Raw genomic sequence first — 72089 nt, 5'->3', positions numbered from 1 at the left:
TTAACGACAATCTTGGAAGTCGGGTACTAGCCTCTTCTTAAAAGTAAAATACTTATTATCTTAATTACTTCTTCTTTAAATGCTTTGGCATTTTAATAAGCACCTTGTGTGTCAAAATCCCTAAAGTCTTGACTTTGGGATCTACTTAAGGCCTTGGCCTTTTTCTTTCTTTTCTTTATCTTTCTTATACTTGTTAATACTTCTAAAAGAATACTTCTTTAAAAAGAAACTGAAATGTTTAAGCAACTTCTAACTTTGAAATGCTTAAACCAAAAATCTGCCAACTAAGCTAATAAAATTCTACATAAAATTCTGCTCATGATATTCTAATAACAAAGGAAACTAGAAAGTATCCCATGCATATCTAGTGACAAAGGAAACTGATCAAGCTCAACTCATAGCAAACAAAACTGGAAAATAAATCTGTTCATGCATATTCAAGAACAATAACTCAATAAATCTACACATCCTAAATTATTTCCAACTAAGCAAAGCAATAAGAAAGATTACTGCTGCTAACAACATCTACACGTGGTATACTGAAGCATGCATCACTAGATCTACACATGTTGAATTATTTCCAACTAAGCAAAGCAATAAGAAAAAGATTACTGCTGCTAATAAAAGAGAATAATCCTTATACAAATTAGATATGAAGAACAAACCTAATAACCTTCTCTAACAAAGTACTCGAACAGAAAAGATACAGAAAATAGAATCACTTGTTCATTATCCTTAAGTTACCATTCCAAACTCGGAGAACAAGGAAAATTCAAACAACTACTAACCTTTTCGATACAAAGGAATAGACAATCATGCAAAGATAGGGCTACATAGCTCCAACATTCTAACTTCCAAAAAGAATTAGAAATCAAGCGATAACCTATAGAACACTCACGGCAGAAATCTTCAAAGACAAAACTCCTTACAGCATGCTTCAACAATCAAGAAGAACAAGCATAATCTTTACAGCATGATTCGAAATCAAGAAGAATAAGTCCGAAAACTACTCCTACTACATGCTTCAGAAATCTAACTCATGGCAATAAGCATAAAACCATAATCCTTAAATCACGGCAGCAAGGAAAGAAAACCAATCGAAGGGAACTACTCCTACTGCAGGTGAGAAGCAACTCACCCTTGTTCTTTAACTTACAACCGAGAAGATGACTGCTAGGGTTTCGGATAGGTGAAGGTTTCGTCTCTTCTTTGTGCCCGCGCGCTCTCCTTGCCGAGAGAAACTCAGACTTGTGAAGAATCCACGGAGGAGGGAGCTCGCCGGCCGCCGGAAAACAATCCCTAGCCACTGCTGCGTTTCCGCCCGAGAGAAGCGCCGTCGCGTGAAGGAGGAGAAGAGAGGATTTCGGGTTCGTCAAAGACTAAGTTTTCCTTTAAAACTAGGGTTTTTTTTTATTATCAACTATAGCTTATATATTTGTCACTGCCTAAATAATTAGCACCCATCGCTAGCCCAGTTGGTCAGCCAACTTTTAACCAAATAAAAAGGTTTGGGCTTCGATTCCTCTGACGCGCACTTTTATTCCAATTTATTTTAAACGTTCCAACTCTAGCTTAAATATATTTCTCTCCATACATGGTTAACATACCCCGCATAGCTCAGTTGGTTGGCTGCATCCGGTTGAGTCAGGTCCGGCCAGAGGTCTTGGGTTCGAGTCTCACCTTCAACGTTTTTTGTCAAAACTTCTTTCTTTTTGTAAACCTACTAAACGACCTCAAAAAATTACGTAAAAATACTCTAAAAATTCCTAAAAATCTCTAGAATATTTTAAAAGCATTTCCAAATATTTTTATGGAATTTTAGAACTTTAAATAGGGAAAATTGGGTCGTTACATCATGTGTAGTGGTAGCTGGAGCGTGCCGCTTGTCCTGTCGTGCTCCCACTCACTTAGTCAAGGGTAGCGATAGCTGGAGTTGCAAGCAGCAGGGACCCATGTCACAGACGTAGCTAATTAGCTACTATGTAACTGTCCCCTCGGCCAATCGAGAGTAGTGGTAGCTGAAGTGGTGTATAGTCTGTCACTGACCTGACCCGTCGACCATACAGGGGTCACGGTGCAGAGGCGTGGGCGGAAGTGATCATGTGTGCATACGCTGTTATTATTATACCTTCTAATGTTGTTGCTTACTTATGCAGATATGCTTACATAGGTTTAGATATATACCTATGGTATGTGTTTATACACTGGCTTACTTATTGTTAATATGTATATATCTCACATGTTACCCATGTAGTCATGAGCAGTACTGTAGCAGGTCTTTGCTACTCCTGACTTTCTATTACTAGCCTAGGATATGGTTCCAATTATCGACGCATATTATGATATCACTGTAGTATATGCTATTTTCCCTACGAGACTGTATACCTTATATCTCTAGTTATTTATTATGTTCATGCACTATCTGTCCATTACCCGCTGAGTCCCAGCACTCACTACCCCATAAACTGGTTTATTTGGCCAGGTAACAGATAAAGGATTTATGCAGTCGCTTGGAGATCCTGATCGCCAGTCCTATGTCACATCGAGCTTCTCCTACCGTTAGTGCTTCCATTCGCATTATTGGTTTTGCACTTGTTCTTGTATTTGTGTATTCTTTTATATGGAGTTTTGTTTTGTGGAATCTTGTATTTGGTTGGGTGATGATGTGTCCAGCCGAGCCGGCTCGCAGTTAGTTGTTTTGTTCGTTTCATGTTCTTTATTTTATGATTTCCGCTGTGCTATGTTTCAACCATGTGGGCTGACTATTAACTGCATTGGTTGTGATTATTTCAAGCTGTGTGGGCTACTTATAAATTGCTGGTGTGTTTATATCCAGCCGTTTGGGCTAAAGTATATAGCTAATGAGTATGCTTGTGGATGTATGTATATATACTTCAGGTTGTCATTGTTAAAGGGGATGTGCTGTCCGATTTTCATCGGACTACCTTACTCTCGACGCATGACAGTTGTATCACATAAGTATTAAGCAACTACCACTACACTTTTCCATATCAATGGGGGTCATCAACCTGAATATATCTACTAAGTTATCCAAACCATGTATATACTGTCCATCGTAAAAGTCCTCATGGAATAAGATACCTCGATCCTCTATTGACTAGTCAAGATAAAAATGGTATATATATAATTCAATTCTTTCTATGTCTGTACAAGTTATCTACTCAAGTGTTCCTTCTAGGTTATCTAACTAGTCACAAGCTACTCAAAGGTCAGAAACTCCATGAAATAGGCTACATTGGTCCTCTATTGATCGAGACAACATGAATCAATTGATCCTTTTCTAACCAAGCGAATAATTGTATACAACTCTATCTTTCACCTAGATGGTAGTAGCAAGAGTTGGTACCATCGATGGTAGGGTAGGATTAATTCTCTCAGACTATAATCTCTAATCTCCAATAGGTTGTTGATAGATTCGACCCTAACTTTCCAACTCGATATCAGTCGGTGCTACTAGAGAATCAACATTCTCTTCATCAAGGTAGAGTCTACCACGTGTCAACTAGTCACTTCCATAGTCAACAATGACCACAATTGAAAATAGAGCTGATTGACTGAGTATCATCATGCTACACCAAGTTAATGAATACCTACTAGACAGGTATAGAAATAGATATACAATTCAACTAAATTGGGGAGTGTCTATCCATCACGTATAAAAGGTAGTGAACACAAAAGATAAGATAATCACTAGAAATATAACTTCATTTCCTATATCTTGGAGATGTCCTACAGTTTCATAGTCCTAGAACTCAAAAGTCGCATTGAAAATAACAAACCATAAAATCAGAAACATGTGTAATAGACCTCGTAAATTTGTGGCTCTGAAACTAGTATCAAGCAATCAAAAATCGGGATCAAGGACTAGAAATCCATGTGGGACATGATCTTGAGAGATAAAGGGTTAATTTCAATAAAAAATGGATTGTTTACAAAGAATCTAAGAAACAAAATTTCCATCTCGGAGTATTAAATAGAAGCTATGAAATAAAAGTTTATTTTTTGGATATGGGTTTGTATGGAGTAAATGGTGAATCTATTCAGGTCAAATTTAAATTGTTTCCCCCAAATAATTAACTCTTCCATATAGTATTTTAGAAAAGCAGACTATGTTGAATTTCAACCAATATCTTTATATTATGGTTGTTGCTTTGCTTTGCAAGGTTAGATTTGCATCGTCACATAACAGAGTTTTGATACATTATTTATGTCTCACTCAAAATACAGGGCTGAACTTAATATTTATATTGAGACTCTTAAGTTTCAAGTGAGATGGAAAGCTAATAAACTAGAATTTATAATTTTTTTATTGAATCAAAAGTATCAAAATAGTAATCATTGATTAGCTCAGGAGAAGTTCAATGTATTGATATGTTATATTTATATCAAATATCAAAAATTTAAATTTTCTTTTAGTTTGTCTTTAAAAGTAAAGTTTTTTCTTGTATTGATTCAAAACTAAGGCATTTAATGTTGAATTTAATGAAACTTATAGTCATCTTTCAACTTTGTATCATTTTTGAAAATTTTGATGATGTTCATGTAACTTTGTGATTTTTCAAGAAAAACGTTCTTTGAAACTTTAAAATTTTTAGTGATTTGCATATTTTTTTTTCAAGCAACATAGGGTTAAACTTATGTTTTCATTTAAATATATATGGATAATAATAAAAACATTTTTTTGATCAATTGTAATTTTGTAAAAAAACTTATGTTTTCATTTAAATATTTCATAGTATTGATAATTTTTTATTTATTTATTATCATCAATATATTTTTTTCATTATATCTAATTATTTAAATTATCAACTAAATTTTAGATTATTTTTTTAGTTAAAAAGTTGAATAATTACAATTTAAAGCATATTTTATATTGAAATTAATAATTTTAGTAAAAAAAAAGTGATGCTATTTTTACACTAAATTATATGTAACAAATATTTTTATCATAAAAGATGATTACGCTCACCCTATGTGGCCCTTACAACCGGCCCCTAAGTTATATACTGGGAGGTAAATCACGGGGTTAATTTATAGCCTACCGCCAAGTGGTTAGGGTGTTGAAGGGGTTTTTTTTTTAAAAGGATATGCACCCTCGGAGAATTGGTCCTTTGCCCCGTACCTAGTCTGCCCCCCTTTAGCCAAATGGAAACCTAGTGGGGACTATAGTTACCAAATCTTGACACTTATAAGCATTTCTATAATTTGTTAATTGAATAGTTTCAAATTTCATTGTTCATTGCATCTTTTATTATAGCTTTATTTTAGTTAATATTAATATAAACTATAATATAGTTTAGTATATTCTTAAGATTATTAATAAAAATTTCAATAATTTTTTCAAATGATAAATTTATTTTTAATTTAAATGCTTTTATAGAATGTATATTCATTTTTGATAGGCTCAATATTTCTATTAATTTTTTAAAAAATAATTTGAAGTATATTATCATAGATCACTTAAATATGATTCATGCACATACCTCAATTAGATATTTTTAAAAGTAGTTTATTTAAAATATATTTATTTCTTATAGATATGACTAATCATACTGTCTAGGGGGATCCAAGCATAGCCAACATTGCATGTTACGATTTCCAAATAATTGATTCCTTGGGAAAAATATGCCTTGTCCTTTTTCCGCAATTTCAGCAAGTTGGTTAACTGCATATTAGTAAATAGAAATGAGTACTCTTAGTATTTGTAATTTGATAATCATACACACAAAAATAAATATTTTGTATAAAAACTTTGAGATTTAAATTTAGGAACAATAAAGATAAGGTGATTATCTAAATATGTAATGTCACTTAGTTTCATAGCATATTTCACTCCGATGCCTTGAGATTTATGCTTTCAAACAATGTATGAAAATAATATTAATAACTTACATAGTAATTCAAAAAAATCAATTCTTGTCGAAGATGGTGTAGGAGCAAGCTCTCTAGATGTTGTCGGAATAATAAAAATGGATAACATAAATAGGATAGCTAAGCTAATTTTCTTTGTGTCCATTATCATGTCTCTAATATTAAGATGGATGTGAAACACAAACTTGATTAGCTTTTAAATTTAATTGAATAATATCTCCATTTAGATCTACTATTTATATGGTTAGAAACATATGTTACTTTTATGTGATAAGGATAACTTAAGATTTTATACTTTCAACGTAGGAAGTTATTTAAAGTATGTAAAGAAATGTTTATTTTTGAAAAAGATAAATTGATAATTATAATATTTTTAAGTTACCTAAATGGTCTTGAAAATTATTAAACCAACAAAAAAACATGTAAGAAAATTTAACATTATCATTTAATTTTTTTAAAAATTATCATAACCATATTAGTGATCCATTTATATCATGAACGGAAAAATACTAGATCCTCTTATCCAGCGGATCCATGGAAAGGGAAGAAACAATTTTCATGGCAATAATCTATGCTAAGCTACATGATAGGATTATACCTTTGTTGCGTGCCCTTCGCAATCCCGACAACAACCTTTTCTTTGGATCCAGATCTCAGCGCGTTCAAACGTCCGCGCCTCTACGGTATCCACACAAACATATCCTACGCTCGTTGCACGAACGAAGCCTTCGGAGAAGAACCATCTTCTTGTGATAGCAAGAAGCATGGTTCGGCCAAACATCAAGAATCGGCCATGGAAGGAGGAGGAAGAAGATGGAATCTCAAGAGTCACATTTTTTTCATCTAATGAAAAATACAATCCAGAAACCTATTTATATTCATCTAATGAATACCAAGGGTTTTTTGTCTCATTGTATTCCTCTTAATGGGTTGGATTTATTATATTGGATTAACCATTAATCCAATAACCCAATAAGTCTAACCTATTGAGTCTAACCCATTAATCCAATATGTCTAATTCGGATTGGGCTCAATCCAATGAGTGAGTTCATTTGAGTCTAACTCAATTAGTAACCAAAAGGCCTAATAATCTCATGATTGGCTCTTAGGGCTAATTACTAACATGAAACTCCTCCAGCTATGAGTTGACAGAGGAGAAATTCAATTTGCGTGAGTTTTAGTGTTGAATTTCAATTCTTCTTTGATTTTATTTGTTAATTGATGATGCTGTTAAGTTGTTGTATATGGATTACTAAATATGAATGTGAAATGGAGGAGAAAATGATTGTGTTGATTGAGGATTATTGGATTTGTTGGATGATATGATTATACCTAAACTAATCATGTGGATGGACTATGTAGGTTGAGTTTATGATGCTTAATAGTTGACTCAAGTTAGCTTAATCCAGTGTAGTTGTGATTCTTTGTGGATGGGTTGATCGATTGATAATGAAGCAACTGAGTTTTAGATTGATTATTTCTAGTATACTCTAATTGGAGGTTAAATGGTTAGGGTTGCTTAATCTATTTAGTTATGAAATTAGAGCTTCATTTATAAGTTGATTTCTCTAGTTGAATTAATTCTCCAAGATTTTATCTACGAAGAAGTACTGGATTACCAAATGGAATGGAAACATAGTTACCTAATCGAATTAGGATTGAGTTTTGGTGTTTAGCTAGTTGTTGTATATGTGATTAGCTAAACCATATATCATATTATTTCCAGGATGTTGATTCGAGATAAGTGTATCGACGTGAGATTTTATACCATGATCGACATATAAAGGCAAGTACTTCTTGCTTTATCTCTTTAGTGCATTGATCTTAGTGCATGAGCTAAATATTCAGATTGTTACTATGTTTTTCCTGACTCCACTCGTATTTTTCTTGTGCTTGATGCTTATCCACCCGATCTTTGAGCTACTCGTTTCTATATATGTACAGTCTCTCTTGTCATCTATGATATTTAGCAGATACTAGATACCGTGCTTACTGGCTTGAATGTTGTTTATTTACTCACCTTACTAAGCATGCTGGCTTCATATAGCATACCTGATTTCTGTTTATATATATATGACGAATGCTACATTTTACGGATCATGCCATTGCATGCATGGCGGTGACCATTTCTCACTTGTGGTTGAGAGGGTCGTTGGCCAAGGCCACACGCTTGGCCACTCATGGGTAGTGGTAGCTGGAGCGTGCCGCTTGTCCTGTCGTGCTCCCACTCGCTTAGTCATGGGTAGCGATAGCTGGAGTAGCAAACCGCAGGGACCCATGTCGCAGACGTAGCTAGTTAGCTACTATGTAACTGTCCCCTCGGCCAATCGAGGGTAGTGGTAGCTGGTGTGGTGTATAGTCTGTCACTGACCTGACCCCTTGACCATACAGGGGTCACGGTGTAGAGGCGTGGGCGGAAGTGACCATGTGTGCATACGCTGTTATTATTATACCTTCTAATGTTGTTGCTTACTTATGCTGATATGCTTACATAGGTTTTGATATATACCTATGGTATGTGTTTATGCACTGGCTTACTTATTGTTAATATGTATATACCTCGCATGTTACCCATGTAGTCATGAGCAGTATTGTAGCAGGTCTTTGCTACTCCTAACTTTCTATTACTAGCCTAGGATATGGTTCTAATTATGTACGCATATTATGATATCACTGTAGTATCTTCTATTTTCCCTACGAGACTGTATAACTTGTATCTCTAGTTCTTTATTATGTTCATGCACTATCTGTCTATTACCCGCTGAGTCCCATCACTCACTACCCCATAAACTGGTTTATTTCGCCAGGTAGCAGATAACGGATTTATGGAGTCGCCTGGAGATCCTGTCCGCCAGTCCTATGTCACATCGAGCTTCTCCTACCATTAGTGCTTCCATTCGCATTATTAGTTTTGCACTTGTTCTTGTGTTTGTGTATTCTTTTATATGGAGTTTTGATTTTTGGAATCTTGTATTTGGTTTAGTGATAATGTGTCCAGCTGAGCCGGCTCACAGTTAGTTGTTTTGTTCGTTTAATGTTCGTTATTTTGTGATTTCCACTGTGTTATGTTTCAGCCATGTGGGTTGACTACTAACTGCATTGTTTGTGATTATTTCAAGCCGTGTGGGCTACTTATAAACTACTGGTGTGTTTATATCCAACCGTGTGGGCTAAAGTATATAGCTGATGAGTATGCTTGTGGATGTATATATATATACTTCAGATTGTCATTGTTAAAGGGGATGTGCTGTCCGATTTTCGTCGGACTACCTTACACTCGAGGCATGATAGTTGTATCACATTAGTTTTAAGCAACTACCTCTACACTTTTCCATATCATTGGGGGTCATCTACCTGAATATATCTACTAAGTTATCCAAACCATGTATATACTGTCCATCGTAAATGTCCTCATGGAATAAGATACCTCGATCCTCTATTGACTAGTCAAGCTAACAACGGTATATATATAATTCAGTCCTTTCTATGTCTGTACAATTTATGTACTCAAGTGTTCCTTCTAGGTTATCTAACTAGTCACAAGCTACTCAAAGGTCAGAAACTCCTTGAAATAGGCTAAATTGGTCCTCTATTGATCGAGACAACATGAATCAATTGATCCTTTACTAACCAAGCCAATAATTGTATACAACTCTATCTTTCACCTAGATGGTAGTAGCAAGAGTTGGTACCACTGGTGGTAGGGTAGGATTAATTCTCTGAGACTATAATCTCTAATCTCCACTAGGTTGTTGATAGATTTGACCCTCACTTTCCAACTCAATATCAGTCGGTGCTACTAGGTAATCAACATTCTCTTCATCAAGGTAGAGTCTTCCATGTGTCAACTAGTCACATCCATAGTCAACAATGACCACAATTAAAAATAGAGCTGATTGAATGAGTATCATCATGCTACACCAAGTTAATGAATACCTACTAGACAGGTATAGAAATAGATACACAATCCAATTAAATTGGAGAGTGTCTATCCATGACGTATAAAAGGTAGTCAACACAAAAGATAAGATAATCACTAGAAATATAACTTCATTTCCTATATCTTGGAGATGCCCAACAGTTGCCTAGTCCTAGAACTCAAAAGTCGCATAAAAAAAAACAAACCATAAAATCAAAAACATGTGTAATAGACCTCGTAAATCTGTGGCTCTGAAACTAGTATCAAGCAATCAAAAATTGGGATCAAGGACTAGAAATCCATGTGGGACATGATCTTGAGAGATAAAGGGTTAATTTCTATAAAAATGGATTGTTTACAAGGAATCTAAGAAACAAAATTCCTATCTTGGAGTATTTAATAGAAGCTATGAAATAAAATTTTATTTTTAGCATATGGGTTCGTATGGAGTAAATGGTGAATTTATTCAGGTCAAATTTAAATTTTTTCACCAAATAATTAACTCTTCCATATAGTATTTTAGAAAAGCAGACCATGTTGGATTTCAACCTATATCTTTATATTATAGTTGTTGCTTTGCTTTGCAAGGTGAGATTTGCATCATCACATAACAAAGTTTTGATACATTATTTATGTCTCACTCAAAATACAGTGTTGAACTTAATATTTGTATTGAGACTCTTAAATTTCAAGTGAGATGGAAAGCTAATAAACTAGAATATATAATTTTTCTATTGAATCAAAAGTATCAAAATAGTAAACATTGATTAGCTCAGGAGAAGTTCAATGTATTGATAGGTTATATTTATATCAAATATCAAAAATTTAAATTTTCTTTTAATTTGTATTTAAAAGTAAAGTTTTTTCTTGTATTGATTCAAAACTAAGGCATTTAATGTTGAATTTAATGAAACTTATAGTCATCTTTCAACTTTGTATCATTTTTGAAAATTTTGATGATGTTCATGTAACTTTGTGATTTTTCAAGAAAACTTTTCTTTGAAACTTTAAAATTTGTAGTGATTTGTTTATTTTTTTCAAGCAACATAGGGTTAAACTTATGTTTTCATTTAAATATATATGGATAATAATAAAAACATTTTTTTGATCAATTGTAATTTTGTAAAAAACTTATGTTTTCATTTAAATATTTCATAGTATTGATAATTTTTTTATTTAATATCATCAATATATTTTTTCATTATATCTAATTATTTAAATTATCAACTAAATTTTAGGATTTTTATAGTTAAAAAGTTGAATAATTACAATTTAAAGCATATTTTATATTAAAATTAATAATTTTTGGAAAAAAAAGTGATGCTATATTTACACTAAACTATATGTTTTTAGTTAGAGCCCTAGAGCCAATCATTTGATGATTGTATGGACTCATGTATATCATATTCTTGTATATTAATAAAGGCATTTGTTTGGTTATTATACTTAATTGTATTAGTGTCAAATAGACTAAGTATAATAGCGTCCTTGAGTAGAAGGTTCATACCTATATCAATCGATTAGTTGAATCGATAGTGAGATGATATAGGGAACACTACTCTAAATCATTCCTAGTCGAGTATTAACATTCAGGGACAATGTTAATGCAATAAGACTAGCATGTAGGTCAGCTCGATGACTTGATCTCACAAGTCATGGATATGGAGATATCAAGTTGACACATGGGTATACATTAGAGAATGTATACTGAATGACCCACCATGAGAAAGTATCATGGATCGTTATATGAGTGTCATATACTTTCTCATGTGGCTATTAGTATGACTATTAGTCCTTGGACCAGAAGTCACCATGGATCCCTACATAAGGAGTTATGTACTTTAGTTTCGTCAAACGTCACCCGTAACTGGGTGGACTATAAAGGCGATTACTGGTATGTAACAAATTATGCAGAGGGATGTGAGTGATGTAGATGGGATCTATCCCTCCCATATGACGGGAGCGACATAGCTATTCTTTATAGAGTGAGACCACTAAGTGCATGGCCATGCCCAAATGAGTCAACATTAGATGTTGAGCTCATTTGATCGAGTGAGTCTACTTGGAGTTCAAGATTTAGATTGATTAGAGGATGACACAGTCTATGCCTCACATTGATCAATCTAGATGTCTAGGATAGAAGGACAATGTCACATATTTTGTGAGGAGTCACAATTGGTAGTCACAAGGTGATGTCGGATCTCGACATTCTTGTAACTTGGGTAGTAATGATGTGTTGCTAGATACCGCTCATTACTTATGCTCCTAAATGGATTTAGGGCATTGCCAACGTTACAAGAACCTATAGGGTCACACACTAAGGACAATTAGATGGAGATTTGGTTCATATGATGAACCAAGAGGATTAGATTCATTTGATGAATCATATTGGATTAAGAGTAATCCAAATTGGGCTAATTGAGTTAGACTCAAGTTGATTCATGTATTCAATGAGTCTAATTTAGATTATGACTCATTAAATCAACTTAATTTAATGAATTAGATTCATTATATTAAGTTGGCTTGAATCATATGGTTGGATTAGATCAACCATGAGAGAGATTTGATCAAGTTTGATTTGATTTGAGAGGAAGAGAAAAAGTCATGTTTGACTTGACTTTTTGCCACATCACTAGTGAGTTGGCAAGATGTGGACCAATAGGATTGCTCCACATCATCAATGTGTGCCACCTCATGGAGGTTACAAGCCTCCATAGCATTTAATGTGGCCGGCCCACATTAAATGAGGAGGTTACACTTGTTGCCATGTCATTTAGTGAGGTGGCAAGATATGGACCAATAGTGTTGATCCACATCATCCTAGAGTGCCACCTCATGGGGGTTACAACTCTTAATGGTCTCCACATTAATTGGAATTAATGTGGGGAGTTACACCTCCTAGAGTGGCCGGCCACTTGATGGCTAATGGGATTTTTGAATTTCCTTCCATTCATTGATTCACTCTTCTTCTCCCTTGGGTGCTCTCTCTTCTCCTTCTCCCATTCCTTGGCCGAACACTCCATTGGTGCTAGCACACCTTGTGTTTTGGTCATCTCCTTCTACTTGTGTCCGTGTGGATACATATAGAGGTTGTCTACTTTGACAACTAGAGATCCGGCGACATCTTGGACAAGCGGGAACGCGAAGGGCTTCGCTATAAGGGTAATGATCTTAACTTTAGTGTAGATCTAAAGTTTTTACAAACTCGTACAAGAAAAAGGTTTTTCGAAAAATTTTGTTTACGAATCTTTGCACGAGATCCATGGCTTTGGGTGACTCGGGGTTTCCGCGATGCGAAAAAGCGGTTTTCGCGGCCCGAAGAACCCAACAGTGGTATCAGAGCCACGTGCAAGGCTTGTACGAGTTTAAATTTTTGGTTTTATGAAAACTAAAGTTTCTGTAATTTTCTGTAAAATTATGATTTTTGGGTTTTTATGAGTATTTTTCTCGAGTAATCGAAGCACAAGTGTTTAGTCGCTTGTAGGCTTCGGCTACAGGAAAGATTTTTCCAAAACGGCTTCGTTTCGCCCCAAAATTTTTGGGACAGCGGGCTTGGGTGCCATTAGATTGCTTAGGAGAAACTCGCAATGGTTAGATCGTGGGTAGGGGTACTGCCCCTAACCCCGCAAGGGGATTTGCTCCGCGATTGCACCCGAAATCGCTAAAAAACGAACCCGCCGGGAAGATTTTTCCGAAACGGCAATGTCTCGGCCCAAATCGTTTTGGGACAGCGGGTTTAGGTGCTGTTGGATCGCAAAGGAACCCTCGCGATGGTTAGATCGCGGGTAGGGGCGCTGCCCCTGGCCCAGCAAGGGGATCCGTTCCGCGATTGCGCCCGAAACCGCTAAACGGGTCCGCCGGGAAATTTTACTCGTAAAAATTGTAAAAATTAATTTTAAAATTACAGAAAATTATGAAAAATATATAATTTTGAATTATATATTAATTTGTGATAGTCATGGCCCAAAATACCCAATAAGATTGGATTTGTGTTGTAATTCATAATACGGCCTGCGTGCCGTCATATGATTGTGTGTGCTGTATTTTTATTTTTTTTTCCACGGCCTGCGCGTCGTGCCTTTCTCTTATTCTAGTTGTAAATTAGATTTAGACTCGAATGTAACTCGAGTTTCAAATTGTAATGTACAAATTGGAGCGGTGGAGGGTCCACACGAGACGGAGTTCCGAGGCGGGCACGAGCAACACAAGGTGGTCAAAGGGAGGAGCTTGGAGAAGCTGTTGACCCTAGGTTGACCATTCGATCTTCTCATTGTCTTGAGAAGATCGTAGTAGGGCCATGACTAAATCACAAATAGATTAATTAATTAATTGTTATGTATCTGATGCATGTTTAATAATTAATTAATTAATTAGTGCATTAACGATTAGATTAGATCTAAGTCGTGCACATGATGCACCCTTGTGATTAGATTAGATCTAAGTCGTGCACAAGATGCATCCTTCTCGATTAGATTAGATATAGATCGAACCAACTCTAAATGCCTAACCGTGCCGTGATACCTATCACTACCTCGATCACATGTATTGTTGAATCTGCCAAAGCAGAGCAATACATATTATCTTGGTAGGGTACGGAGGGACAATCTTGGTCCCGCCTATCAATGCATGGGTAAATACGAACTCAATTAGATTGAGTATTCCTAGTTACTCGGTTGGATCGAGTCAACTATAGGCATTATTCCAACGGTTGAAAAAGATAGGTCAGAATCACATCTATATTAACTCTCGGGCGTATTAGCCAAAGTTAACTCGAGTTTTAATATAAATGTGGATATTGATTCTATAAACAAGAGTTGCATAGAGATGTAATTGGTAATCGTTACCTACCGATCATACTAAGCCTTGGGCGTATTAGCCAAAGCTAACTCAAGGGTTAGTATGATGTGGATCTTGTCCCACAAGAATTATAGAATTCAGTGGGAGCATCATTTAATTAAAGGCCTAATTAAATAATTTTAAAAGAATATGATATTTATTTCTGCATTTATTTCTGTTGTAGAATATCCATGACGTCGAATACGAACACTTTCTCTCTGCGATCTGTCCTTAAGAAGGACAAGCTCAACGGAGCAAATTTCCTGGACTGGTACAGGAACCTGAGAATAGTTCTCACTCAGGAACGTAAACTGTACGTTCTAGAGCAGCCCATTCCGGAGGCTCCTCCTGCCACTGCCACGCGAGCTGACCGGGATGCTTACAAGAAGCATCAAGATGATGCATTAAATGTGTCCTGTCTAATGCTTGCAACCATGAACTCTGAGCTTCAGAAGCAACATGAGTTGATGGGTGCTTACGATATGGTTGCACATCTTCGTCAACTATATCAAGGACAAGCAGGGCACTGGAAGAGGAACTTCACAGGACACCTGGAAGATCTTAACAAGAAGAGAAATGAGATTTCTACTTCAGGTATAAATGTTATAGAAGTCAACCTCTCTATTTCTTCGTCGTGGGTATTAGATACCGGATGTGCTTCGCACATTTGTACTAATGTACAAGCACTGAGAAATAGCAGAGCATTGACAAAGGGTGAGATAGACCTACGAGTAGGCAATGGAGCACGGGTTGCTGCTATTGCTATAGGGACTTATTTTCTATCTCTGCCCTCTGGGCTTATACTAGAGTTAGACGATTGTTGTTATGTGCCTGCATTGACTAAGAACATTATATCAGTTTCTTGTTTGGACAAGAAAGGATTCTCGTTTATAATAAAGAACAAATGTTGTTCTGTCTATTTAAACGATATGTTCTATTGTAGTGCATCTCTGATGAACGGACTCTATATTCTAGACCTTGAGAGCTCTATCTATAACGTTAGTACTAAGAGGTTCAAATCGAACGATATGAACCACACCTATCTCTGGCACTGTCGCTTAGGTCATATAAATGACAAGCGCTTATCCCAGCTCCATAAGGATGGTTTGCTGGACTCATTTGATTTAGAATCATATGAGATATGCGAGTCATGCCTACGAGGCAAGATGACCAAGAATCCCTTTAGTGGGCACAGCGAGAGAGCGACTAATCTGTCAGGACTCATACATAGTGATGTATGTGGCCCTTTCAATGTCGCTGCTAGAGGCGGTTATAGGTACTTCATCACGTTTACTGATGACTTCAGTAGATACGGTTATGTGTACTTGATGACACATAAGTCCGAATCCTTTGAAAAATTTAAAGAATTCAAGAATGAAGTACAGAACCAGCTTGGCAAGAGTATTAAAATACTTCGATCAGATCGAGGTGGTGAATACTTAAGCCATGAGTTTCGTGACTATTTAGCTGAGTGTGGGATTCTATCCCAACTCACTCCTCCTGGAACACCACAGTAGAATGGTGTGTCCGAAAGGAGGAATCGTACCTTATTAGATATGGTACGGTCTATGATGAGTCACACAGATCTTCCGACATACCTCTGGGGTTATGCTCTAGACACGGCAGCTTTCATACTCAATCGAGTTCCATCAAAGGCCGTGATAAAGACACCATATAGGATATGGACTGGGAGAGATGCCCAGGTGTCTTTCATGAGGATTTGGGGTTGTGAGGCTTACGTTCGACGTCAAGTCTCAGACAAATTAGGACCCAAATCCGACAAGTGCTATTTCATCGGATATCCCAAGGAAACTAAGGGATATTACTTCTACATTCCCAGTCAGCACATGTGGCAAAGACTGGGGTCTTTCTAGAAAGGGACTTTGTTTCTAGAAAGACTAGTGGGAGCGCGTTCGATCTTGAAGAAGTTCAAGATGCAAACAATAGCACTGATGCCTCGATGGAAGTTGAACTGGAACCACAAAGTGTTGTGGATGATGTTGTTCCACAAAGAGTTGAGGAACAACAACCAGTTCAAGTAGACATACCTCTTCGCAGGTCTGATAGGGTACGTCGTCAGCCTGAGAGATACTCATTTCTCTTGTCTGACCATGATTACGTTGTGCTCATAGAGGATGAGCCTACCACCTATCAGGAAGCTGCGATGAGACCAGATTCCGAGAAATGGCTAAAATCCATGAGATCCGAAATGGATTCCATGTACACCAACCAAGTATGAACTTTGGTTGATCCACCTGAAGGGGTAAAACCCATTGGGTGTAAGTGAGTCTTTAAGAGAAAGACTGACATGGATGGACTTATCTATAAGGGTCGCTTGGTAGCTAAAGGTTTCAAGCAAATTCATGGTATTGACTATGATGAAACCTTTTCTCCAGTAGTGATGTTTAAGTCTATTCGGATCATGCTTGCTATTGCAGCCTACCATGACTATGAGATATGGCAGATGGATGTCAAAACTGCGTTTCTGAATGGAAACCTACTCGAGGATGTGTATATGACACAACCTGAGGGTTTTGTAGATCCACAGCATACTAGCAGAGTATGCAAGCTACATAGGTCCATTTATGGACTAAAGCAAGCTTCTCGGAGCTGGAATCTTCGATTCGATGATGCGATCAAATAGTTTGTTTTCATCAAGAACGAAGATGAGCCTTGTGTCTACAAGAAGGTTGTAGGGGACATAGTTGTCTTCCTCATATTGTATGTGGATGACATACTACTCATTGGGAAGGACATCCCTATGCTTCAGTCTGTCAAGACCTGGCTAGGGAGTTGCTTCTCAATGAAGGACTTAGGTGAGGCATCCCGCATTCTAGGGATACAGATCTATAGAGATAGATCTAAGAGATTACTTGGCCTAAGTCAGAGTACATACATTGACAAGGTACTCCTTCGGTTTGCCATGCAGAATTCCAAGAAGGGATTTCTGCCGATGTCACATGGCGTGAGTCTTTCGAAGACTCAAGGTCCCTCTTCTAGAGAGGAGAGAGATCGCATGGATCAGATCCCTTATGCCTCGGCCATAAGATCGATCATGTACGCCATGTTATGTACTCGACTTGATGTCTCGTATGCTTTGAGCATGACGAGAAGATACCAGTCAGATCCAGGTGAAAGTCACTGGATAGCGGTCAAGAATATTCTTAAGTACTTAAGAAGGACTAAAGAATATTTCTTGATATATGGAGGCAATGATGAGCTAGCTGTAAAGGGTTACAGTGACGCTAGCTTCCAGACCGACCAGGACGATTATCGATCGCAGTCAGGGTTCGTATTTTGCATTAATGGTGGTGCTGTCAGCTGGAAGAGTTCGAAGCAGGATACAGTAGCTGATTCTACAACAGAAGCCGAGTATATTGCTGCATCAGAGGCAGCAAAGGAGGCAGTTTGGATCCGCAAGTTCATCACTGAACTTGGGGTGGTTCCTAGCATCGCTGACCCAGTTGAGCTCTATTGTGACAACAATGGAGCTATAGCACAGGCGAAGGAACCTCGCTCACACCAGCGGACCAAGCACATACTACGGCGCTTCCATCTCATTCGAGAGATTATCGATAGAGGAGATGTGAAGATTTGCAGAGTACCTACAGAGGCTAACATCGCAGATCCCTTGACCAAGGCTTTGGCACAGAGGAAGCATGATGGTCACACTAGGTCTTTAGGCCTTAGAGCCTATACTGATTGGCACTAATGCTAGTGGGAGATTGTTAGTTAGAGCCCTAGAGCCAATCATTTGATGATTGTATGGACTCATGTATATCATATTCTTGTATATTAATAAAGGCATTTGTTTGGTTATTATACTTAATTGTATTAGTGTCAAATAGACTAAGTATAATAGCGTCCTTGAGTAGAAGGTTCATACCTATATCAATCGATTAGTTGAATCGATAGTGAGATGATATAGGGAACACTACTCTAAATCATTCCTAGTCGAGTATTAACATTCAGGGACAATGTTAATGCAATAAGACTAGCATGTAGGTCAGCTCGATGACTTGATCTCACAAGTCATGGATATGGAGATATCAAGTTGACACATGGGTATATATTAGAGAATGTATACTGAATGACCCACCATGAGAAAGTATCATGGATCGTTATATGAGTGTCATATACTTTCTCATGTGGCTATTAGTATGACTATTAGTCCTTGGACCAGAAGTCACCATGGATCCCTACATAAGGAGTTATGTACTTTAGTTTCGTCAAACGTCACCCGTAACTGGGTGGACTATAAAGGCGATTACTGGGTATGTAACGAATTTTGCAGAGGGATGTGAGTGATGTAGATGAGATCTATCCCTCCCATATGACGGGAGCGACATCGCTATTCTTGATAAAGTGAGACCACTAAGTGCATGGCCATGCCCAAATGAGTCAACATTAGATGTTGAGCTCATTTGATCGAGTGAGTCTACTTGGAGTTCAAGATTTAGATTGATTAGAGGATGACACGGTCTATGCCTCACATTGATCAATCTAGATGTCTAGGATAGAAGGACAATGTCACATATTTTGTGAGGAGTCACAATTGGTAGTCACAAGGTGATGTCGGATCTCGACATTCTTGTAACTTGGGTAGTAATGATGTGTTGCTAGATACCGCTCGTTACTTATGCTCCTAAATGGGTTTAGGGCATTGCCAACGTTACAAGAACCTATAGGGTCACACACTAAGGACAATTAGATGGAGATTTGGTTCATATGATGAACCAAGAGGATTAGATTCATTTGATAAATCATATTGGATTAAGAGTAATCCAAATTGGTCTAATTGAGTTGGACTCAAGTTGATTCATGTATTCAATGAGTCTAATTTAGATTATGACTCATTAAATCAACTTAATTTAATGAATTAGATTCATTATATTAAGTTGGCTTGAATCATATGGTTGGATTAGATCAACCATGAGAGAGATTTGATCAAGTTTGACTTGATTTGAGAGGAAGAGAAAAAGTCATGTTTGACTTGACTTTTTGCCACATCACTAGTGAGTTGGCAAGATGTGGACCAATAAGATTGCTCCACATCATCAATGTGTGCCACCTCATGGAGGTTACAAGCCTCCATAGCATTTAATGTGGCCGGCCCACATTAAATGAGGAGGTTACACTTGTTGCCATGTCATTTAGTGAGGTGGCAAGATGTGGACCAATAGTGTTGATCCACATCATCCTAGAGTGCCACCTCATGGGGGTTACAACTCTTAATTGTCTCCACATTAATTGGAATTAATGTGGGGAGTTACACCTCCTAGAGTGGCCGGCCACTTGATGGTTAATGGGATTTTTGAATTTCCTTCCATTCATTGATTCACTCTTCTTCTCCCTTGGGTGCTCTCTCTTCTCCTTCTCCCATTCCTTGTCCGAACACTCCATTGGTGCTAGCACACCTTGTGTTTTGGTCATCTCCTTCTACTTGTGTCCGTGTGGATACATATAGAGGTTATCTACTTTGACAACTAGAGATCCGGCGACATCTTGGACAAGAGGGAACGCGAAGGGCTTCGCTACAAGGGTAATGATCTTAACTTTAGTGTAGATCTAAAGTTTTTACAAACTCGTACAAGAAAAAGGTTATTCAAAAAATTTTGTTTACGAATCTTTGCACGAGATCCATGGCTTTGGGTGACTCGGGGTTTCCGCGACGCGAAAAAGTGGTTTTCGCGGCCCGAAGAACCCAACATATGTAACAAATATTTTTATTATAAAAGGTGATTACGCTCACCCTATGAGGCCCTTACAACCGGTCCCTAAGTTATATACTAGGAGGTAAATCACGGGGTTAATTTATAGCCTACCGCCAAGTGATTAAGGGGAGGAAGGGTGTAACGACCCGCCTTCTACTAACTAAGCTGTAAGGCCGAACCATCACATTATGCTGTGCTAAGCTATATCCATGACCATTACTAAGTCTAGATGCGGAAGCTGTACTAATTAAAACTTTGCTAACTATTATATTTTCTTTATTCTATATGTGCTAAGGGGTGTAATCTAAACTATTCATGACATATATTACATCCCCCAATGGTCAAGGAACTTAACTAAGAGTTTCTTGCTGAAATCAGGCCTCCCAATCGATCCATGGATCGATTGGAATGGCCTGATCGATCCATTGATCGATCCAGGTGGCTACAATATACGGAACTTAGGTTGGATCGATACAGTGATCGATCCAGCACACTATTGTGCTCGGGCAATATTCTGGATCGATCAGCTGATCGATCCAGACTGGCCAATCGATCCAGTGATCGATCCCAGGGCTTTCTGTTCGCGACAGAAGGCATCCGGATCGATCGGCTGATCGATCCAGGAGCTTACTGTTCACGGTATGAACTTCTCAATCGATCGGCTGATCGATTGAGAAGCCTCCAATCGATCAGCGGATCGATTGGGGTTTCTGATTTCGTACCAGAAGTCTGATTTCAGCACGGTTTCGTGCCTCAATCACACATACAAGTTCTAAAATGACTGGTAACCATTCTAATAACACTAACTGACATTCTAAGCATGAACACTAACAATCTGAACAGGTCTTTCATGATTCATAATATTAAAATAACTGAAAATGCGAAAAATATCATTGTATGAAAGCTAAAGTCTTAGTTTGCTAATTTTCTCCAAGATCTTTACTCCAGGTTTTTTCCACACACATCTTCATCATTGCATTGACCTCCAGCCTCCGCTAGTCCATCTTTCCTTTACCTTTATCTGCAGTATAAGGAAAAATAGTATCTGTAAGCTTGAGAGCTTAGTAAGAAACCATCTACCTCACAAAACATGCATACGATGCAAATTATGTTTTTAAAACATGCTATTTGAAATACATACTGAATATGCTAAGCATGGCATGGCATATAACACATAGAAGCAAAGCTGATCATAACAATAGAGCTAATCATAAACTATCATGTTGTATCAACAGAAAGCTATACGGATACAAAAGCTGAGCTAAGCTAATACTAATCTGATGCTAAAGCTGAACTGAACTCACATGACTAATTTGTGATGTTTGAAAACTATATTCATAATAGATGAAAATAATAATCAAGCTGCTGTTTGGGCTCGACAATTGTACTTGCTGTGCGCGCATCCCTAACTAGACCCGGGTTTGCAAGTCCCGAATTTAGTACGGTTACTAGGTTATCTGAACCTAGGGATAACTGTGGGAGTCCAACCCAATGGATATCTAATCCAGTACAGTGCCACTGAGAAAATAAAATACTGAACATAAGCTAATAATTCTTGTCTTGCTTTTACTAGGTTGTCTAAACCTAGAACTAGGTTATCTAAACCTAGAGGCGACTGTGGGAGCCCACCCATTGGACATCTAGTCCTGTAAAAGTTGAAGCAAGACTAAATAAGCTATAAAAATGCTTCTATTGCATTTATCTAAGCTAGTAAAATGCTTAAGTCGCATTCTAACTATACTAATAATTTAATCGAACACTTGGTATGCGCTAATTCGCATCCTTTGTGCCGAAAATCTACATACTACTAAACTGAAACATAAAATTCATACGGAAGCTACTTATACTGCAGGTGAGGGGTTTCTTACCTCCTGTCCGGATTTTCTTACAAATCTAATCGCTAGGCTTTCCGGAGGAGAGATCTCTTCGATGATCTACTCGCGTCTATGCGTTCCTCTCGCGGAGAGAAGCGTCCTCGTGTCGGAGTCGTCGCCGGAAGATGCTCCTAGAGCCTTTGGGATGAAACCCTAGCCCTTGGGGGCTTGGTGTGCCGAGAGAAGGAGAAAAGGGAGAGGTGGCGTCGGTGAGGGCTTGAGGGAGAGGAAATCTCGAATAAAATAAAACCTCACTTTTTAATTTCCTATTTGTATTAAGTGGGTAACTTAGCCCAACTCTAATATAAATTTAATTGCCTCCCTTTTCTTTCAGCACGGCCCTGCTGGGTTCACTTGGTTTCTAAAGTCCACCATAAGGCATAGAGTTCGATAGGTCTCGGGTTCAATTCCCGCGTAGGCAATTTTCGTTCTCTATTTATTTTTGCTACTTCCGCTATCCTAAAAATTTCATAAAAATATCCTAAAATTCCAGAAAAATAGTAGGATATTTCTAATAATTATTTTGAGAAATTTCGGGCGTTACAATCCCCTATACCTTATAAAAAATTTATCCTCGAACTTAGAATAACTCTGGGTACTTCTGTCTCATACTGGCTTCTGTCTCCCAGGTTGCCTCTTCTGCTGTATGACTTTGGCCAAATTACTTTTACTAATGGTACTTCTTGTTCCGTAATTTCTTAACTGCTTGGTCTATTATCTGAATAGGCCGACTGTCATAGCTGAGGTCTTCGCGGACTTGTACCGATTGAGGCTCAATCACCTGGGTGGCATCTGGGATGTGATTCTTCAGCATAGAGACATGAAATACATTGTGGACAGCTGACATTTCCTGGGGTAGCTCTAGCTCATATGCTACCTTGCCAACTCTTCTGCTGATAAGGTATGGTCCCACATATCTGGGACTTAATTTGCCCTTCTTCCCAAAACGCATTACTCCCTTCATGGGAGCCACTCTGAGGAGCACTGAATCCCTAACTGAAAACTTTAAGGGTCTGCGTCGTGTATCAGCATAGCTTTTCTAGCGGCTTTGAGCTGTCTCTATCCTCTGGCGGATCTGCTGTATAGCGGCTGTGGTATCTGCTACTAGATCTGTCTGAAGCTCTAGTTCTTTCTGTTCACCACTCTCATACCAGCAGATGGGAGATCTACACCTCCGCCCATAGAGAGCCTCGTAAGGTGCCATGCCGATGGTGGCCTGATAACTGTTGTTGTATGCAAATTCTGCTAAACTCAGATATTTGCACAAACTTCCTTTGAAATCTAGGGCACATGCTCGGAGCATATCTTCGAGTACCTGATTTACTCGCTCTGTCTGTCCATCTGTCTGAGGGTGGAAGGCTGTGCTGAACTTTAACTTTATGCCCAAAGCTGACTGTACACACTCCCAGAAGTGTGATGTGAATCGACTATCCCTGTCGGAGATAATGGTTCATGGGACTCCATGTAATCTAACGATCTCCCTGAGATACAACTGAGCTAGCTGTTCCATGGAGTAAGATATCCTGATAGCTAAGAAGTGGGCTGATTTAGTTAACCTGTCAACTATTACCCAGATGCTATCAAAACCATTCGTGGTTCTGAGTAGTCCCACTATGAAATCCATAGAAATGTCTTCCCACTTCCATTCTGGAATCTGAATAGGCTGCAAAACTCCTCCTGGTCTCTTATGTTCTGCCTTAACCCTCTGACAGGTTAGGCAGGTGCTGACATATGGAGCGATGTCTCTCTTCATCCCAGGCCACCAAAAATGTTTCTTCAAGTCCTGGTACATTTTGGTGGAGCCAGGATGCATCGCATAGGGAGTCTTGTGAGCCTCATCTAAAATCTTTCTTCGTAGTTCCTCCTGATCTGGAACACATAATCTGTCACCAAAGTACAATACCCCACTAGCGGACACTCTAAATTCTCCACTTTCTGATTCTGCTATCCCTTGCTTGATTTTCTTAATTTCAGGATCCTGCTCCTGAGCTGTCTGAATATCACCAAGCAAGGTAGACTCTAATGTCATAGTAGAGAGCTGCCCAACTATGAGTTCGAGACCGAAATCTATGATCTCTTTCTGTAGGGGCGGTGACATTGCTGCTAAAGATAATAGGGCAGCATTGGACTTTCTGCTAAGTGCGTCTGCTACCCTATTGGCTTTCCCTGGGTGATAGAGGATGTCTATATCGTAGTCCTTGACCAGCTCTAGCCATCTACGCTGTCGCATATTCAGATCCTTCTGAGTGAAGAAGTACTTCAGACTCTAGTGATTTGTATACACTCTGCACTGAGCTCCATACAAGTAATGTCTCCAAATTTTGAGAGCGAACACCACTGCTGCAAGCTCAAGGTCATGAGTAGGGTAATTCTTCTCATATTCCTTGAGTTGTCTGGAGGCATAGGCGATCACCTTGCCATTTTGCATCAGCACTGCTCCCAGTCCCAACTTAGAGGCATCACTATATATATCAAAGATGTCTGTATTCTCTGGTAGAGTCAGAATAGGTGCACTGGTCAATCTTCGTTTTAGCTCGCTGAAACTGTTCTCGCAGTCCTCGGTCCACTGAAATTTTTTGTTCTTTCTGGTAAGAGCTGTCAATGGGGAGGCTATCCTGGAGAAGTCCTCTACAAATTTTTTGTAATAACCTGCTAATCCCAGAAAGCTTCTGATCTCACTGGCGTTCTTAGGTCTCTTCCAGTTACTCACGGCTTCTATCTTACTGGAGTCTACCATGATACCATCCTTTGAGATGATATGACCCAGGAAGGATACCTGATCTAACCAAAATTCACATTTTGTGAACTTGGCATATAACTAGTTCTGCTGAAGGGTCTGCAATACTATTTTCAGGTGCTCTGCATGTTCTTCCTGAGTTCCTGAATAGATAAGAATGTCATCAATGAACACGATAACAAACTTGTCTAAGTATTCTCTGAATACCCTGTTCATGAGGTCCATGAAAGTAGCTGGAGCATATGTCACACCAAAGGGCATGACTACGAACTCGTAATGTCCGTATCTAGTCCTGAATGCTGTCTTGGGTATATCCCCTTCTTTGACCTTCACCTGATGATAACCTGATCTGAGGTCTATCTTAGAGAACACTGCTGCTCCCTTTAGCTGATCAAACAGGTCATCAATTCTGGGAACAGGATACCTGTTCTTGATGGTGACTTAGTTCAATGCCCGGTAATCTATACACAGGCGCATGCTCCCGTCCTTTTTCTTCACGAACAATACAGGCGCTCCCTATGGTGAGTGACTAGGGCGTATGAAACCTTTGTCAAGTAGCTCCTGTAGTTGCTCATGAAGTTCCTTCAGTTCTGCTGGAGCCATGCGGTAAGGTGCCTTGGAGATAGGATTTGTACCGGGAATGAGTTCTATCTCAAATTCAATCTCCCTGTCTGGTGCTAGGCCTGGTAACTCTTCAGGGAAGACTGTTGGGTAGTCACATACGACTCGGACCTCTGCTAGTTGTTGGCCTTGCCCTGACTAGTACTGACTACGTGTGCTAAAAATTCCGTACATCCTGAATCCATTAATTTCTGTGCCTTCATAGCTGAGAGAAACTTCTTGGCCTTTCTCTTGGGTTCTCCGATGAACTCGAACTGTGCTTCTACTTCAGGTTGGAATACGACTTTCTGTTTACGACACTCTATAGAAGCACCGTATCTGATCAGGAAGTCCATTCCAAAGATGACATCATAGTCAGTCATATCTAGCACTATCAGATCATAAAAGAGTTCTCTGTCTTCTATAATGACTGGCATTGCTCTGAGCCAGTGCGTGGATGCCATGATTTCTCCCGAAGGTAATGTCGTCAAAAACTGACTACTGAGTACCTCTGGGGGTATCGCTATCTTCTTTGCAAATGCCCTAGATACATAAGAATGGGTTGCCCCAGTATCGAATAAGACAGTTGTACTTTGCTGTAAAATACTAATCTGACCTGAAACAACTGTCGAGGCATTTGCTACGTCCTCTCTGGTCAGTGAGTAGATCCGTGCATTTGTCGTAGCTGGAGGGGCTTCTAGTCTGCCCTGGCTGATGTGTGGACCATCTAGAGCGGCCTGCATCTGATGCAACTGTGCTGGCTTGGCTTCGTACTGGATCGACTGTGGTGGAGGAAAGCTGTTCTTGTTCGGACACTGCTTGGCCATGTGCCCTTCTTGTCCGCACTCAAAGCATCCTCTTGTGCCCTTACGACAAATTCCTGGGTGAAATTTTCCACAAGTAGCACACTTTGGATAACTGGGTTGTTTGCTAGCTGGTCCTCCTTTTAGGTAACTCCCTGGTTTATGCTTGTTGCTGGAGTTCCCTTTCCAGTTAGAGCCGTGGGAGCTATGGCCCTGGTGTTTCTGAGTGCCTGAGCCTCCTTGACCTTTGGATTCTGAGAGAATTTGCTTCTGCTGCTTAATATTATTCTGGTAGTGCTCGGTGATTAGGGCACTACTCACTAGTTCTTCTGTGGTTTGTGGCCTATGGACGCCACTGGCTACATTCAGTGTTATGTCCGGCCTTAGCATCTTAAGCATCAGTCGGACTCTTTCCTTTTCAGTGCTGACTAACTCGGGACACAGACGAGCCAGCCTGTTGAATTTCTTCAAGGCCTCCTCAACTGAAAGGCTGCCCTGGTGAAACTCCATGAACTCGTCGTAGTGGCAGTTCGTGACCCGCATGTGAAAGAACTCCTCGAAGAATTCCTTCTCGAAGTCAGCCCATGTCATCTGGTTCACTGGGCGCTTCACTTTAATTCTCTCCCACCACATACATGCATCTCCTGTCAAGCAGAAGGAGGTGCACTTCACTTTTTCATGCTCTGACCAGTCCAGAAGCTCCATCGTACTTTCCAGTGTTTTGAACCCGGCCTGTGCATCCCATGGTTCAATGGTGCCTGAGAAACTCTCTGGCTTGACTCTCTGCCACTGGATCAGATAGGCTTCTCTTTTTGCCTCTGCTGCTAGGGCTACTGGTGTTGTAGGCTGGACTGGTGGAACCTCTAAGACTACTGGCGTTGCTAAATTTGGTTTCGGGGTGACTGTGGGAGTATTCTGCTGATTAGCCTTTAAGGTGGCTATCTCCTGTTGCTGTTCATGCTAACTGCTGCTGTAACTGAGCCACTAATGCTGTCAGGTCTGGGGGAGGCACTGAACTGCCTGCCTCGTGCTGGGGCTCAGTGGTTGGTGCCCTTCTAGCTGGGCGTCCTCGTGCCATTTCTAAAAGAACAAAGGACATACATGACCAATACAATCATCATGAAGTAACTATTGTTATCATGTTAACTACTATCATAAACAAGCATGCTTTAGTTATCTACAAACATGAAAGCAATAAACATACAAAGTGAGAGGTATTCTTACTTGGAAGCTGCAGGTTCAATGCTGATGTGTGTGTAGGAAGTATGGAAACTTTGCTCTGATACCACTCTGTAACGACCCGCCTTCTACTAACTAAGCTGTAAGGCCGAACCGTCACATTATGCTGTGCTAAGCTATATCCATGACCATCACTAAGTCTAGATGCGGAAGCTGTACTAATTAAACTTTGCTAACTATTATCTTTTCTTTATTCTATATGTGCTAAGGGGTGTAATCTAAACTATTCATGACATATATTACATCCCCCAATAGTCAAGGAACTTAACTAAGAGTTTCTTGCTGAAATCAGGCCTCCCAATCGATCCACGGATCGATTGGAATGGCTTGATCGATCCATTGATCGATCCAGGTGGCTACCGTATACGAAACTTAGGTTGGATCGATCCAGTGATCGATCCAGCAAGCTATTGTGCTCTGGCAATATTCTGGATCGATCAGCTGATCGATCCAGACTGGCCAATCGATCCAGTGATCGATCCCAGGGCTTTCTGTTCGCGATAGAAGGCATCCGGATCGATCGGCTGATCGATCCAGGAGCTTACTGTTCATGGTACGAACTTCTCAATCGATCGGCTGATCGATTGAGAAGACTCCAATCGATCGGCCGATCGATTGGGGTTTCTGATTTCATACCAGAAGTCTGATTTCAGCACGGTTTCGTACCTCAATCACACATACAAGTTCTAAAATGACTGGTAACCATTCTAATAACACTAACTGACATTCTAAGCATGAACACTAACAATCTGAACAGGTCTTTCATGATTCATAACATTAAAATAACTGAAAATGCGGAAAATATCATTGTATGAAAGCTAAAGTCTTAGTTTGCTAATTTCCTCCAAGATCTTTACTCCAGGTTTCTTTCACACACATCTTCATCATTGCATTGACCTCCAGCCTCCGCTAGTCCATCTTTCCTTTACCTTTATCTGCAGTATAAGGAAAAATAGTATCTGTAAGCTTGAGAGCTTAGTAAGAAACCATCTACCTCACAAAACATGCATACGATGCAAATTATGTTTTTAAAACATGCTATTTGAAATACATACTGAATATGCTAAGCATGGCATGACATATAACACATAGAAGCAAAGCTGATCATAACAATAGAGCTAATCATAAACTATCATGTTGTATCAACAGAAAGCTATACGGATACAAAAGCTGAGCTAAGCTAATAATAATCTGATGCTAAAGCTGAACTGAACTCACATGACTAATTTGTGATGTTTGAAAACTATATTCATAATAGATGAAAATAATAATCAAGTTGTTGTTTGGGCCCGACAACTGTACTTGCTGTGCGCGCATCCCTAACTAGACCCGGGTTTGCAAGTCCCGAATTTAGTAGGGTTACTAGGTTATCTGAACCTAGGGACGACTGTGCGAGTCCAACCCAATGGATATCTAATCTAGTACAGTGCCACTGAGAAAATAAAATACTGAACATAAGCTAATAATTCTTGTCTTGCTTTTACTAGGTTGTCTAAACCTAGAACTAGGTTATCTAAACCTAGAGGCGACTGTGGGAGCCCACCCATTGGACATCTAGTCCTGTAAAAGTTGAAGCAAGACTAAATAAGCTGTAAAAATGCTTCTATTGCATTTAGCTAAGCTAGTAAAATGCTTAAGTCGCATTCTAACCATACTAATAATTTAATCGAACACTTGGTATGCCCTAATTCGCATCCTTTGTGCCGAAAATCTACATACTACTAAACTGAAACATAAAATTCATACGGAAGCTACTTATACTACAGGTGAGGGGTTTCTTACTTCCTGTCCGGATTTTCTTACAAATCTAATCGCTAGGCTTTCCGGAGGAGAGATCTCTTTGACGATCTACTCGCGTCTATGCGTTCCTCTCGCGGAGAGAAGCGTCCTCATGTCGGAGTCGTCGCCGGAAGATGCTCCTAGAGCCTTTGGGATGAAACCCTAGCCCTTGGGGGCTTGGTCCGCCGAGAGAAGGAGAAAAGGGATAGGGCGTCGGTGAGGGTTTGAGGGAGAGGAAATCCCGAATAAAATAAAACCTCACTTATTAATTTCCTATTTGTATAAGTGGGTAACTCAGCCCAACTCTAATATAAATTTAATTGCCTCCCTTTTCTTTCATCACGGCCCTGCTGGGTTCACTTGGTTTCTAAAGTCCACCATAAGGCATAGAGTTCACTAGGTCTCGGGTTCAATTCCTGCGTAGGCTATTTTCGTTCTCTATTTATTTTTGCTACATCCGCTATCCTAAAAATTCCATAAAAATATTCTAAAATTTCATAAAAATACTAGGATATTTCTAATAATTATTTTGAGAAATTTCGGGTGTTACAAAGGGATTTTTTTTCAAAAGGATATTCACCCTTGGAAAATTGGTCCTTTGCTTTATACCTAGTCTGCCCCCCTTTAGCCAAATAGGAACCTCGTGGAGACTATAGTTACCAAATCTTGACACTTATTAGCATTTCTATAATTTGTTAATTGAATAGTTTCATATTTACTTGTTCATTGCATCTTTTATTATAGCTTTATTTTAGTTAATATTAATATAAACTATAATATAATTTAGTATATTCTTAAGATTACTAATAAAAATTTCAATAATTTTTTCAAATGATAAATTTATTTTTAATTTAAATGCTTTTATAGAATGTATATTCATTTTTGATAGGCTCAATATTTCTACTAATTTTTTAAAAAATAATTTGAAGGATATTATCTTAGATCACTTAAATATGATTCATGCACATACCTCAATTAGATATTTTTAAAAGTAATTTATTTAAGATATATTTATTTCTTATAGATATGACTAATCATACTGTCTAGGGGGATCCAAGCAAAGCCAACATTGCATGTTACGATTTCCAATTAATTGATTTCTTGGGAAAAATATGCCTTGTCCTTTTTTTGCAATTTCAGCAAGTTGGTTAACTGCATATTAGTAAATAGAAATGAGTACTCTTAGTATTTGTAATTTGATAATCATACACAAAAAAATAAATATTTTGTATAAAAAGTTTGAGATTTAAATTTTGGAACAATAAAAATAAGGTGATTATCTAAATATGTAATGTCACTTAGTTTCATAGCATATTTCACTCCAATGCCTTGAGATTTATGCTTTCAAACAATGTATGAAAATAATATTAATAACTTACATAGTAATTCAAAAATATCAATTCCTGTCGAAGATGGTGTAGGAGCAAGCTCTCTAGATGTTGTCGGAATAATAAAAATGGATAACATAAAGAGGATAGCTAAACTAATTTTCCTTGTGTCCATTATCATGTCTCTAATATTAAGATGGATGTGAAACACAAACTTTATTAGCTTTTAAATTTAATTGAATAATATGTCCATTTGGATCTACTATTTATATGGTTAGAAACATATGTTACTTTTATGTGATAAGGATAACTTAAGATTTTATACTTTCAACGTAGGAAGTTATTTAAAATATGTAAAGAAATGTTTATTTTGTATAAAGATAAATTGATAATTATAATATTTTTAAGTTACCTAAATGGTCTTGAAAATTATTATGCCAACAAAAAAACATGTAAGAAAATTTCACATTATCATTTAATTTTTTTAAAAAATATCATAACCATATTAGTGATCCATTTCTATCATGAGCGGAAAAATACTAGATCCTCTTATCTAGCGGATTCATGCGAAGGGAAGAAACAATTTTCATGACAATAATCTAAGCTAAGCTACATGATAGGATTATACCTTTGTTGCGTGCCCTTCACAATCCCGACAATAACCTTTTCTTTGGGTCAAGATCTCAGCGCGTTCAAGCGTCTGAACCTCTACGGTATCCACACGAACATATCCTTCGTTCGTCGCACAAACGAAGCCTTCGGAGAAGAACCATCTTCTTGTGATAGCAAGAAGCATGGTTCGGCCAAACATCAAGAATCAGCCATGGAAGGAGGAGGAAGAAGATGGAATCTCAAGAGTCACATTTTTTTCATCTAATGAAAAATAAAATCCAAAAACCTATTTATATTCATCTAATGAATACCAAGGGTTTTTTGCCTCTTTGTATTCCTCTTAATGGGTTGGATTTATTATATTGGATTAATCATTGATCCAATAACCCAATACTCTAACCCATTAATCCAATGTGTCTAATTCGGATTGGACTGAATCCAATGAGTGGGTTCATTTGAGTCTAAGTCAATTAGTAACTAAAAGGTCTAATCATCTTATGATTGGCTCTTATGGCTAATTACTAACACGAAACTCCTCCAGCCATGAGTTGACAGAGGAGAAATCCAATTTAGGTGAGTTTTAGAGTTGAATTTCAATTCTGCTTTAATTTGATTTGTAAATTGATGATGTTGTTAAGTTTGGTTGTATATGGATTACTAAATATGAATGTGAATTGGAGGAGAAAATGATTGTGTTGATTGAGGATTATTGGATTTGTTGGATGATATGATTAAACCTAAACTAATCATGTGGATGGACTATGTAGGTTGGGTTTATGATGCTTAATAGTTGTCTCAAGTTAGCTTAATCCAGTGTAGTTGTGATTCTTTGTGGATGAGTAGATCGATTGATAATGAAGTAACTGAGTTTTAGATTGATTATGCTTCTAGTATACTCTAATTGGAGGTTAAATGGTTAGGGTTGCTTAATCTATTTAGTTAAGAAATTAGAGCTTCATTTATAAGTTGATTTCTCTAGTTGAATTAATTAACCAAGATTTTATCTACGAAGAAGTATTGGATTACCAAATGGAATGGAAACATAGTTACCTAATCGAATTAGGATTGAGTTTTGTTGTTTAGCTAGTTGTTGTATATGTGATTAGCTAAACCATATATCATATTATTTGCAGGACGTTGATTCGAGATAAGTGTATTGACGTGAGATTTTTTTACCGTGATTGACATATAAAGACAGGTACTTCTCACTTTATCTCTTTAGTACATTGATCTTAGTGCATGAGCTAAATATTCAGATAGTTACTGTGTTTATCCTAACTCCACTCATATTTTTCTTGTGTTTGATGCTTATCCACCCGATCTTTGAGCTACTCGTTTCTATATCTATACAGTCTCTCTTGTCATCTATGATATTTAGCAAATACTAGATACCGTGCTTACTTGCTTGAATGTTGTTTATTTACACACATTACTTAGCATGCTGGCTTCATATAACATACCCGATTTTTGTTTATATATATATATGACGACTGCTACATTTTACCCATCATGTCATTGCATGCATGGCAGCGACCATTTCTCCCTTGTGGTTGAGAGGGTCGTTGGCCAGGGCCACACGCTCGGCCACTCATGGGTAGTGGTAGTTGGAGCGTGCCGCTTGTCCTGTCATGCTCCCACTCGCTTACTCATGGGTAGTAATAGCTGGAGTTGCGAGCATCAAGGACCCCAGTCGCAGACGTAGCTAGTTAGCTACTATGCAACTGTCCCCTCGGCTAATCGAGAATAGTGGTAGCTAGAGTGGTGTATAGTCTGTCACTGACTTGACCTCTAGACCATACAGGGGTCATGGTGTAGAGGGGTGGGCGAGAGTGACCATCCGTGCGTACGCTGTTATTATTATACTTGCTAATGTTATTGCTTACTTATGTTGATATGCTTACATAGGTTTAGATATATACTTATGGTATGTGTTTAGGCACTGACTTACTTATTGTTAATATATATATACCTCACATGTTACCCATGTAGTTATGAGCAGTACTGTAGCCGGTCTTTACTACTCCTGACTTTCTATTACTAGCCAAGGATATGATTTCTATTATGGACACATATTATGATATCACTGTAGTATCTGCTATTTTCCCTATGAGACTATATTGTTAGAGTGTATACTAAAAGCTTAGCTTTTGCAAACATTTATTTTTGAAATAAATGAATCACATTGGTCAAATGTCTATATTTATTTGTTAAATATAGTTGTTCAATTAATTTATAAAGTAATAACATGGTGTGTGGTGTCACACACAGAAGATTATGTTATTAACTCTTTATAAATTATAAACAGTTGCTCACGACTGAGATGGAAAAGAACAAACCATAGGTATAGTCGTAGTGTAATTAGGTATTAGTTTATCTTGACTAATAAATTACACCAGTACACTCTAAGTGTATTGAGTAGGACCATTTTAGGTAAGTTCTTTTTATACTGACTTAATAAAAGAACTATACCTTAGTTATTATGGAAATGTGTACTCTTAATCCTAATATAATAACAAGCATATATATTTAGTATCTATTTCTTTAACTTATCAAAGGGTGAGATTTAGCTTGATAAATCAATACGCTCGATAAGTTGGCAAATGATATTACTTATAGTGTGTGTTGTTGATTATAGAAGGAAATTGTGTCCTAGTAATCTTGGTTGAGAATATCCCCAAGAGGAGCTCATAAGGATTGTCATGTTAAACCCTGCAGGTGGACTTAGTCCGACATGACAATGAAGTTAAGTGGTACTACTCTTAGAGTTAGATATTAATTAAGTGAGTTGTCAGTAACTTACTTAATTAGTGGACATTCGTTATCTTAAACACAGGGAGACTGACACACTCATGATAAGAAGGAGCCCATAAATGTAATTTGAGATTGGTGCGGTAGTGCAACAATAACTCTCTAGTGGAATGAGTTATTGTTGATGAACTTGAGTTGTGTGTTCGGGGCGAACACGGGATACTCAAGCTCATCGGAATGCCAAAACCAATTTCTCCTCTAGGTCCCTGTCGTAGCCTCATTAGTGCCTTATAAACCACTCATTAAAAGCCCTTCTTGGTGTCCAAGAAAGGAGGCCGGCCCATTGCTTGATGACCAAGCAATGGTTGGCCACCATCTCCTTAAGAGGGCCGACCCTTTTGCTTGGCGACCAAGCAAGTAGGGGTTGGCTAAAATAGATTCAAATAGGAGGAGTGTTTTGAATTTTTAAAATTTTCTCTTTGTAGAAAATTATAAGTTTTAAAAGTGAGATTTTAATTTTAAAAAAAAACTTTCCTTATTTGAATTAGGCCACATGGTTTAATAGAGAGTTTTAAAAGTTTTAAAACTTTCCTTTTTTAACCATCCTCATGGTTTTAGAAAAAAGGAAGAGAAGTTTTAAAAATAAAAATTTTCTATTCATGTTAAAAAATGGAAATTTTTGAAGAGAAATTTTAAAATTTAAAACATGGTTTTAATTTTTAAAACTTTCCTTTTTAACATCCACTTTAGGAAAGAGAGCTTGTAAAATTTTATAAGAGGATTTCTTCTTGTAAAATTTTATAAAAAAAAAAATATGTCCTTCCTCTTTAAGGGGGCCGGCCACCCTTGCTTGGTGCCCAAGCAAGGGGGCTGACCAAATAAAAATAAAAAAATAAAATCATCATCCAATGATTTGGTGATTGATTCAATCAAAAGGAAAGAGAAGGGAAAATAAAAGGGAAAAGGAAAAACTAGACAAAGATTTTAATTTTTGTAAAAAGTCTTCCGTTATTTTCCTTGGGCAAGTAATATAAAAGAAGGGGTGAGGAGGCCTCATGAGACACAACTCTTATTCTCTTGCTTGGTGGTTCTCTTGGTGTGGTCGGCCCTCTCTCTTCTCCCTTTCCCTATGCTCTTTTTCTTTTGTGGTGGTGGTGGCCGAAAATTAGAAGAAGGAGAAGAAGGCTTTGGGTGGTTTACATCTTGGAGGATCATCGCCCACACGACGTCCAAGGCGAGGCGAGGAATAAAGCAGAAGATCTTGAGGTCATTAGCTTGCAAAGAAAAGGTATAATTAGCAATTGTTTTCCGCATCATGCTAGTTATTTTTCTTTGTAAGAATTCCAAACACAAGAGGCATTAGATCTAGTTTTTCGAATTAGTAATTCATGTTTGTGTTTTTCTTTGTTTTTCAAATTTGTGATTCGATTGTTCTTTTTGGTTAAACCTAGAGTTATATAAGGAAATTGAATATTAGGTTTCCTTAAAAGGCTTTGTCTAGGCGGTGGTGGATGCTCCTATATCCAAGAAGGTCATGTGCCTCGCCATATAGTCCTGAAATCCAATTTTAGAAATTAATATTTAATTGAATTTATAATGTAGGTGGGTTTGGATCAATAGTGTTAAGTTTCGCTTGCGATCCAAGTCTAAACATTTAAGAACAGATAAGTTAAATTTAGAATTAATAATGTTAAGTTCCATTTGCGATTCCTAATTTAACTTCTAAAGAACACAATAGGTTATTTAAGGAAAGGTTCGACACTTGTACAAAATTTTTGTACAGTGGAACCGGTACGATTTTCCTAGGACTAACCAACATGTATACCTTGTATCTCTAGTTCTTTATTATGTTCATGCACTATCTATCTATAACCCGCTGATTCCCAGCACTCACTACCCTATAAACTGGTTTATTTCGCCAGGTAGCAGAAAAAGGATTTATGGAGTCGCCTGGATATCCTATCCGCCAGTCCTATGTCACATCGAGCTTCTCCTACCGTTAATGCTTCCATTCGCATTATTGGTTTTGCACTTGTTCTTGTATTTATGTATTCTTTTGTATGGAGTTTTGTTTTGTGGAATCTTGTATTTGGTTTGGTGATGATGTGTCCAGCCGAGCCGGCTCATAGTTAGTTATTTTGTTCGTTTCATGTTCGTTATTTTGTAATTTCCGCTGTGCTATGTTTCAGCCATGTGGGCTGACTATTAACTGCATTGGTTATGATTATTTCAAGCCATGTGGGCTACTTATAAACTGCTGGTGTGTTTATATCCAGCCATGTGGGCTAAAGTATATAGATGATGAGTATGATTGTGGATATATATATATATATATATATATATATATATATATATATATATATATATATATATATATATATATATATATATATATATATACTTCATTATAGATAATAATTCTTCTTGGGCCCGACATTGTACCTCTCGAGGCGTGATAGTTGTAGGGCTAATTACTAACACGAAACTCCTCCAGCCATGAGTTGACAGAGGAGAAATCCAATTTGGGTGAGTTTTAGAGTTGAATTTTGATTCTGCTTTGATTTGATTTGTTAATTGATGATGTTGTTAAGTTTGGTTGTATATGGATTACTAAATATGAATGTGAATTGGAGGAGAAAATGATTGTGTTGATTGAGGATTATTGGATTTGTTGGATGATATTATTAAACCTAAACTAATCACGTGGATGGACTATGTAGGTTGGATTTACAATGCTTAATAGTAGACTCAAGTTAGCTTAATCCAGTGTAGTTGTGATTCTTTGTGGATGGGTTAATCGATTGATAATGAAGTAACTGAGTTTTAGATTGATTATGCTTCTAGTATACTCTAATTGGAGGTTAAATGGTTAGGGTTGCTTAATCTATTTAGTTATGAAATTAGAGCTTCATTTATAAGTTGATTTCTCTAGTTGAATTAATTCACCAAGATTTTATCTACAAAGAAGTATTGGATTACCAAATGGAATGGAAACATAGTTACCTAATCGAATTAGGATTGAGTTTTGGGGTTTAGCTAGTTGTTGTATATGTGATTAGCTAAACCATATATCATATTATTTGCAGGATATTGATTCGAGATAAGTGTATCGACGTGAGATTTTTTACCATGATCGACATATAAAGGCAGGTACTTCTCGCTTTATACCTTTAGTATATTGATCTTAGTACATGAGCTAAATATTCATATAGTTACTGTGTTTATCCTGACTCCACTCGTATTTTTCTTGTGCTTGATGCTTATCCACCCGATCTTTGAGCTACTCGTTTCTATATCTATACAGTCTCTCTTGTCATCTATGATATTTAGCAGATACTAGATACTGTGCTTACTTGCTTGAATATTATTTATTTACACACCTTACTAAGCATGCTGGCTTCATATAACATACCTGATTTCTGTTTATATATATATGATGATTGCTACATTTTACGCATCATGCCATTGCATGCATAGCGGCGACCATTTCTCCTTTGTGGCTGAGAGGGCCATTGGTCAGGGCCACACGCTTGGTCACTCATGGGTAGTGGTAGTTGGAGTGTGTTGCTTGTCCTATCATGCTCCCACTTGCTTACTCATGGGTAGCGATAGCTGGAATTGCGAGCAGCAGGGACCCCCATCGCAGACGTAGGTAGTTAGCTACTATGCAACTGTCCCCTCGGCCAATCGAGAGTAGTGGTAGATTGAGTGGTGTATAGTCTGTCACTGACCTGACCTCTCGACCATACAGGGGTCATGGTGCAGAGGGGTGGGTGGGAGTGACCATCCGTGCGTACGCTGTTATTATTATACCTACTTATGCTAATATGCTTACATAGGTTTAGATATATACTTATAGTATGTGTTTAGGCACTGGCTTACTTATTGTTAATATGTATATACCTCACATGTTGCCCATGTAGTTATAAGCAGTACTGTAACACGTCTTTGCTACTCCTGACTTTCTATTACTAGCCTATGATATGGTTTCAATTATGGACACATATTATGATATCACTGTAGTATCTGCTATTTTCCCTACCAGACTATATACCTTGTATATCTAGTTCTTTATTATGTTCATGCATTATCTGTCTATTACCCGCTGAGTCCCAGCACTCACAACCCCATAAACTGGTTTATTTCGCCAGGTAGCAGATAAAGGATTTATGCAGTCGCCTGGAGATCCTGTCCGCCAGTCCTATGTCACATCGAGCTTCTCCTACCGTTAGTGCTTCCATTCGCATTAACATTAGTGTTTCTCCTACAAGGAATCTAAGAAACAAAATTCCTATCTTGGAGTATTTAATAGAAGCTATGAAATAAAATTTTATTTTTAGCATATGGGTTCGTATGGAGTAAATGGTGAATCTATTCAGGTCAAATTTAAATTTTTTTCGCCAAATAATTAACTCTTCCATATAGTATTTTAGAAAAGCAGACCATGTTGGATTTCAACCAATATCTTTATATTATGGTTGTTGCTTTGCTTTGCAAGGTTAGATTTGCATCATCACATAACAAAGTTTTGATACATTATTTATGTCTCACTCAAAATACAGTGTTGAACTTAATATTTGTATTGAGACTCTTAAATTTCAAGTGAGATGGAAAGCTAATAAACTAGAATATATAATTTTTCTATTGAATCAAAAGTATCAAAATAGTAAACATTGATTAGCTCAGGAGAGGTTCAATGTATTGATAGGTTATATTTATATCAAATATTAAAATTTTAAATTTTCTTTTAATTTGTATTTAAAAGTAAAGTTTTTTCTTGTATTGATTCAAAACTAAGGCATTTAATGTTGAATGTAATTAAACTTATAGTCATCTTTCAACTTTGTATCATTTTTGAAAATTTTGATGATGTTCATATAACTTTGTGATTTTTCAAGAAAACCTTTCTTTGAAACTTTAAAATTTTTAGTGATTCGTATATTTTTTTCAAGCAACATAGGGTTAAACTTATGTTTTCATTTAAATATATATGGATAATAATAAAAACATTTTTTTGATCAATTGTAATTTTGTAAAAAAAAACTTATGTTTTCATTTAAATATTTCATAGTATTGATAAATTTTATTTATTATCATTGATCCTGTCTGAGAAACTTGACAAAACGGAAAGCTGGGAGAAAACCTACTTCTGATGAAGAATAATACCTGTAGAATACTTATCCGAGAAATCCAAAGCGGATCTAAGAGAATAAAGTCACAGAATGCCCTCCTTGTGCAAAGATCTCAAGACGAAAGAAAGGATTCAATGAAGAAAACCAAGATCTGGAGCTTCCAAAGCTTCCTGCGCACAAGAGACCAACTAACACTATTGTCAGTGACCTAAGACCGGGGTGGGAATCCCTGGCTAGGCCCTCCAACGCTCAAGTCAGTGATCTTTCTTAGTGTGGAAGAAGGAAGAGGATGAACAGTAACTTAAAACTAGGGTTGTGAGTGTGAGCATCTGCGTACCTGGCCAACGGAGAGGATTCCCCTTTTTATACCATTTCATATAACCTCCGTAGTCATGAAGTGGACTCCGATTTGTTAGAGTTTGTTATGAGATGACGTCAACCATGCACTTGTGAAAAATAGCTTTTAAGGAATCTTTTTTGTACCCCAGATGTACCTTCTTTGTTGTCTAGTACGTGCATAAGAGTCTAGAAATATTCTTCTTGTCAAATTAGTCAACCTGTTATACCATCACATAAGTTATTCATGAATATTCTTGGCCCATTTGTTCTCGCCCTGTCTTATATCGAGTTATATTTATCATTCATGTTTGCTTACCCTGTCTTCACTATGTTATAGCCAGTCCGATATTATACTATGCTCTATATTGGACAGAATTGAACCTAAGTTATGTCCGGGCTGGTTGTTACTGTTGTTCATCATAGGTCCTGACCATCTAGTAATATACTATAAATTTCGTAAAGCCTTGTATCTTTTCATACTCGGGCGATCATATACACTCAACTAATACTAGTCTATGTTCAGATGTGCTAACTCAAACAATCTCAACATATCTATCTTACAACGCTTAATCCCGGCCGATATTAGCCTACCTTTCTTAAAGTATATCCCAACCGATATTGCTCTATCCTTCTCCAGGTATATCCCGACCGATATTACTCTATCCTTCTTCAGGTATTATCTTGACTGATTTGGACTATCTTTCTCCAGGTATATCTCGATCGATATTGCTTTATCCTTCTCCAAGTATATCCCGACCGATATTGGCCTACCTTCTCCAGGTATATCCCGACCGATATTGCTCTATCCTTCTTCGGATATATCCTGACCGATATTGGCCTACCTTCTTAATTCTATTATCTCCTTTTCCTTCTTCACCGAGGACCTATTAAACCTAACCCATATCACTAGTCTTCCCTTCAAGTTTAGTCGAAGGAGGTGCGGCCGACTGACTAGACCCAAGCCTATTTTTATTTCTTTGCCTATCTTTGGTTATGTCCCGCCATGGTCTTTGTAGTAGCCTCGTGACTTTTTCTGTAGTAGTCCTTGTGACTTCTGGTACAGCAATCCCGTGAACCCAAGTATAGTGATCCCGTGAGCCCAAGTGCAATGATCCCGTGAGTCCAAGTATAGTGATCTCATGAGTCCCTCGACCCTTTAAATAGGGTTGTGATCCTTCCTTTCTTCTGCACTTGCCTCAGTTCTTTTCCTCCTTGTTCGCCTCCCCTTACTGAGAGTATAGTTTTAGATCCCCCTTTCTGGGGGCAATTCTTATTAGATAAGGTGAAATCTATTGATGAAGCTACCCCAGCTTTGGATCTAGTTAACTCTTTGGCACGAGAACTGGAGGTATTTTTGTCGGTCACCTAGTTTCTAGTATGGTCGGTAATGATCTTGAGGAACAAAATTCATCAAGATCTAGAACCTTAGGCCAAAGAGATGATTTCTTTGCAGATTCAGTAGGCTTCAGAGGTGTTTGCACTAATCAGGGAGGTTCACATAATTATCCTATTGGTGTCGTGGCGGCAGCAAGGCCTAGATCGTCCGCAAGCTAAGGTGGATGCTCTGGAAGCAGAGCTCAAAGTGTTCATGCAGGAAGTGGATTGTTCTGTCACATGTCTGAAGGGGCGTGAACAAATTTGCACTTTATTTGTTCATGAGGCCACTCTGCTTCATAGTTTCCTTCATGCCGGGCGTAAAAGAACGCATTAGCTCTTCTAAATGGGGAGGGGGGGGGTCAATTCTGTTGGATGACAGATTTTTCATCCTGCCCTCATACCAGGTAAAATATTCCCACTTCTCCAACTTAGTCGAGTTTGCCTTTAGCTGGATTGAAGTTTTCTAAGATGTTTGAGAGTTCATGTTTTAGCGGGCTTTCCTTCAAGCTAAGTCAAGGCGAAGTAGGTGTCAGCCGACTGAATAGACATGAACTTATGTTTAGCTGAGTTACATATTTTGAGCAATATTATGTGTTTGATCAGGCTCTACCCATTGAGACTATGTGAAATTTATTTGTTTTTTTACTTAATTGATGATATATTTTGAGCTATATAAGACTAAATGCCTCAAATGCAATCGATGTATCATACTCAATCAAACCCTTTCGACCTTGATTGATATTAATCTATCTATGGTAAACACATTATCCCGGTCGACATTAGTTTGACATGTTATAGACGTGTTTATCCCGGCCAAGGTTAGCCTACGCTTTAAATTTATATTAATTCAGAAAGTGCTTCCAGCATGACCGACTATTTCATATTTTCTATCCTTGACCCGGGATCTGTCAAACCCACTCCATCTTCCTTTATTATACATAGTAAACTGCGCCTTTTCTCAGAATTTCCTTGATTATGATTTGCTTTTCAACAGTAAGAGAATGTTGGAGGCGTGTGACGAGGCGCCACCAACCCTTACATGATTCGAATTGTCGCGTCCATCATAAATGTCTATTTATGGTCATATGACACGTGTCTTTTCTCCTTTTTGTAACATCAGCTTTTGCATTTTTCTATAATCAATGGTGTCTGTTGATAAAACATATTCTGATCTAACGGTGACCATACACTCTCTCAATCCTAAACCCTTCATCTTCTTGTCGACTTTGTCTCTTCTTCCTTACCTTAGTGCTTCTTCCCTACTGTGATCTTCTCGCTCAATCTTTGAGCTCGCTTCCAGTGATCTCCTCTCTTGACTTCAGTAAGTAATTTGTTGTTCTGTTAACCCTTACTTCTATCTATGGCTAAAGAAACGATTGCTCCTTGGTATACTCAAATTTCATCTTCTTTCGACAAGGATGCTTGGCTTGCTATTCATATGTAATATGAAATTCCTAAGGAATACGACATCATCATTCCTAAACCAGATGAACATCCTCACCATCCTCCTGCTAACTATGTAACTTTCTTTAGGGATCAGTTAATAGGGGGTTTAAGGTTTCTCATTCCCCCTTTTCTAATCGAAGTAAGCCAATACTTTGAAATTCCTCTTCAACAATTTGTACCTAATGTCTTTCATTATTTGTGTGGCATATACATGTTGTTTCGTACACTTGATATTCCCCCTACTCCTCAAAATGTTTTCATGTTTTCCAATCCAAAGGTAGTAGAACCAGGTGTTTTTCTTTTCCAATCTTGGACTAAAATGGTCCCTTCTGATGATATGTCTTCTTCTCTTAAAGCCTGGAAATCTCACTTCTTTTTTATAAAGTTTTCGGGACCTATTCCTTGGTCCCATGCTTGGAAATCTTCATTACCTCCTTTACCTGATATCAAGGAGTTTCATCTTCACCCGTCTTTTCCCCTTTATTGTGAAAAGTTACTGTGTCATCGCCTTTCTATCACTAAATGGCTACGGAGTGATCTTCTATATCTGTTTGGTTTAACCCCAGTCAGATGCAAGATACACGGCTCATTAGGTAAAATTTTGTTTCTTCTTCTATCAATTTTTACTAACTAAAACATTTTCTTCCATTTTGTGTAGTGGCTGGTTTTTATGCTGCTTTGATCGACGAAGAACTACGTCTGGAAGAGGCGGAACTTCATGCTAAAGAGCAAGAGCTTCTTGCTATAATTAATCCGCCATCTTCAATTGAAGCTTCAGTTCCTCTGGTTGAAGCTTCTAGTTCTCAAGTAGCTCCTGAAGTTCCTGAGGTTCTTCCAGCAGGAACTTCTGCTGCCTCTTTGCCAATTGTTTCTTCATCAGTGGCTATTGCTTCTCCACCAGCCACTTCCCTTCCTGTTATCGAGCTTACATCCCCTGTAAGCTCAAGAAAATCCCTTGCTGAGATTGCCCCTACCAAACGCTCGAGACGCAAACTCACCAGAGCTCCCCCTTCTAAAAGGAGACTCACTCTTCCTGCTGAGGAATCACCCTCAGAAGGTTTTGCTTCTGCTGCCCCTTCTTCTACTGAGCCCACTTTGGCTGATCTATATCCCTCCCTTCTTTTTTCTTCCTCTCCTTCTTCTAGCAACACTGCCCCTAGTAGTACTTCTTTTACTTTTCCTCTATCTGTTCCAGAATCTGGATCTTTACCTCCTTCCTCCTCTTCTTACTTAGTTTTCGCCCCCCCCCCCCCTTCTATCCCAACTTCCACTTTTTCTACCACTTCCTCTTCCATCCATGTTCTTCCTATACTACTAGGAGACTCTTTCACCACTGCTCGAGAGAAAATTCATCCTCTCTTGGGAGAGCTTCCCCCTCCCGAGATAATTGATCAATTCTCACATGAGGAAACTAAGGTATGTCTGCTATTGCGTATTTATTATTTATCCATGACTATTTTGTGACCCATTCTTATGTTCATAGCGATGGATGGCCAATATGGGTCTAGCTCGCCTAACGCATAACTTGTATCATGAGAACGAGAAGTTGAAGCGACAAGTGGCTGAGCTATATTCTGCCACCCTTTCAGAAAAGTCTAAGAAACAATATGAAACCCAGCTTGAGAGCCTTCAATCTCAATTTAAATCGGCCACAGACCTCAATATTGAATTATCTTCCAAATTAGAGAAGCAGCTCGCTGAGACTAACAAGCTGAAATATGATTATGAGTCCACCTTGGCTGACAAACTCAAAGCTCTACAGCTAAAGGATGAGGAAATAACTTCTTTAAACACATATTTGAATACAGCTAAAACGGAGGCTTCCACAAAAGACGCCGAACCGAAGTCTTCTCAAATAGCTTTGGTGGAGTATAAAGCTGGTGAAGATGGTCGCTTTAAAGATCGAGCCATGACCCTAATCAATTCTACTGAATTCAATAGACTTATTGTAAAATCTATTTTAGTAGCCTATACTGCCGGAGCTGAAGGAGTAGTAAAGCAACTGTGAGAAGAAGGATTCTTGTCTCGTGATCCTCCTCCTAACTTTTTGAACCGGCGCAAGCTTATTGATAACAGGCCTGCTGATCTATTTCCCCAGTTATCCATAGAGTAACCTTTTTACCTTAATTCTGATCATTGTAAGGTTAACTAATACCGATCATGACAACTCCTGTCAGAAACTAATTTCTATGAAGTTAAACTTCTTTGTATCTGTGGTTGAAAATTGTTTATGTTAATGAATTTGTTTGACCATTTGGTTTACATTTTCATTTCACGCTTTTATCTTTCGTATTTATATGTTTCAAACTTAATCAGACTTGTTCTTCACATTTAGGGTGGCTTACTCCCTCCTTTCTGAATTTTATCCCCTTTTCATAATAGGCTTCTTCTCCTCATATTTTCCAATCTGTTACCATTTACATAAGAGCCTAATGTTTACTTAGTATATTATAACATCACCCATCTTTGACCAATTTATTGTAGCATTCATCGATCCTGATCGATTTATCATGATATTCTCGATCTTGACCGGTTTCTTATAACCGATTGATTTTAATATAACATCACCAACCCCGCCCTATCCATTATAACATTTTCAATCTCGATCGGTCGATTATAACTGACCTATCACCAATCTTGCCCGGTCTATTATAACCGACCGATTTACTGTATCGTCACCAATCTCGCCTTGTCCATTATAACACTCTCAATCTCGACCAGTCTATTATAACCGACCGAACACTAATCTTGCCCGGTCTATTATAATCGATCGATTTATTGTAGCCTCACCGATCTCGCCCTGTCCATTATAATATTCTCAATCTCGACCGGTCTATTATAACCGACCGATTTACTATAGTATCACCAATCTCGCCTTGTCCATTATAACATTCTCAATCTCGACCGGTCTATTATAACCGACCGATTTACTGTAGCATCATCAATCTTGCCCGGTCTATTATAACCGACCGATCTACTATTATATTTACAAATATCGTTTGGTATTTCATACGTAGCCGGATTTCGTCTGACCTGGTATACTTGTACAGGATTATTGTTTAATCAGATAGATAGTCTTAAGTTACCCACTTGACCTTATACCAGACCGATTTTCCTCATGCCTCTTTGATTCTTTTAGAATCAAATGCAGAGAGAAAGAAAAAACCTGTCGCATTTTTCAGAGGACGATTGCTAAGCTTACCTTCCTTTCCTTGGGATTCAACCTTCTTTTTGAATTTGATCCCATCCCTCGATGATGTCACCTCTTTTTATGGCAATTATTGTAACACCCATAGGATGCCAAAGAATGCCAGTGAAATCCGAAGTTTCCTCGGACTAGCCGGCAATTATCGGAAATTCGTAGAGGGTTTTTCCAGAATTGCAGCCCCCATGACAGCCCTCACCAAGAAGAACAAGAGGTATGAATGGACGGAGGATTGTGAAAGAAGCTTCGCGGAGTTGAAGAGAAAATTGACTAGTGCCCCAATTCTCACTCTTCCAGAAAGTAACGAGGGATTCAATATGTACAGCGATGCTTCTAGATTGGGACTCGGAGCTGTACTTATGCAGAATGGAAAAGTCATTGCGTATGCCTCTCGACAACTTAAGGAGCATGAAAAGAATAATCCCACACATGATTTAGAGCTAGCCGCTGTAGTCTATGCTCTCAAGATATGGAGGCATTATCTATATGGGGTCCAGTGTAAGATTTATACAGATCACCAGAGTCTAAAATATTTCTTTACACAGAAAGACCTAAACATGCGACAACGGAGATGGCTCGAGCTAGTCAAGGATTATGACTGCGAGATCTTTTATCATCCGGGAAAAGCAAACAAGGTAGCAGATGCGCTCAGTAGGAAGTTCTGAGTTACCGGAATTCTTATTTTAAGTTTGAGGACGAACTTTTATGAGGTATGGGAGACTGTAACACCCATAGGATCCTTAGCAAAATTCTAGAATATTCTATCATGAATAAAGAATAAAGAAAAATATATATGCTTTAGTTGAATTTTTGCTCCTAGCCAAACACTTAAATAAATAAAATAGAAATAAAAATACATAAGGTCTAGGACTTGAACTCTAGATCTCTCATTAGATACCTGAATAAGATAACCACTAGACCAAGAGAAATTATTGTAAGGAAAGAGAGGGAAACCATAATTAAATGTAAGAAGAAAAGGCTCTTCTCTTAGAAGGAGAAGTGAGAGTTGTCTTCTCCCTCTCTAATGAAGAGATGCTCTAGAATATTCCTTTCTTACTCACCAAGAAGGGATGTATCTAGACTTTTCTCTTAATTATGAAGAGAGTAAAAGAAATTAAAAGGAGGAAATTAAAGATGAGTTGTCATTTGCTCTCATTCTCCTCCTACTCTCCCTCACCGTGACCTCTCTCTCCCTCTCATCCTCTTGCCGAGACCAAGAAGCAAGGAAGCTCTCTTCTAAGAAGGATTCACAAGAAAGGTTCCCTCCTTAGAGAATTTAGCGAAGGATGTGAGTAATCCCCTCACTGCAGTACAAGTTGTTGTCGAATCGATCGTTACGTTTTTTTTCAAGAGTTTTCAAAACCGTAAAAAGTTTTCTTGTGGGGTTTGATGAATGATCTTTTAGGGTCAACAAGTTTCAAGTTATGTTTTATAAAAAAAAAAAAAAAGAAATCTAAACCCTCACTATGAATATTTCGGCCAAGAGACAAAAGAGTGTTAAGGCTAGGTTCTTTTCTTGTGAGACATTCTTGATTTCATACTTATATGATATGTGAATTTTATGTGTTGATAGTTAAGTTCTCATTCTTCATGTTGTGACAAAAACAAGGAGATTTCTATACATATGTTTCGGCCAACATGACTTATAGGCCTTAGGTCAAGAATTTTGCATAGAAACCATAGTAGTTGTACTCTTTTATGATGTATGAATTTTTACATGTGGATAACTTAAATTTTTATGCTTGATATGGAATGAAAAATCATGAAACCCTACTGATATGTTCGGCCAAAATTAGATAAATAAGTTAGGGTTAGAATTTTGAACTCAAATAGTCTCATTCATGAAGTATGGTGACGTGTATATGCTTGTATAGTGCCTTGTATATGCTTAGATCAAATTTGCATGTTATATGTTTAAGTTGTATGCTTCATATGGAATAAAATGATATGAAACCCTACTGATATGTTTCGGCCAAGTTGAGATAAATAGGTTAGGGTTAAAGTTTTGAACTCAAATAGGCTTATTCATGAAGTATAGTGCCTTGTATATGCTTGTATAGTGCCTTGTGTATGCTTAGATCAAATTTGCATGTTATATGTTTAAGTTGTATACTTCATATGGAATAAAATGATATGAAACCCTACTGATATGTTTCGGCCAAATTGAGATAAATAGGTTAAAGTTAAAGTTTTGAACTCAAATAGGCTTATTCATGAAGTATAGTGCCTTGTATATGCTTGTATAGTGCCTTGTATATGCTTAGATCAAATTTGCATGTTATATGTTTAAGTTGTATGCTTCATATGGGATAAAATGATATGAAACCCTACTGATGTGTTTCGGCCAAATTGAAATAAATGGGTTAGGGTTAGAGTTTTGAACTCAAACATGCTTATTCATGAAGTATAATGCCTTGTATGTGCTTAGGGCAAGTTTACATGTTATGTGGATAAGTTTTATGCTTCATATGGAACCAAATGATATAAGAACCCTACTGATGTGTTTCGGCCAAATTGAAATAAATGGGTTAGGGTTAGAGTTTTGAACTCAAACATGCTTATTCATGAAGTATAATGCCTTGTATGTGCTTAGGTCAAGTTTACATGTTATGTGGATAAGTTTTATGCTTCATATGGAACCAAATGATATAAGAACCCTACTGATATGTTTCGGCCAAATTGAGATAAATGGATTAAGGTTAGAGTTTTGAACTCAAACATGCTTATTCATGAAGTATAATGCCTTGTATGTGTTTAGATCAAGTTTACATGTTATGTGGGTAAGTTCTATGCTTAATATGGAATGAAATGAGGATGAAACCTACTGATGTGGTTCGGCCAAGATGGATTAATTGGGTTAGGAAAGAGTTTAAACCTAACTAAACATGTTATGTATTCTCATGATATGTAGCTTTTGATATATGAGTAGGTTAAGCTTTCATGCTTCATGATATGATGAAAATATGCCTTATGATATGTTGCATTGTTATGTCTTATGATATGATATGCCATGTTCATGATATGATATGATAGACTTATGACATGATATGCCATGTTAATGATATGATATGCTAGACTCATGATATGATATGCCATGTTCATGATATGTATGCTAAGTTCATGAGATGATATGCCATGTTTGATGATATGGAAATGACATGTTATACTTTATGTTATGATAAGAACATGTTATGTTTCATAATGCATGTATGAATGGCTTATGTAAGAAGAAAAGCCTAAAGAGTTGCTTCCCTTAAGTTGGGACCAAGAGCACTCTTCATGTTATGGAAAAGAGTTGCTTCCCTTAAGTTGGGATCAAGAGCACTCTTCATGCTATGGTAAAAGAGATGCTTCCCTTAAGTTGGGATCAAGAGCTCTCTTAATGATATGACAAGAATTATGACATGTATGATATGATGAGATATGATAAGCATGATATTTTACTTTGTATGGCTTGTACCAAGGGTGGGCTCCATAAGCGCCCCGGGGTCGACGGACTATGAACGGACCTCGTTAAGGGATGGGCTCCTCAGTACGCCCCTAGGTCGACGGACTATAAACGGACCTAGATCCCTAGTAGGTTCGGGGCTAGCTACCCTGTCCTAGGGATTGCGCGCATTTATGTTTACATGTGGTACAAGCCAGGGCCCTTCTCATGATGATGATATGATATTCAAGTATGTATACTATATGTTTTGAAAGAAGCATGATGCATATGTGCATTCCATGATACATGTTTTGAAAATATACATATTGCATCTACATGCACATATTTATGAAATTATGTTTATGCACCCTTATGAACAGGTATGAGTTATGATACATGTTTACATGATATGATAGGCTTCATGATATGTGCTTACAGAATGTGATATGAATCATGATATACACTCACATGATATACTTTGATATGTTATGCTCCTTATGTGATATGATATATTATGTCCTGCTTCCTCTCATGTTATGTTATGAGATGTTATGGTTTTTACATGATAAGATATGTTCTATGTTATGATTCTCCATGCTATGTTAGGCTATGCTATGATTTCTACATGTTATGTTATGTTATGTTATGTGTTTTTCGGATTTATGAGTAGGCAAGGACCTCACTAAGCCTTTGGCTTATAGCTACACGTTTTCCTTGTACTGCAGATAAAGGCAAGGAATGGATCAATTAAGGGAAGTAGCAGGAAAGGTGATGGATGTGTGTGGAAGTGCTCGGTGGATAGATCTACTTAAGTTTTGGAACTTATAATTTGTTAAGTTGTGCATGTGAACTAAGTTGGACCCTATGCTTATGATGATGATTTCAGCTAGTATTTCATACACTTATGATATTTTACTCATGTTAGAATGATGATGATATGATGAAATGTTCAGTATGCTTTGATTCACATGCCATGATAAGTAAACTAAATGCATATGATAAAAGAAAAGAAAAATTTTAAATAAGTCTTCCGCTACCATGAATCCATATGCATTAGTAATTGATGTCTATGTTTCAGTGACGTCCGTCCCTCCGGGGTGGCCTTAGTGCTACCTGGAAGGGCGGGCGTTACAAGTTGGTATCAGAGCAGGTCTACCTTCCACTACACACACATCAAGCCTTTATCCTGCCGCTCCAAGTAAGAATTTTATGCTTAAATTTTATTTTGAGGTGATATTTATGCTTGATCTATTTCTTTATGATGTTTGATAATATGCATGCTTATTATCTTATTTATTTAGTTATCACATTTTATTTCTAGCTTAGATATATATGATGGTAGATTGGGAACAATAACAACCTTAGGGTAGTCTGGTTATGAATAATGATAACTTATATTAGCTTATTGTGATTATTGAAGATAAAGCATGGTTAGAACACGAACTACCCGAGCAAATGAGACGGTACCTCCACCCGATCTGATGCATGTGATTACCGAGCTCCAGCGTCAGGTCACAGAACAGCAACAAACGATCACTGCATTGATGAATCAGCAAGGGAATCCTGTTACACCACCAGGGAACCCAAATGCGATACCTATTATACCTGCAGCTGTACCAGTACCTCCGGCACCAGTACCTCCGGCATCGGTACCACCGGTAGCTCCTATTCCAGTGGTCCGACAAGAGGCATACCTGATTCAGTGGCAGAGGTTGAAGCCAGAAGCCTTCTCCGGAAACTGTGAGCCATGGGATGCTCAGGCGTGGCTTAAGACTGTGGAAAGCATCGTGGAGCTTTTAGATTGGCCCGAACACGAGAAGGTTAAGTGTGTATCATTTTGCCTTATAGGCGATGCCAGAATGTGGTGGGACCGAGTCAAAGCAAAGAGACAGGTGAATCAAATGAGATGGACAGACTTCGAGACTGAATTCCTTGAAGAGTTCTTCCATATGCGGGTGGCCAATAAACACTACGATGAGTTCACCGAGTTTCGGCAAGGTGACCTATCAGTGAATGAGGCCGTGAAGAAATTTAACCGATTAGCACGCCTATGTCCAGAGCTAGTCAGTACAGAAAGAGAAAGGGTCAGACTAATGCTGAAGATGCTCAGACCCGAGATAGCCCTAAATGTGGCCGGCGACATTAATAGACCACAGACCACCGAGGAATTAATTAGCAGTGCTCTGATCACTGAACACTATCAGAAGGCGATGAATGAGGGTAAGAGTCAAGTTCAGAAACCTCAACATAACAGAACCAACTGGAAGGGAAACTCCAACGGTAAGAGGAAACAATGGAACAATTCTCAGGGTGGTTCAGCGAACAAGCAACCTATGTTTCCTCAGTGCACCACCTGCGGGAAGAAGCATCCGGGAAAATGCCATGTGGGTACGAATAAGTGCTACAGCTGCGGATTGGAAGGACACTTGGCCAGAAATTGTCCTACTCAGATGTAGACACCTCAGCAGTAGAGTATCCAGAACAGTGGTGCCCCCTCACAGCTACATCTAATGCAAGCTGCACTCGCAGGTCCTCAGATTGGCCAAGGGAGACTGGAAGCCCCGCCAGCTATGACGAATACCAGGATCCACTCCCTCACTAGAGAAGATGTGGCGAACGCTTCGACTGTTGTCACAGGTCAGATACTCATTTTCAGTCAGTATGCTACTGTATTATTTGACACTGGGGCAACACACTCGTTTATCTCTACACCCTTCACAAGTAAGATAGATATGCCACCGCAAGCCTTAGATGGCAAATTTTTAACGACCCTGCCTTCAGGAGAAGTAATGCCATCCACTCATATGCTGCGAGCCGCACCTATCCGAATTGCAGACAGGGAACTATACTGTGATCTGATAGTGCTAGATATGCAGGATTATGATATAATATTGGGCATGGATTTCTTGAGCAAATACGGAGCTTCGATTGAGTGCCGTAAAAGAAAGGTGGTCTTCCGACCCGAGGCAGAATTGATATTTGAATTTAGCGGAATGCCAAGGGGAGAGACTGAGAAATTCCTATCAGCTCTGGAAGCACGGAAGCTGTTGAGCAATGGATGCACGGGGTTTCTAGCACATGTGGTCGATGCAAGTAGAGCAGAGGATCAGAAGCTAGAGAATGTCAGAGTTGTATGCAACTTTCCAGATGTCTTCCCCGATGAACTGCCAGGGTTAGCACCTGACAGAGAAATTGAATTTGAGATCGAATTGATTCCTGGAACTAAACCGATCTCTAAGGCACCCTACCGTATGGCGCCAGCTGAATTGAAAGAGCTACAGGAACAATTACGGGAGTTACTTGACAAAGGACTTATTCGCCCTAGCCACTCTCCATGGGGAGCTCCCGTACTATTTGTGAAGAAAAGGGATGGATCTATGCGAATGTGCATAGATTACCGAGCGTTGAATAAAGTAACAATCAAGAACAGGTACCCTTTACCTCGGATTGATGACTTATTTGACCAATTGAAAGGTGCCACCGTCTTCTCCAAGATTGATTTGAGATCTGGCTATCATCAAGTGAAAGTGAAACAAGATGATATACCAAAGACGGCCTTCCGAACGAGATACGGACATTATGAATTCGTAGTAATGCCCTTCGGAGTTACAAATGCTCCTGCCCTATTCATGGAATTGATGAATCGAGTGTTCTCGGAATATCTCGATAAATTTGTGATAGTCTTCATCGATGATATTCTTATCTACTCGAAGACCCAGGAAGAGCACGCTGAGCACCTGAGCATAACATTACAAATACTCCGAGAGAGACAATTGTATGCCAAATTCTCAAAGTGTGAATTTTGGCTTGACCAGGTGTCATTTTTGGGTCACGTGATCTCTAAGGACGGAATTATGGTAGACCCAAGCAAGATAGAAGCCGTGAGTAACTGGAACAGACCAAAGAATGCCAGTGAAATCCGAAGTTTCCTCGGACTAGCCGGCTATTATCGGAAATTCGTAGAGGTTTTTCCAGAATTGCAGCCCCCATGACAGCCCTCACCAAGAAGAACAAGAGGTATGAATGGACGGAGGATTGTGAAAGAAGCTTCGCGGAGTTGAAGAGAAAATTGACTAGTGCCCCAATTCTCACTCTTCCAGAAAGTAACGAGGGATTCGATATGTACAGCGATGCTTCTAGATTGGGACTCGGAGCTGTACTTATGCAGAATGGAAAAGTCATTGCGTATGCCTCTCGACAACTTAAGGAGCATGAAAAGAATTATCCCACACATGATTTAGAGCTAGCCGCTGTAGTCTATGCTCTCAAGATATGGAGGCATTATCTATATGGGGTCCAGTGTAAGATTTATACAGATCACCAGAGTCTAAAATATTTCTTTACACAGAAAGACCTAAACATGCGACAACGGAGATGGCTCGAGCTAGTCAAGGATTATGACTGCGAGATCTTTTATCATCCGGGAAAAGCAAACAAGGTAGCAGATGCGCTCAGTAGGAAGTTCTGAGTTACCGGAATTCTTATTTTAAGTTTGAGGACGAACTTTTATGAGGTATGGGAGACTGTAACACCCATAGGATCCTTAGCAAAATTCTAGAATATTCTATCATGAATAAAGAATAAAGAAAAATATATATGCTTTAGTTGAATTTTTGCTCCTAGCCAAACACTTAAATAAATAAAATAGAAATAAAAATACATAAGGTCTAGGACTTGAACTCTAGATCTCTCATTAGATACCTGAATAAGATAACCACTAGACCAAGAGAAATTATTGTAAGGAAAGAGAGGGAAACCATAATTAAATGTAAGAAGAAAAGGCTCTTCTCTTAGAAGGAGAAGTGAGAGTTGTCTTCTCCCTCTCTAATGAAGAGACGCTCTAGAATATTCCTTTCTTACTCACCAAGAAGGGATGTATCTAGACTTTTCTCTTAATTATGAAGAGAGTAAAAGAAATTAAAAGGAGGAAATTAAAAGGAGGAAATTAAAGATGAGTTGTCATTTGCTCTCATTCTCCTCCTACTCTCCCTCACCGTGACCTCTCTCTCCCTCTCATCCTCTTGCTGAGACCAAGAAGCAAGGAAGCTCTCCTCTAGGAAGGATTCACAAGCAAGGTTCCCTCCTTAGAGAATTTAGCGAAGGATGTGAGTATTCCCCTCACTGCAGTACAAGTTGTTGTCGAATCGATCGTTACGTTTTTTTTCAAGAGTTTTCAAAACCGTAAAAAGTTTTCTTGTGGGGTTTGATGAATGATCTTTTAGGGTCAACAAGTTACAAGCTATGTTTTATAAAAAAAAAAAAAAAAAGAAATCTAAACCCTCACTATGAATATTTCGGCCAAGAGACAAAAGAGGGTTAAGGCTAGGTTCTTTTCTTGTGAGACATGCTTGATTTCATACTTATATGATATGTGAATTTTATGTGTTGATAGTTAAGTTCTCATTCTTCATGTTGTGACAAAAACAAGGAGATTTCTATACATATGTTTCGGCCAACATGACTTATAGGCCTTAGGTCAAGAATTTTGCATAGAAACCATAGTAGTTGTACTCTTTTATGATGTATGAATTTTTACATGTGGATAACTTAAATTTTTATGCTTGATATGGAATGAAAAATCATGAAACCCTACTGATATGTTCGGCCAAAATTAGATAAATAAGTTAGGGTTAGAATTTTGAACTCAAATAGTCTCATTCATGAAGTATGGTGACTTGTATATGCTTGTATAGTGCCTTGTATATGCTTAGATCAAATTTGCATGTTATATGTTTAAGTTGTATGCTTCATATGGAATAAAATGATATGAAACCCTACTGATATGTTTCGGCCAAGTTGAGATAAATAGGTTAGGGTTAAAGTTTTGAACTCAAATAGGCTTATTCATGAAGTATAGTGCCTTGTATATGCTTGTATAGTGCCTTGTGTATGCTTAGATCAAATTTGCATGTTATATGTTTAAGTTGTATACTTCATATGGAATAAAATGATATGAAACCCTACTGATATGTTTCGGCCAAATTGAGATAAATAGGTTAAAGTTAAAGTTTTGAACTCAAATAGGCTTATTCATGAAGTATAGTGCCTTGTATATGCTTGTATAGTGCCTTGTATATGCTTAGATCAAATTTGCATGTTATATGTTTAAGTTGTATGCTTCATATGGGATAAAATGATATGAAACCCTACTGATGTGTTTCGGCCAAATTGAAATAAATGGGTTAGGGTTAGAGTTTTGAACTCAAACATGCTTATTCATGAAGTATAATGCCTTGTATGTGCTTAGGGCAAGTTTACATGTTATGTGGATAAGTTTTATGCTTCATATGGAACCAAATGATATAAGAACACTACTGATGTGTTTCGGCCAAATTGAAATAAATGGGTTAGGGTTAGAGTTTTGAACTCAAACATGCTTATTCATGAAGTATAATGCCTTGTATGTGCTTAGGTCAAGTTTACATGTTATGTGGATAAGTTTTATGCTTCATATGGAACCAAATGATATAAGAACCCTACTGATATGTTTCGGCCAAATTGAGATAAATGGATTAAGGTTAGAGTTTTGAACTCAAACATGCTTATTCATGAAGTATAATGCCTTGTATGTGTTTAGATCAAGTTTACATGTTATGTGGGTAAGTTCTATGCTTAATATGGAATGAAATGAGGATGAAACCTACTGATGTGGTTCGGCCAAGATGGATTAATTGGGTTAGGAAAGAGTTTAAACCTAACTAAACATGTTATGTATTCTCATGATATGTAGCTTTTGATATATGAGTAGGTTAAGCTTTCATGCTTCATGATATGATGAAAATATGCCTTATGATATGTTGCATTGTTATGTCTTATGATATGATATGCCATGTTCATGATATGATATGATAGACTTATGACATGATATGCCATGTTAATGATATGATATGCTAGACTCATGATATGATATGCCATGTTCATGATATGTATGCTAAGTTCATGAGATGATATGCCATGTTTGATGATATGGAAATGACATGTTATACTTTATGTTATGATAAGAACATGTTATGTTTCATAATGCATGTATGAATGGCTTATGTAAGAAGAAAAGCCTAAAGAGTTGCTTCCCTTAAGCTGGGACCAAGAGCACTCTTCATGTTATGGAAAAGAGTTGCTTCCCTTAAGTTGGGATCAAGAGCACTCTTCATGCTATGGTAAAAGAGATGCTTCCCTTAAGTTGGGATCAAGAGCTCTCTTAATGATATGACAAGAATTATGACATGTATGATATGATGAGATATGATAAGCATGATATTTTACTTTGTATGGCTTGTACCAAGGGTGGACTCCATAAGCGCCCCGGGGTCGACGGACTATGAACGGACCTCGTTAAGGGATGAGCTCCTCAGTACGCCCCTAGGTCGACGGACTATGAACGGACCTAGATCCCTAGTAGGTTCGGGGCTAGCTACCCTGTCCTAGGGATTGCGCGCATTTATGTTTACATGTGGTACAAGCCAGGGCCCTTCTCATGATGATGATATGATATTCAAGTATGTATACTATATGTTTTGAAAGAAGCATGATGCATATGTGCATTCCATGATACATGTTTTAAAAATATACATATTGCATCTACATGCACATATTTATGAAATTATGTTTATGCACCCTTATGAACAGGTATGAGTTATGATACATGTTTACATGATATGATAGGCTTCATGATATGTGCTTACAGAATGTGATATGAATCATGATATACACTCACATGATATACTTTGATATGTTATGCTCCTTATGTGATATGATATATTATGTCCTGCTTCCTCTCATGTTATGTTATGAGATGTTATGGTTTTTACATGATAAGATATGTTCTATGTTGTGATTCTCCATGCTATGTTAGGCTATGCTATAATTTCTACATGTTATGTTATGTTATGTGTTTTTCGGATTTATGAGTAGGCAAGGACCTCACTAAGCCTTTGGCTTATAGCTACACGTTTTCCTTGTACTGCAGATAAAGGCAAGGAATGGATCAATTAAGGGGAGTAGCAGGAAAGGTGATGGATGTGTGTGGAAGTGCTCGGTGGATAGATCTACTTAAGTTTTGGAACTTATAATTTGTTAAGCTGTGCATGTGAACTAAGTTGGACCCTATGCTTATGATGATGATTTCAGCTAGTATTTCATACACTTATGATATTTTACTCATGTTAGAATGATGATGATATGATGAAATGTTCAGTATGCTTTGATTCACATGCCATGATAAGTAAACTAAATGCATATGATAAAAGAAAAGAAAAATTTTAAATAAGTCTTCCGCTGCCATGAATCCATATGCATTAGTAATTGATGTCTATGTTTCAGTGACGTCCGTCCCTCCGGGGTGGCCTTAGTGCTACCTGGAAGGGCGGGCGTTACAATTATGTCTTCGTATGTTCTTCTTTATTGAGTTTACACTTTTTCTCTTCCTACCCTTCTGCACAAATTATTATTGGCCTTTGGATTTCTCCTTTTTCCAGTTCTTCTTCTATTTCTGCTTAAGGGTTTTTGGTCTAAGGCACAGAGGAAGGCAAGGGTTTAACACGCTCTCTCCTCCCTGACTATTTCTCCTCCTTCCCCTGTTCGCCTTCCTTCTGCTATTCAACCATGGCCACTCCTTCCCCCGTGTGGTTCCTTTCGTGCGCTTCTGGCCTTATTGAGCCATAGGAGGTGGAGTTAAAAGTGAACTATGATTTTCCTTCCTATATAGTTTGCCCTACCTCTCAGGATTGTCCATATCTTCCTCCTTTAGGAGGTATATCGATCTTCTGGGCTCAAGCCTTACAAGGTTTCCGATTTCTTCTTCATCCTTTTTTTTGCTGATGTTAGAATTTATTTTGATATTCCTCTTAATCAGTTTATTGCTCAGTCTTTTTCTATCCTCGTGGGTTTTGTTTGGGTGCCTAAATGACTAGATTTTCCCTTATCCCCTCGTCTTTTTCACTACTTCTTTATTCCCCGCCAAGTAGATATTGGTGTCTTTAAATTTCAGTCTCACCCTAAGGCTATTTTGTTCAGCAGAATTCCTCCTCAAGAGAAATGGCATCACAAATTTTTCTTTTTGCGTCTCCCTTCCTCTGCTCCTTTTCCTATTATCTGGATACACAATCTCCCCCCGGCTCCTAACACTGATAACTTTCTCACTGATCCTTCTATCTTTCTTGCCTTATCCAAGCTAAAGGGGGCTAAATTTAGCTTACCAGCCTTAATTGGGGAAGGTTTAATGTTTCCCTTTGGAATAAATTGCATCGACACTCCTTTGGATGTCTCTTTTGGTATGTCTAAACATTCTAGGCTGTGTTTATCAGCTATTTGTTAATTATTTTCTATAATGGTGCCCAATTCTTGTGTTTCAATTGATGCTCTTCTACCCGCTTTCATGTACAAGAATACAACTATGACCAAGTCTTTTTTGAATAAACATGGAGAACAATTACTGCAGGCTCGTCGAGCTAATCCTACCACTTCTACTTTGGGTTTGTTGTCTAAAGAAGAACAAGCAGCGGAAGCTATTGCTTCTATGGAAGAGGAAGAGGAACAACCTTTTATTACCATACTTAAGAAACTCAAGCTCACTGAGGAAGTTCCCTTTCGTGACACTTTTGGTACTTTTGTGTAGACTCCTATTGCTCCTTTACCTATTTCTTTTAAGAGAGGTTAGGCATCAATGCTCCCTACCCACATTATTTCCAATCTTTCTCTTAGAATGATAAGACCGGGTCTACTTATTCCTTCCTCTTCTGCTATTGTTTCAGCTACTTCTGCTTCTCAGATGGCTACTACTACTTCAGCCTCCTCTCAACCTCTTTCCCTGGCCTTACCTCCTTTGGCTTCTGGACCCCGAGCTAGAAGAACACCTTGCAGGAGATCTTCTCCGAGTCCAGGACCATCAGCTATCCATGCTTCAACAATTGAATCAACTTTTATTGCTTTGCCACCTTCCATCCCCTCTAGTTCTTCCTCTGCATTCCTATTTCTACCACTTCTTCTTTCTCTTTTCCTTCTTCTTCCACCCGGCCTTCCTCACCTTCTGTCCTCCCACCTTTATTTAGACAGGATATGGGTCTGCCCTCTCAACTGGGACAAGTCTCGGACCCTCCTAGTTATGGCTTTCTACAGTTAAAAGGCCCGTTGACTGAGTCTTGGCAGCATAGCCAAGAACTATTAAGGGGCACGAGTATTTCCAACCGCGTTGATAGTCATAGTCGTCAAGCTGTTGCCGTAAGTGTTTTTCATTATATATTGTCATCATATCATTATTTCTTGCTAACTGCATTATTGTTTTGGTTTCTTGCCTCAAGTCTTCATCTAGACCAACTAGTCATTGCTTTGGAAAGGGACAATAGCAAGTTAAAAGCTCAAATAGAGGCACTGAAAGCCAATCTTCTCCTTCCCACATTGAGCTTACTTAATTATGAGAGAAGATAGTCTCACAAACTCAACAAATAGAGGCTATGGAAAAGGAACTGCAGCATGAGCAACAATCATTGAAAAACATAGAGCTTGAAAGAAAAACCCTAGAGTTGTGAGTGGATTGGTTAAATTCCAGCCTCAAGGTGGAAACTGCTTTGAAAGACAAAGCTATCTCAGATATTTCCCATAAAAACGTTGTCTTAGAGAAAGTGGAGAGGTTTCGTAATGTCTTTCTTTCTGAGCAATCTCAAGATTCAGCCTCAAGAGATTTTTCTATTTTACAAGAGCAAGAACAGAGAAAGGCTTAGGATACCAAGATATCCTCACTCCAGAAGGAGATAGAGCAGCTTAAGTTAGAAAGAGATGCTTTCAAAGCCCAAGCTGCTAAACTACAAACCGAATTTCAAAGTTATAAGGAGAAGGAGGAGGATCGATGGGAGGATAGGCGCTTAGCCTATCTAAGGTCTCCGCAATTTAACAACAAATATGTCCGTCATATGATAGGGACTTTGAATCATAGTGTGACAGGGGTTATTCAGCAATTGAGGGAAGGTGGTTATCTATCCAAGAACCCCCCTCTTTATTCATAAACCGTCGCAGACTTAATCAAGAATTACCCGAGAATTTGACAAGCAATTTTGAGTAAGCCTGACTATGTATTCATAAATGACTGATAATCAAATACTTGCATTTCTTGTAAAAAATTTGTACTTGCTTGTTTCCTCCACCGCTGTTATTTTATTGTTGCTTCCTCTAACATGATTCCAAGAGCCAAGAATAAGTATTATCCTGTTTAATAACTCTTCCTTTGATGGTATCTTAATTAATCATATGGCTTTGGATAATTAAACTTTTAATAGACTCCTCCACCTAGCGTGCTCATACCATCCTGAGTAATTTTGGATAAAGAACTTCATATTATAGTGACTTCTGATCGAGTGTGCAATCCCGATTGCTTTAGCTAAAGAAGCTCCATATAATTGCAACTTTGAGTTCCGAATCCCGGGCTAGAATGTAATCCCGAGTGATTTTTATAAAGGAAGTCAGATAACTATAGATTTCGGATGAGTGTGTAATCCTAAACGATAATATACGACGAATCACAAGATTTTAATAAGCCTGGGTGGGAGTGTAATTTTGACAGGGAATGTAATTTTGAAGGATTATATACATGAAGAATTCCCTTTAAACTTTGAATCCAGGTTGGGAGTGTAATATCGAGTGATCTTTATAAAGAAATCTAGATAATTTTGAATCAAGGACAAGCATATAATGCCGAACGATTTAATATGAAGAATTTCATCAACCTTTGAATTTTCGATCGGGCGTGTAATCCCGATCGATTTAATATGAAGAATTTCATCAACCTTTGAATTTTCAATCGGGCGTGTAATCCCGATCAATTTAATATGAAGAATTTTATCAACCTTTGAATTTTCGGTCGGGCGTGTAATTTCGATTTAATATAAAGAATTTCATCATCCTTTAGTCCGGTGTATAATCCCGATCGATTTGAGTCATTAGAGTCCTGTGCTCTATCATATTTTGCTAAGGTGCTCAATCCTGCATGACTTTTCTAATGATAGTTTAAAGTCCCCGATTCTTCCCGAGAAGACCCGTCCGGGTTACTTCAAGGGATTTTTCGATCGACTATGTTTAAGATAGTTTAAAGTCTCTGATTCCTCTGATGAAGACCTGTCCGGGTTACTTCAAGAGATTTCTCGATCGACTATATTCTTGATAGTTTAAATTCTCCGATTTCTCCCAAGAAGATCCGTCCGGGTTACTTTAAGAGATTTCCCAATCGACTATATTCTTGATAGTTTAAAGTCTCCGGTTCCTCCCAAGAAGACCCATCCGGGTTACTTCAAGAAATTTCCTGATTGACTATGTTCTTGATAGTTTAAAGTCTCCGGTTCCTTCCAAGAAGACCCGTCTGGGTTACTTCAAGAGATTTCCCGATCGACTATGTTCTTGATAGTTTAAAGTCTCTGGTTCCTAACAAGAAGACCCGTCCGGGTTACTTCAAAAGATTTCCCGATCGACTATGTTCTTGATAGTTTAAAGTCTCCGGTTCCTCCCAAGAAGACCCGTCCGGATTACTTCAAGAGATTTCCCGATCGACTATGTTCTTGATAGTTTAAAGTCTCCGGTTCCTCCCAAGAAGACTCATCCGGGTTACTTCAAGAGATTTCTCGATTGACTATGTTCTTGATAGTTTAAAGTTTCCGGTTCCTCCTAAGAAGACCCATCCGGGTTACTTCAAGAGATTTCTCGATCAACTAGGTTTTTGATAGTTTAAAGTCTCCGGTTCCTCCCAAGACGACCCGTCCGAATTATTTCAAGAGATTTCCCTATCGACTATGTTCTTGATAGTTTAAAGTCTCTGGTTCCTAACAAGAAGACCCGTCCGGGTTACTTCAAAAGATTTCCCGATCGACTATGTTCTTGATAGTTTAAAGTCTCCGGTTCCTCCCAAGAAGACCCGTCCGGATTACTTCAAGAGATTTCCCGATCGACTATGTTCTTGATAGTTTAAAGTCTCTGGTTTCTCCCAAGAAGACTCGTCCGGGTTACTTCAAGAGATTTCCCGATCGACTATGTTATTAATAGTTTAAAGTCTCTGGCTCCTCCCAAGAAGACCCGTCCGGGTTACTTCAAGAGATTTCCCGATCGACTATGTTCTTGATAGTTTAAAGTCTCTGGTTCCTTCCAAGAAGACCCGTCCGGGTTACTTCAAGAGATTTCCTGATCGACTATGTTCTTGATAGTTTAAAGTCTCCGGTTCCTCCCAAGAAGACCTGTCCGGGTTACTATTTTGGAAATTAATATTTAATGAATTAATAACATAGGTGGATTTAATTCAATAGTGTTAAGTTCCGCTTGCGATTCAAATCTAAACCATTAAGAACAAATAAGTTAAATTTGGAATCAATTGTGTTAAGTTTCATTTGCGATTCCTAATTTAATTTCTATAGAACACAATAGGTTATTTAAGAAAAGGTTCAACGCTTGTACAAAATTTTTGTACAGTGGAATCGGTACGTTTTCCTAGGACTAACCAACAATTGGTATCATAGATAGGGTTTGCCTCTGTGTGTTTGGTTTTCAAATTAGGTTATGCACATGTCATACATAATTTAGGCAGGATAATTGTAGGATGTGCTAACTCTTTGGTTGCAGGCTCCAACTATTATGGCTTTTAGATATTGTGTGTGATTGGACCCTTGGACATGTCAAGGGCATTATTTTGTATGCATGATTGTATGTATCAAATACAGCAGGAGTTGTATTATTTTTAGAATTTTTTTTTGTTCGATCTAGAATACATGTACATTCCCTCGTGGAATATAGGATCAATATATGTAAAATTCTATTTTTGTCGTGGATCGGATTCTTGCAAGGTGTGGTACTTTTGGAGCACCAGAGGAGCAGTGGAATAAGAAGAAAGATGGATGCGACGACTCGACCTAATGGTGGTGGCTAAAGATGGCAGCAGCTAGGGTTAGAGCACATGGAGGACAGTAACAGGAAAAGGCCATAATAGTTGGAAAATAATTTCTATATTTATTGCTTTATTTACTGTGATGTGTGTGTATGCATGTGATGTATGCTAGGATAACTTAAAATTCCTCACTTTAAATAACTAAGTGGGAGAGAGATTTATTTTTATAAATTTCACGGTCTCCATTACTAGTTTGTAAGTGATGTAAACAAACTTGCGCGTTGGCTCTGAGTGCCTTCCTCTATATCGGATGAGTTTGTTTGTGGATCACTAGATCAAACTTCTATTTAGGATGACTATAGGAAATTAATTAAGAGCGTGTGATCTTCCCCATCGGAAGGGGCATAATCTTATTAATGAACTTAGTGTCAAGTAATGGTGTACATTTAGGCACGTCTAATAGTATCCTCCCCATCGGAGTCACTGCTATTATTTGTGTGACCAAAGGAAAACCAACTATTAATTTGTCAAAAAGATAAGTTGACAAAATAATAAAATTAAAACCCCCTCTTACCATTGTCAAGTTTTTGTATACGTCCACACTATCGTGGCATACAAAATTCACGGTGTATGAGGTAATTTTATTTGTCAAGATGAGAAGAAAATAAAATTAATGAGAAAAACTCCTCTTACAAATGTTTGATTTTGAATACGTCCACACTATCGTGGTATACAAAATTCATGGTATTTGAGGTAATTTTATTTGTCATAAAAACTTAGTGACAAGATAATTAATGGGTAAAACCCTCCTCTTACAAATGTTTGAATTTGTATACGTCCACACTATCATGGCATGCAAAATTCACGGTGTTTGAGGTGTTGGTGAATTTAAATGATATTGCTTTGAGGAATCAATATTATTTCAAATTCAAAGTTATTGACCAAAGTATTTGATAGACCAACTATTAATTTTATTGGTCATAAAGTTAGGATGACGAGATAATAAAATTAATGAATAAAATTTCCTTTTTGTTTTTGTATACGTCTACACTATCGTGGCATACAAAATTCATGGGGATTTTAAGGTGTTGGTATTAACCAAATATTTTTGTGATGGATGGCCAATATGGGTCTAGCTCGCCTAACGCATAACTTGTATCATGAGAACAAGAAGTTGAAGCGACAAGTGGCTGAACTATCTTCTGCCACCCTTTTAGAAAAGTCTAAGAAACAATATGAAACCCAGCTTAAGAGCCTTCAATCTCAATTTAAATCGGCCACAGACCTCAATATTGAATTATCTTCCAAATTAGAGAAGCAGCTTGCTGAGACTAACAGGCTAAAATCTGATTACGAGTCCACCTTGGCTGACAAACTCAAAGCTCTACAGCTAAAGGATGAGGAAATAACTTCTTTAAACACTTATTTGAATACAGCTAAAACGGAGGCTTCCACAAAAGACGCCGAACCGAAGTCTTCTCAAATAGCTTTGGTGGAGTATAAAGCTGGTGAAGATGGTCGCTTTAAAGATCGAGCCATGACCCTAATCAATTCTACTGAATTCAATAGACTTATTGTAAAATCTATTTTAGTAGCCTATACTGCCGGAGCTGAAGGAGTAGTAAAGCAACTGTGAGAAGAAGGATTCTTGTCTCGTGATCCTCCTCCTAACTTTTTGAACCGGCGCAAGCTTATTGATAACAGGCCTGCTGATCTATTTCCCCAGTTATCCATAGAGTAACCTTTTTACCTTAATTCTGATCATTGTAAGGTTAACTAATACCGATCATGACAACTCCTGTCAGAAACTAATTTCTATGAAGTTAAACTTCTTTGTATCTGTGGTTGAAAATTGTTTATGTTAATGAATTTGTTTGACCATTTGGTTTACATTTTCATTTCACGCTTTTATCTTTCGTATTTATATGTTTCAAACTTAATCAGACTTGTTCTTCTCATTTAGGGTGGTTTACTCCCTCCTTTCTGAATTTTATCCCCTTTTCATAATAGGCTTCTTCTCCTCATATTTTCCAATCTGTTACCATTTACATAAGAGCCTAATGTTTACTTAGTATATTATAACATCACCCATCTTTGACCAATTTATTGTAGCATTCATCGATCCTGATCGATTTATCATGATATTCTCGATCTTGACCGGTTTATTATAACCGATTGATTTTACTATAACATCACCAACCTCGCCCTATCCATTAAAACATTTTCAATCTCGATCGGTCGATTATAACTGACCTATCACCAATCTTGCCCGGTCTCTTATAACCGACCGATTTACTGTAGTGTCACCAATCTCGCCCTGTCCATTATAACACTCTCAATCTTGACCAGTCTATTATAACCGACCGATCACCAAACTTGCCCGGTCTATTATAATCGATCGATTTATTGTAGCCTCACCGATCTCGCCCTGTCCATTATAACATTCTCAATCTCGATCGGTCTATTATAACCGACCGATTTACTATAGTATCACCAATCTCGCCTTGTTCATTATAACATTCTCAATCTCGACCGGTCTATTATAACCGACCGATTTACTGTAGCATCACCAATCTTGCCCGGTCTATTATAACCGACCGATCTACTATTTTGTTTACAAATATCGTTTGGTATTTCATACGTAGCTAGATTTCGTCTGACCTGGTATACTTGTACAGGATTATTGTTTAATCAGATAGATAGTCTTAAGTTACCCACTTGACCTTATACCAGACCGATTTTCCTCATGCCTCTTTAATTCTTTTAGAATCAAATGCAGAGAGAAAGAAAAAACCTGTCGCATTTTTCCGAGGATGATTGCTAAGCTTACCTTCCTTTCCTTGGGATTCAGCCTTCTCTTTGAATTTGATCCCATCCCTCGATGATGTCACCTCTTTTTATGGCAATTATGTCTTCGTATGTTCTTCTTTATTGAGTTTACACTTTTTCTCTTACTACCCTTCTGCACAAATTATTATTGGCCTTTGGATTTCTCCTTTTTCCAGTACTTCTTCTATTTTTGCTTAAGGGTTTTTGGTCTAAGGCACAGAGGAAGGCAAGGGTTTAACACGCTCTCTCCTCCCTGACTATTTCTCCTCCTTCCCCTGTTCGCCTTCCTTCTGCTATTCAACCATGGCCACTCCTTCCCCCGTGTGGTTCCTTTCGTGCGCTTCTGGCCTTATAGAGCCAGAGGAGGTGGAGTTAAAAGTGAACTATGATTTTCCTTCCTATATAGTTCATCGTACCTCTCAGGATAGTCCATATCTTCCTCCTTTAGGAAGTATATCGATCTTCTGGGCTCAAGCCTTACAAGGTTTCCGATTTCTTCTTCATCCTTTTTTTTGCTGATGTTAGAATTTATTTTGATATTCCTCTTAATCAGTTTATTGCTCAGTCTTTTTCTATCCTCGTGGGTTTTGTTTGGGTGGCTAAATGACTAGATTTTCCCTTATCCCCTCGTCTTTTTCACTACTTCTTTATTCCCCGCCAAGTAGATATTGGTGTCTTTAAATTTCAGTCTCACCCTAAGGCTATTTTGTTCAGCAGAATTCCTCCTCAAGAGGAATGGCGTCACAAATTTTTCTTTATGCGTCTCCCTTCCTCTGCTCCTTTTCCTATTATCTGGATACACAATCTCCCCCCGGCTCCTAACACTGATAACTTCCTCACTGATCCTTCTATCTTTCTTGCCTTATCCAAGCTAAAGGGGGCTAAATTTAGCTTACCAGCCTTAATTGTGGAAGGTTTAATGTTTCCCTTTGGAATAAATTGCATTGACACTCCTTTGGATGTCTCTTTCGGTATGTCTAAACATTCTAGGCTGTGTTTATCAGCTATTTGTTAATTATTTTCTATAATGGTGCCCAATTCTTGTGTTTCAACTGATGCTCTTCTACCCGTTTTCATGTACAAGAATACAACTATGACCAAGTCTTTTTTGAATAAACTTGGAGAACAATTACTGCAAGCTCGTCGAGCTAATCCTACCGGTTCTACTTTGGGTTTGTTGTCTAAAGAAGAACAAGCAGCGGAAGCTATTGCTTCTATGGAAGAGGAAGAGGAACAACCTTTTATTACCATACTTAAGAAACTCAAGCTCACTGAGGAAGTTCCCTTTCGTGACACTTTTGGTACTTTTGTGTAGACTCCTATTGCTCCTTTACCTATTTCTTTTGAGAGAGGTAAGGCATCAATGCTCCCTACCCACATTATTTCCAATCTTTCTCTTAGAATGATAAGAACGGGTCTACTTATTCCTTCCTCTTCTGCTATTGTTTTAGCTACTTCTGCTTCTCAGATGGCTACTACTACTTCAGCCTCCTCTCAACCTCTTTCCCTGGCCTTACCTCCTTTGGCTTTTGGACCCCGAGCTAGAAGAACACCTTGCAGGAGATCTTCTCCGAGTCCAGGACCATTAGCTATCCATGCTTCAACAATTGAATCAACTTTTATTGCTTTGCCACCTTCCATCCCCTCTAGTTCTTCCTATGCATTCCTATTTCTACCACTTCTTCTTTCTCTTTTCCTTCTTCTTCCACCTGGCCTTCCTCACCTTCTGTCCTCCCACCTTTATTTAGACAGGCTATGGGTCTGCCCTCTCAACTGGGACAAGTCTCGGACCCTCCTAGTTATGGTTTTCTACAGTTACGAGGCCCGTTGACTAAGTCTTGGCAGCATAGCCAAGAACTATTAAGGGGCACGAGTATTTTCAACCGCGTTGATAGTCATAGTCGTCAAGCTGTTGCCGTAAGTGTTTTTCATTATATATTGTCATCATATCATTATTTCTTGCTAACTGCATTATTGTTTTAGTTTCTTGCCTCAAGTCTTCATCTAGACCAACTAGTCATTGCTTTGGAAAGGGACAATACCAAGTTAAAAGCTCAAGTAGAGGCACTGAAAGCCAATCTTCTCCTTCCCACATTGAGCTTACTCAATTACGAGAGAAGATAGTCTCACAAACTCAACAAATAGAGGCTATGAAAAAGGAACTGCAGCATGAGCAACAATCATTGAAAAACAAAGAGCTTGAAAGAAAAACCCTAGAGTTGTGAGTGGATCGGTTAAATTCCAGCCTCCAGGTGGAAACTGCTTTAAAAGACAAAGCTATCTCAGATATTTCCCATAAAAACGTTGTCTTAGAGAAAGTGGAGAGGTTTCATAATGTCTTTCTTTCTGAGCAAGCTCAAGATTCAGCATCAAGAGATTTTTCTATTTTACAAGAGCAAGAACAGAGAAAGGCTTAGGATACCAAGATATCCTCACTCCAGAAGGAGATAGAGCAGCTTAAGTCAGAAAGAGATGCTTTCAAAGCCCAAGTTGCAAAACTATAAACCGAATTTCAAAGTTATAAGGAGCAGGAGGAGGATAGATGGGAGGATAGGCGCTTAGCCTCTCTAAGGTCTCCGCAATTTAACAACAAATATGTCCGTCATATGATAGGGACTTTGAATCATAGTGTGACAGGGGTTATTCAGCAATTGAGGGAAGGTGGTTATCTATCCAAGAACCCCCCTCTTTATTCATAAACCGTCACAGACTTAATCAAGAATTACCCAAGAATTTGACAAGCAATTTTGAGTAAGCCTGACTATGTATTCATAAAAGACTAATAATCAAATACTTGCATTTCTTGTAAAAAATTTGTACTTGCTTGTTTCCTCCACCGCTGTTATTTTATTGCTGCTTCCTCTAACATGATTCCAAGAGCCAAGAATAAGTATTATCCTGTTTAAGAACTCTTCCTTTGATGGTATCTTAATTGATCATATGGCTTTGGACAATAAAACTTTTCATAGACTCCTCCACCTAGCGTGCTCATACCATCCTGAGTAATTTTGGATAAAGAACTTCATATGATAGTGACTTCAGATCGAGTGTGCAATCGCAATTGCTTTAGCTAAAGAAGCTCCATATAATTGCAACTTTGAGTTCCAAATCCCGGGCGAGAATGTAATCCCGAGTGATTTTTATAAAGGAAGTCAGATAACAATAGATTTCGGATGAGTGTGTAATCCTAAACGATAATATACGACAAATCACAAGATTTTTATAAGCCTGAGTGGGAGTGTAATTTTGACAGGGAATGTAATTTTGAAGGATTATATACATGAAGAATTCCCTTTAAACTTTAAATCCAGGTAGGGAGTGTAATATCGAGTGATCTTTATAAAGAAATCTAGATAATTTTGTATCAAGGCCAGGCATATAATCCCGAACGATTTAATATGAAGAATTTCATCAACCTTTGAATTTTCGATCGGGCGTGTAATCCCGATCGATTTAATATGAAGAATTTCATCAACCTTTGAATTTTCAGTCAGGCGTGTAATCCCGACCGATTTAATATGAAGAATTTTATCAACCTTTGAATTTTCGATCGGGCGTGTTATTCCGATCGATTTAATATGAAGAATTTCATCAACCTTTAGTCGTGTGTATAATCCCGATCGATTTGAGTCAATAGAATCCTATTCTCTATCATATTTTGCAAAGGTGCTCAATCCTGCATGACTTTTCTAATGATAGTTTAAAGCCCCCGGTTCTTCCCGAGAAGACCCGTCCAGGTTACTTCAAGGGATTTCTCGATCGACTATGTTTATGATAGTTTAAAGTCTCTGATTCCTCTGATGAAGACCCGTCCGAGTTACTTCAAGAGATTTCTCGATCGACTATATTCTTGATAGTTTAAATTCTCCGATTTCTCCCAAGAAGATCCGTCCGGGTTACTTCAAGAGATTTCCCAATCGACTATGTTCTTGATAGTTTAAAGTCTCCCGTTCTCCCAAGAAGACCCATCCGGGTTACTTCAAGAAATTTCCTGATTGACTATGTTCTTGATAGTTTAATGTCTTCAGTTCCTCCCAAGAAGACCCGTCTAGGTTACTTTAATAGATTTCCCGATTGACTATGTTCTTGGTAGTTTAAAGTCTCCGGTTCCTCCCAAGAAGACCCGTCCGGGTTACTTCAAGAGATTTCCCGATCGACTATGTTCTTGATAGTTTAAAGTCTCCGGTTCCTCCCAAGAAGACCCGTCCGGATTACTTCAAGAGATTTCCCGATCGACTATATTCTTGATAGTTTAAAGTCTCCGGTTCCTCCCAAGAAGACTCATCCTGGTTAATTCAAGAGATTTCTTGATTGACTATGTTCTTGATAGTTTAAAGTTTCCGGTTCCTCCCAAGAAGATCCATCCGGGTTACTTCAAGAGATTTCTCGATCGACTATGTTTTTGATAGTTTAAATTCTCCGATTCCTCCCAAGACGACCCCGTCCGGATTATTTCAAGAGATTTTCCCTATCGACTATGTTATTGATAGTTTAAAGTCTCCGGTTCCTCCCAAGAAGACCCGTCCAGATTACTTCAAGAGATTTCTTGATCGACTATGTTCTTGATAGTTTAAAGTCTCCGGTTCCTCCCAAGAAGACCCGTCCGGATTACTTCAAGAGATTTCCCGATTGACAATGTTCTTGATAGTTTAAAGTCTCTGGTTCCTCCCAAGAAGACTCGTCCGGGATACTTCAAGAGATTTCCCGATCGACTTTGTTCTTATAGTTTAAAGTCTCCGGTTCCTCCCAAGAAGACTCGTCCGGGTTACTTCAAGAGATTTCCCGATCGACTATGTTCTTGATAGTTTAAAGTCTCTGGTTCCTTCCAAGAAGACCCGTCCGGGTTACTTCAAGAGATTTCCTGATCGACTATGTTCTTGATAGTTTAAAGTCTCCGGTTCCTCCCAAGAAGACCTGTCCGGGTTACTATTTTGGAAATTAATATTTAATGAATTAATAACATAGGTGGATTTAAATCAATAGTGTTAAGTTTCGCTTGCGATTCAAATCTAAACCATTAAGAACAGATAAGTTAAATTTGGAATCAATGATGTTAAGTTCCGTCTGCGATTCCTAATTTAATTTCTAAAGAACACAATAGGTTATTTAAGGAAAGGTTCAACGCTTGTACAAAATTTTTGTACAGTGGAATCGGTACATTTTCCTAGGACTAACCAACAATTGGTATCAGAGCTAGGTTTTGCCTCTGTGTGTTTGGTTTTCAAATTAGTTTATGCACATGTCATACATAATTTAGGCAGGATAATAGTAGGATGTGCTAACTCTTTGGTTCCAGGCTCCAACTATTATGACTTTTAGATATTGTGTGTGATTAGACCCTTGGACATGTCAAGGGCATTATTTTGTATGCATGATTGTATGTATCAAATACAGCAGGAGTTGTATTATTTTTAGAATTTTATTTTTTTTGTTCGATTTAGAATACATGTACATTCCCATGTGGAATATAGGATCGATATATGTAAAATTATATTTTTGTCGTGGATCGGATTCTTGCGAGGCGTGATACTTTTGGAGCACCAGAGGAGCAGCGGAATAAGAAGCAAGATGGACGCGATGACTCGACCTGATGGTGGTGGCTAAAGATGGCAGCAGCTAGGGTTGGAGCACATGGAGGACAGTAACAGGAAAAGGCCATAATAGTTGGAAAATAATTTTTATATTTATTACTTTATTTACTGTGATGTGTGTGTATGCATGTGATGTATGCTAGGATAACTTAAAATTCCTCACTTTAAATAACTAAGTCGGAGAGGGATTTATTTTAATAAATTCCACGGTCTCCATTACTAGTTTGTAAGTGATGCAAACAAACTTGCGCGTTGGCTCTGAGTGCCTTCCTCTATATCGGATGAGTTTGTTTGCGGATCACTAGATCAAACTTCTATTTAGGATTACTATAGGAAATTAATTAAGAGCGTGTGATCTTCCCCATCGGAAGGGGCATAATCTTATTAATGGACTTAGTGTCAAGTAATGGTATACACTTAGGCACGTCTAATAGTATCCTCCTCATCGGAGTCACTGCTATTATTTGTGTGACCAAAGGAAAACCAACTATTAATTTGTCAAAAAGATAAGTTGACAAGATAATAAAATTAAAACCCCCTCTTACAAATGTCAAGTTTTTGTATACATCCACACTATCGTGGCATACAAAATTCACGGTGTATGAGGTAATTTTATTTGTCAGGATGACAAGAAAATAAAATTAATGGGAAAAACTCCTCATACAAATGTTTGATTTTGTATACGTCCACACTATCGTGGCATACAAAATTCACGGTGTTTGAGGTAATTTTATTTGTCATAAAAACTTATTGACAAGATAATTAATTGGTAAAACCCTCCTCTTACAAATATTTGAATTTGTATACGTC

The sequence above is a fragment of the Zingiber officinale genome, chromosome 11A, assembly GCF_018446385.1.
Source record: "Zingiber officinale cultivar Zhangliang chromosome 11A, Zo_v1.1, whole genome shotgun sequence".
NCBI classification, from domain to species: Eukaryota; Viridiplantae; Streptophyta; class Magnoliopsida; order Zingiberales; family Zingiberaceae; genus Zingiber; species Zingiber officinale.
Note: the sequence above shows the minus strand (reverse complement) of the source record.